This window comes from Carya illinoinensis, chromosome 14, assembly GCF_018687715.1.
Source record: "Carya illinoinensis cultivar Pawnee chromosome 14, C.illinoinensisPawnee_v1, whole genome shotgun sequence".
Lineage (NCBI taxonomy): Eukaryota > Viridiplantae > Streptophyta > Magnoliopsida > Fagales > Juglandaceae > Carya > Carya illinoinensis.
Window position 1 is genome coordinate 31,621,233 of NC_056765.1, and position 72,089 is coordinate 31,693,321.

Genomic DNA, 72,089 nt, shown 5'->3' on the forward strand with positions numbered 1-72,089 from the left:
TGCATCCTCCAGTATCCAAAATCCGTGCCATCAAACTTCTCGATCCCCGATACCTTCAATTCATCTCCAGCCATCGTTTCTCCTCAGACCCGAACCTTGGCTCTTGATACCAATTGTTGTGAAAAACGATGACAATGAATTGAAAAATAACACCGAATGAGAAAACGATCACACACGCAATCACACACGACACAAGATGTACGTGGTTCGGCAAATTGCCTACGTCCACGGGAGCTGCAGAGGATTTTTATTATTGAGGAATCACACTACAAGATGGGTCACAACACTGTTCATCCACAGTGTTTTCGTAGCTGCTCTGTTACAGACTTAAGAGGCAAAAATCATATTTATAGTTCAAACGGCGGAATCCCTAAATCGTATGTTCGCTCGAGCGGCGTGTCGAGCGCGCGTCGAGCGAACTTCCCTTCCGCATCCCGCTCGAGCCCACTGTCGAGCTGACGTCGAGCGTTCGACTCTGCCTGATTTCGCTCGAGCGGCCAATGCCTCCGCTCGAGCGAACTCCTCCTGCTCGAGCTCACTGTCGAGCCAACATCGAGCGTTCGACTCTGCCTGACTTCGCTCGAGCGGCCAATGCCTCCGCTCGAGCGGTGTGGACCAGACTCCACATTCCTCAACAGGGTTGCCACGAGGAGGGTACCTATTTGATGAAGAGAAGCCTTGTTTTTGCACAAATAATGCAGAGTTGGAGGGATCTGGTACTGCAGCCTATTGTTGCTGCAAAAAAATCTCAACGTTGAGTAGCCAATGAGAATGAGTTCACAAAGGAATGGAATGAGGGATTAAGGCCACTATGGATTAAAGAAATGAGATCTTTATCGTCAATGGGCTTCCCTATTGCTGCAAGCTGGTCTGCAAGAGACTTGGCTCCTTGTAGATATTCAGAGCAAGATTTACTGCCTTAAGAGTGACATTGAAGTTGTCTCTTTAAATGAGACACTCAGGATATAGATTGTGAGGCAAACCGACGGAAAAGTGTAGTCCACATTTGTTGAGATGTATTTAGTCTGAAAACAATGGACACAACAGACTCGGACAAAGTCATGTTGATCCAACCAAGAACATGTCGGTCCTTTTTCACCCAAGCAGAATGTGCTGGGTTGGGGATCTATTTGCCTTGATCATTAGCAAGAAAGGGATGAGGGCATGGTTCAGAACCATCCAAAATGCCCATCATGTCATGACTTCTTAGAATAGAAACCATCTGAGACAGCCACTGGAGGTAGTTGCCACCATCTAACTTCACACCAGAAAACTGTGTGAAGGAAGTAAAAACAGTTGAAGAATGAGATGCCATTTTATCATGGCAAAGGAGTGGACAGAGGCGTTGGCCTAGCAGCTCTTTGATACCATTATCAAGATTATAACAGAATGGTGATCAACTTGTTCAAAACCATGAATTGTATTTCATAATATAGAGCTTTACAGAGTACAGGAATTGGAAGATACAATCTCAGGATTTGCAATATAATACTATTCAAGGAAACAATACACGTAATAGATTATACATTGAAAAGGAAAAACATAACTTGCCATACTAGGATGATACTCAAGATCCTGGTAGTTGATCGTCGTGATCTCCAGACGATTTTGAGTTGATATGCTGCATGGTTTTTTCCATATAATTAGGCTACTCTTCACTGGGAGATACTCTAACAATATATTGCATGTACGTGGAGTATGATGATTCATCTTGGTTAGTTAATGATTTCTCTGTCCATATTCCAAACCAAAAATCGGAGCTCACCTTCTTCTAACTTGTAATGAATGAAGGGGAAAAAAAAAAACTAAGCCACATTTGAATTTTTACTTTAAAAAGACTAGTTAAGGTTACAATCTGAACTCTTTGGAGTCATATGAAAAGGCCATGAAGTACTCCCTCCGAGTCGATTAATATGAGATCTCATTCCCTACTTTTTTTATACTCAATCCAAAGGTATTATATAATGTGTGGAAACCAGTCTAGCCGCTACAAGGGTATTGTATTTATTTAATAAATTACACAATATGCAGAGATTACAAGGGAGGGAGTCATAGCTGTAACGAGGGAGAGAGTCATGATAGTAACACTGCAATGCATATCTGTCATATAAATGGTCTACATTTTTTGTCTTAGTTTAAGTAGAAAACAATAACCTCATTGGACTGATATTATTAGTCACTCAACTTTGGTTCTTTGATGGCTCTGCATAAAATTAAGGGCAATCTGGCACCCCCAGTTCCATATATATAAATGTCCATATATTAGTACCAGCACCATTGATATGAACATTTAAGATGAGAAAGGTGGACTTACATGCAATTCCATGGTTTGATGTGAGTGTGGTGCCTGGCTTGTTTACAGGAACTTGTGAAAACGTGGAGTTCTTTAATTCCATACCATAATTCAAAATTTGCATATTTTGAGTTATTGTTGATGTTATGTACTATGATTCCCACGGTTTCCATTCCCTTTAATGCTTTGCTTGTTTACATGAATTTGGACAAGTGTGTGCATGGTTCTTTGATTCTGAACTGTAATTAATTGGAGGTTTCCGGGTCATCCAAAAAAGTCAAATCTCAAACGATCGACTTTTTGGACAGGAGGTAATACAACTTGATAAGCAGCTGGATCGACTCGTTTCAAAATCTCAAACAATCCTACACAACGGAGACTCAACTTTCCTTGCTTACCAAATCTCATAAACGGTGGATATTTCAAGCAATGGGATCTTAATACTTTTGATGCTTCAAATGTCACTAAAACATTGGTTTTTTCTCAAAGTTTCTTTGTAAGTAGTTATCGCACAACTTTTCCTTATCGATCCAAATCTAATTTTGTACCACCTTCGGCTAGTTCGACCTGTCATTTTCAATAAATAATAAACTACATTAGCTGCCCTCTATACATGATTTATTTATGTAGTAGTTAGCATATTCTTGAGAGACGAAGGCCAGCTAGCCTACTTTTATATATTTGCGACGACCTTGAAAATAAGTAATGAAATGATCTCCAAAAACTGTTTTATATATATAATATCTATGTGGTCTAACCTCCCTCAGCTTTCACCCTGGTAGGATTAGCTCATTGTGCAATTTTTTTAAGAATAAATTGTGTTAAAGATTTCATTGGAATGATCCATACGTTATCTTTCCCGACCACAATCACTACCATAAAATATTTATTCAGATACGTATCTTAGGGGCTCGTTTGAAACAGACTCTGGAACTTGGAATTATTTCTGCGACTCTCTAATATTCAGTGAGTTTATTTAATTGAAATATGCGATTTTAATATTGTTTAATCTTCCTTTGGAAAACTTCCACGTTAAATATATATATATATATATTAAAAAAAAGGAAAAAAAAGAAAGAAAGAAAAGAAAGCAGAGTAGGTGAAATTGCAAGAAAAATATCAGGCTCTTGTGCAATGAATTAGCTCGCCTCAACCGCGTGGGCAAAGTTTCTGGTGAGCATTCAAAACAACATACGGGCGAGCAATATATCTTGCATACGGGCAGCAGACATGCATGGTGAGCAATTGGCTTGCCCGCACATTAACATCGGGCGACCAACGAATCGTGTCACTAACTCATTCCGTGCAATAAGCTCGCCCGATGCAACGAGAAATAAGACCAATCTAAGTGTCAATATTGAATGACCGTTATTTGCCTATACGATCCGACGATTTATATCATCAATACGTTTAGTAACGGACGTATACTGCCTGAAACTGTTCAACCAACCATGACCGTCGTCCAATGGCCATTAACAATTTTCAAGTCTCCTATCTTGATTGAAATGGTGCTTCGACTGTTTTTCAAAAGTCCCCTATCTTGCTTGAAATGGTGCTTCGATATCTGATAAGGACATGCCCAATCGGAAATAAATATACATTTTTCTTTCTTTGAAGTGTTGTGCTTCCATTGTTATCATGCATGTTCTGTATTAGTGGTCTTGAGATACTATAAGTGACAATATGTGACACGACCTGTGAATCTAACATGATGAACACGATATAAAATTAACAAGTTTAGATTTGATGTTAATGGATCTAGATCAAAATGAGTTGACTATTTCAAAATTACAATTTTCTTATTGTTGAGTTGTAATAGTATTGGTATTTTTTAGTATGGTTATGTTTTATTCTTGAGATTGTAATTTTAGACTTATACTCATATTTATTAGTGTAAAGTTTGTAATATTATTTTTATTATATGTTAAATTTGCAAAATAGATATATTTTTTGTTAGTAGGTGGCCGTATTTTTTTAAGATATTGTGGTTGTTAATAAATATTGATTTTAACTTTTATATGAAATTATGTTAATAAGGTCAAATAGTTTATGTTTGTTAGTTCAGCCAAATTACATTAAACGAGTTTAAATATTGAGTCATATTATGTTGACCTATTTCTAATTAATTATTAAACAGGTCAAAACAATAGTAACACAACACGACCTGTTATCTAAATGAGTTGGATTATGGTTTGAAAGTCTGACACATTTAGTTTAACGGATCGGGTTCAAGTTTATTTATATAGCCGAATGTTTATGACTTGACACAATTTGAAAACAAGATTTGCCACCCCTAAGATTTTCGAGAATGTGAAAATCTTGGTATTCCAATATATATGATTTTATTAAGGCATAACGCAATCTGCAAATTACGAAAAATCTTCTCTGGGCTTCATTGTATTCCGTAGACAATTTGTTCTGAGTTGGTGGGGTGAAATTGATTTAAGGAAACTTGTACAAGTAAGCATGTTTAAAGTAAAGGTTCAAGTTCGTACTAAACACAATAAAAAATCCGCTAAAAATTGAACAACGTTCACAAGACGTTCTGCACAGAAGTCTTGTTCATCAGCCACTTATTTATTAATGAAGTCATATGAAAGACGATGAAAGATAAGGACAAAGATCTATTTATATATGAGAGAGAGAGAGAGAGAGAGAGAGAGAGAGAGAGAGAGAGAGAGAGAGAGAGAGAGAGAGAGAGAGCAAAGCATGCACATGATCACGTAATTCATTTTTCTATCCTTTCTTCTATGACTGTTTATATTCGTAGTCAACTTCTACAGCTAGCAGAACTTTAGGGTAGAGATACTTCCAATTTCTGAGTAGTTACAAAGAGATGCACATGACCAAATTCATTTTTCTATGCTTCCTTCTTGGACTTTGTTCTTTATATAAATCCTTAATTTGGTCGACGAAAAGGCTAAAAAGAACCAGGCTTTCTTCTCGTTGTGACAAATCAAACAGGAACCAATTAATCCATGGCTGCTCGTGATCTCCTCTTCAACTTGTTTCTCATTGGCATTTTCTGTATTAATCATGCATGCAACCAGATAGACCGCGACTGTCTCTTGTCCTTACCCTTCGATACATCATCTCCACGTTTAAATTGGTCTAATTCCCTTGATTGCTGTCATTGGGAAGGTATTTCTTGTGATCATTCAGCTCGAGTCACCCATATTTGGTTACCTTTTAAAGGTCTCAGAGGGAGACTGTCTCCCCTTCTTGGAAACCTCACACGTCTCTCTCATTTCAACCTCTCTCACAATTCATTTTCAGGTCCCCTCCCAACTGGAATCTTTTCATCCTTAAATCAACTTGAGGTCCTTGATTTGAGCTACAACCAACTAAATGGAGATATATCACTCCAGTTTGCATCGAATGGTTCATCAAATGGGTTGCCTTCCTCGATTCAAATAGTTGACCTTTCTAGCAATGACTTCAATGGGTTGATCCAATATTGGCTCCTCCAACAAGCTTGGAATTTGACCAAGCTCAATGTCAGCCACAATAGTTTCACAGGTCCTATTCCTTCCTCTCTTTGCATCAACTCCCCCTTTGTCCGACTCCTTGATTTTTCTTCCAATAATCATAATGGAGAAATTCCCAAGGGACTAGAGGAATGTTCCAGACTAGAGGTTTTCAGAGCAGGTTTTAACTTTCTCTCAGGATTTCTTCCAGAAGATCTCTACGGTGCATCAGAATTAGAAGAAATCTCCTTACCTTCTAATAACATTTCAGGATCCATCAGCAATAGCATTGTGAACCTTACCAAACTCATCAACCTTGAGTTATATGACAATGAATTGAGTGGAAAGCTACCAATGGATATGGGAAAGCTCTCCAAATTGAAGCATCTACTCCTCTATACAAACTTCTTAACGGGTGCTCTGCCGCCATCTCTAATGAATTGCACAAATCTCGTGACCTTGAATTTACGCCACAATTTCTTTGGTGGAGATATCTCCACCCTAAACTTTTCTACTCTTCATCAACTTACTATACTCGACCTTTGGAAAAATGAGTTTACTGGCACTTTGCCAGTGAGCCTTTTTTCATGCAAGTTCCTAAGAGCAATCCGACTTGCTAGTAACAAACTCGGAGGACAAATTCGACCAGAGATTGTTCAATTGAAGTTCTTAGTTTTCCTTTCACTCAGTTACAACACATTAACCAACATCACAGGAGCAGTCAAGATTCTGGCACATTGCAAGACTCTCAACGTACTCCTCCTTACTGGAAATTTTCTGAACGAGGCCATTCCAACAGATGACAGCATAGTTGGTTTCGATGGATTCAAAAGTCTCGAATATTTGGGTCTTACTCATTGTAAGTTGACTGGTCAAATACCCACATGGCTATCTAAGCTTAAGAACTTACAAGTCTTGGGTCTAAGCTTCAATCGTATCACAGGCTCAATTCCTGGTTGGTTGTCGACTCTTCCGAGGCTCTTTCGTTTAAACTTATCTGATAATCTGATTTCAGGTGAATTCCCAAAAGAAATTTGTGCATTGCCAACGTTAGTATCAGACCAGGCTCCCATAGACGATAGTTCTTTGATTTTATCCATTTTTGCCACAGTGAATGGTACCTTTCTTGAGTTCAGTTCCCTCTCCAACTTGGGACCATGGATATCCGTTGCAAACAACAATCTTAGTGGCAACATTCCCATTGAGATCGGTCGATTGAAGCAGCTTCATGGATTGAATTTTAGCCATAACAACTTCATAGGCAACATTCCAGACCAAATATCAGAGCTTACAAACTTAGAAAGACTTGATCTATCTGGAAACCAATTGTTTGGCGAAATACCAGCATCGCTATCAAGGTTGCATTTCTTGCATCAGTTTAGTGTTGCAAACAATAATCTCCATGGAGCTATACCTTTAGGCACTCAACTCCAGAGCTTTGACGCCTCTGCATATGAAGGCAATCCTCAACTTTGTGGTGCCCCTCTTCCCCATGAGTGTGCCTCTATTATTGGTAACAACAACGACATTCAAAAGGACAAAGATGGACTTGGATTTCGATGGCTTCATATTAGCACGGTGCTTGGCTTCATTACAGGATTTTTGGGAGTATCTATTCCTTTATTTTTTAATAGTATTAATAGGAGAGTTGCATAGTTTACATATGTGTCATTAGCAATGTGTTTGTTGGGCCGAGCAGACGATGATCACCAATAAAAGATATATAATTGTCCAAAAATAATTGATTTATGGCGGAAATTAGCTTCATTTGGTTCCAAGCTTTACCTAAGGAATTAGTCTTATTAACAAGCAATTTAGTAAGCTATATTTATTTGATAATATATTAGATCTCTTTTAAAATCTATAATTAACTAAATGAAATAAATTTCAAGAAAAAAATCAATGGTTGGTGCATACACAGTATGTATGTACGTAATTCATGTACTACTTAAAATCTTTTAATATAATTTACTGTTATACATTATTTAGAAAACTCAAAACTTAGTTTATTCTTCACTTATATTTCTCTTATTAATTCATACATAACTCCTTTCCAAAGTATAGACTCATTTTTCTTTTAATTGCAACATATATATGACAAGTCTATACTAAATTTTGAAAATTATTGGAAGAATGAAATTTTGAATTTGTTTTTCTTATATTTTTACTCTATTTATGTTAGACCCTCCAAAATTATAATCCTGGCTTTGTCCCTGACCAACACCAGCAAGAACAACTATAGCAATATCCAAAGTAGTTCGGATCAGACTAGATGGAGATGGAGGAATTTATATATGGATAACTTCTCATTGATTTTAATTTTAATTTTTTGGTAGATACTCAGATCAGACCCAATGGAGACAGAGGAAGCTGTTCTCCGATTGCCTCCTTTCCCTATTACCACCATGCCAAATCCCACCCCTAAATGAGTTCAAATGCTACTATATTTTTTTGTTGTATATTTCTAATTCTTATTCTTCTTTTATATTGCGTTTAAGTATATGATGTTGAATATGTAATCAGAACCAATTGTGGCCCCCTGAAATGAATACGTTGGCATGTCTGTTTTATAATGCTGGCATTGCATGCCTATTTATGACTTGTATAATTTCGATGGATACATAACACAGACACACACACACAAAGACACTTGGAGAAGGGTTCTCAAACATATTTTGTTGTTTACCACGCGATTCTCACTATCTCGTGAAAACCAAATTCATGAAAAACATCATGCTTTATTGATGTAACAGTATCCAACTTAGTGAAATACTCCATGATTCTAAACGATACAACTCCATGAGTTTTTCTATATTATTACCAATTTAATCAAACTTTTACCGAATTTCTTGTTCAACGAAAGGGGGAAAAAAAAAAGTTTCAGCTTTGTCTCTCAGTTTATGGTTTTCATTGAGCTCTTTCTGATCATTTTTATGTGTGATTTGCTCGACCATGTGAGGCTGTTGCATGACGTCGATCAATTGAGAAGGAAACAAAATGGGACAGATGATCTTATAGCTGCTAGATTCTAAATATATTTTTAAGATAGACCTTTTATTGCATTCCTTCAAAAAAACTTCCGCATAGGGTAAACCCCAAGTTCCATTTTCAATGAATGAATGTCGATTCATTTTGATTTCTCAAGCCAACACAAGAACCAACCAATATGATAAGATGTCTTCAGGTTGCTATGTCTTCAAGTGCCATTCTGAAATCTGTTGTGTACTATGGTAGAAGCGGGTGATTGCTGGGCTACAATTTCTTCATAGATATTGGTACCTGCCCTTTGATTATGCATTGGTTGTAATCCAAATATTGGAAGCTCTTTGTGTTGCTGCGACGTGTATTTGCTGATTTGACCTGGGATAGGCAATATTGTGTTGACTATTTTGCTCCTTTAACTTAAGTCCCACATGGGTGGGAAGTGAAGGAGGAGCAAATCCTCAAGTCTATAAAAATGAGGTTTGGCCTCATGGTTAAGTGCACCAGTCAAATGCTTAGCTAGTAACTTTTGACTCTAGTTAAATTCTTCTGTTGTCCATTTTTGTAAAATGGGAAGAGGTGTGAGTTAGAGTTTTTCTAGTGGTGAAAGCTTTGTGGGTGTGTTTGGGGTGAGGAGAGAAATTATGTGATTGTAATAATTTTTCACATAGTGTATTTTCTTCTTTGGGTCTGGTGGTTTTTCTCCTGTTTTGGAGTTTCCACGTAAATTTCTTGTGTTGTTATTATTTCTCTATTTTTCTTGTTATGCCTGCAAAAGGTAGATCCTAGGGGGGTGAATTTGGAAGGTCCAAATTCCCAACATATTGCTGCTTTGACCTGGGATAGGTTCAAGGAGGATTTTGACAACCGATTCTTCCCCAAGTCAATGAAGACCCAGAAAGCTCAAGAGCTTGCCACTCTCATACAAGGTAATCTCTCAGTCGAGCAATAAGCGGTGAAATTCATAGAGTTGGGAAGGTTCACTCCACATATGATCATCACCACTAAAAAGATGCAGGCCCATAAGTTTTAAGGAGGCCTACAACCCTGAATTCAGAGTTACATGGCTGGGTTCCACATCAACAACTTCCAAGAGTTGGTTAGTGTGGCTGCAATAACAGAAGCGATAAAATGAAGTGTGGCAACCCAGATTAATCTTGAGCGAAAGAGGACTTCTTCCTTCTCTGTAGGAGGAAATAATATCAAGAGAAGGATTATACAAGGAGCCTACAAGGGCAAGGGCATTATGCCAGCTCCACCTGCTACTCTTAAAAAGGTGGAAAGAATCACGATGAAGAATGTTGGGTAGGCTTAGGAGTATGTTTCCGATACGGTTTGTCAGGAAACATGATTCAGGAGGGCCCTCAAAATGCACAAGGTGGAAGGAATGCTCCTAACAACCAATCCAATTAGAGGCTGCCTGTCCAAGCTCGTGTGTACACCATCACCCCTGGAGAGATAAGCGAGGAGAAAACCAAAGATGAGGAGACGGAAATCATCATTGGTATTTTTCCTTAAATATCCCTCTTTAGAAATTAGCTTTTTGAATAGCTGCTTAGTACTTAGTAGTTTATTACACCTTAGGTAAAATCACGTTATACGAATACACGGCTTGCACTTTGTTTGACTCCAGCGCTGTGGGTCTTTTCTGTCCACTAAGTTTGCACGCACGTGTAACTTGCCAACTCAGACATTACCTTAAGCTTTAGTAGTGTCAATTCCTAATAGAAGCATGATCACCTATACCTACGTATAGAAAAATTGACCATTAACCTTGGGAGAGAGATTGATGGAAGCCGACTTGATCATCTTCAACCAACTATCGACATTATACTAGGATATATTGGGATCTAAAGCAACATTTTTGGGTGGGAAAGCTTGAAGAAGGATGTGGCAGAATATGTTAATAAGTGCGCAAACCGCTGTCTGCGAAGTAGTAAAGGTAGAATACAAGAGTCCTACTGGTGAATTTCAACTACTTCCAATTCCAGAATGGAAATGGGAAGACATATCCATAGAATTTGTAGTCAGACTACCAAAAACTTCAAGATGAAACAACTCTATTTGAGTCCTGATCGATCGCCTAACAAAAGTGCTCACTTTTTGCTGGTGAAAAATACCGACCCTATGGAAAAGTTAACTCAGTTGTTTGTTTTAGAAATAGTATGACTACATGAAGTTCCAAAAACGACTTTATCAGATAGAGATACACGTTTTACCTCTCCTTTTGGGCAAGGCCTTCAAGATGTTTTGGGCACCAAGTTGAGACTCAGTGGTGCCTATCACCCTCAGACTGATGGACAAAATGAGAGAACAATTCAGGCTTTAGAAGACATGATAAGGGCATGTGTCTTGTAAGAAAATGATGGTTGGGAGAAACTTTTGCCATTAATTGAGTTTGCATACAATAATAGCTTCCAGGCCACCATTCAAATAGCGCCTTATGAAGCTCTATACGGAAGGAAATGCAGGTCTCCCCTATATTGGGATGAAGTAGGAGAAGGAAAAATTTACAGTACAGAGATTCTTCAAGAGATGAAGGATCAAATCCAAATAATAAGGACAAGGATGATTGTTGCCCAAGACAGACAAAAAAGATATGCCGAACATCGAAGGAGGAACTTTGAGTTTGAAGTCGGCAATTGGGTCTACCTCAAAGTGTCGCCTATGGAACGAGTTTTTCGGTTCAGGAAGAAGGTGAAGTTAAGTATGAGATATGTGGGACCCTATAAGATATTGGAAAGGGTAGGAGCAGTCGCCTATAGACTAGATCTTCCCACTAAATTCCAAGAAATTCACAACGTATTCCACATATCATCCCTATAAAAGAGCTTCGAGGGACAAACACTGACAGTTGTAGCCACAAAGGATATTTTACAACAACCCAACTTGACCTATGAGGAAATCCCAATTTAGATTATAGACTGGAAGGATAAGGAACTACGAGATCCAAAAATTCCATTGGTTAAGGTTTTATGGCGGAATCACGATATTGAAGAGGTTATGTGGGAAAAGGAAGCAGATATGAGAAACAAATACCCCTATTTGTTTGGCTTGTAAATTATTTGACATCACATCATGGCATTCACATCCATTCATGCACACATGGCATCCATTATTATTTTGCCATGTGACCTGCATTCTTTCTTATCGTTTTTAGCTGCACCATGGCCAGTAATGGTAGGATCGCCCGTCGGACTTATATGACCCCCAATCGACTTCAGAGACTGAGAGCCGAGCAGTGATGGAGACGACTAGACCTTGGACTCAACAAGAGAGGTTGAAGTACCATAAGACTCACATCCTCAACCATGATGGGAGAGGTAACATCCGTATGAGGAGAGCACTGCCATATGAGGAGCGTCAGCCTTATGAACCTATTCGATGGATGGGAGAGACTAGGACCAGATGGCTTAGATGCCATATTAGATTGACTCTCTTAATTATGCTAGATCAGCATGACTCGAGCCAGGCAGCCAAGCAGGGTCAGGTCAAGCAGGAGCCACTATATCCTAACCCTATTCCCCTCGACACATCAAATCTTTTTCACTCTTCTTCGTGAAGCATTTGTATCCGTGAGGAGGGAGATCCCTAGCTTGAGAGCGAGGAGTTTAGGCAGTGGAGGTTCCACGAGGAGAGAGTTAACACTTTCTACGATTCAGAGGAGAATGAGTTTTATTATCACACTCAAGACAAGATGTAAAAGGATGGCAATGAGAAACCCCCATCAAGCCTTGAGCTCTAGCATAGTGGTAAGTCACACTTACTTTTGTTTGATGTAGGTCTTACTTTTTACTATTACCCCGATTCAAGGACGAAATCTTGTTTTAAGGAAGAGAGGTGTAACACCTTGCCTAATTAAGCATTAGGATTAATCCTTAAACGTCCTTAGCTTAAGCTTATGATTGTGGCTTTAAATATTTTATTACTGTTACTATATTATTATTTTATTTTATTTTATTTATTTATTTCATTGAAGATGGTTAGATTTATTTAAACTATGGTACTTGGTGTCATTAATTATTAAGCATGAAGGCTAAGAGAAGCAAGCCCATTAGTAATTCTATTGAGTCCCTTAGAACTTTATAATGTTAATAGGACAAGACTTAGAAGCCTTAAATCAAGCCTCATAGCAGCACAAGTCTTGGTACGATAGCCTTGGCAAGGGTTGGCCCAAGTATGAGGAAGGCATAAGACCTTTTGGGCCTAACTTGGTTTAGGATTGACCCATGGCCCAATTATGTTGACGTAAGCCTTTCAAGCCCCATCTTTGTAGATCTTGAGGCCTCTCATAATCTCTTAAAAATCTGAAAACAAGGCCTCCCATCCACTCAAACCCAAAGTCCATAAACCCTCCACTTATACTCATGGCCCTCTTAAGCCCAACAAGGCCCAAGCCTGGTTTTGCTTCTATTCACTATTCAATTTGAAGGCCACTACACCATACCATGGGTTTTCTCAAACCCATATTATACCCTAAGTGATTATTAGGACTCAAATTAGGTTTTGAAATTGGGTTAAGACTACTAATCAATTTACCCATGATTAGTAATTTTTAAACCATATTTTAGAGCTTAATTTTCTTTATTAATCTTTTTAGCCTTTCTGATCTAAAATTTTCTTGTTTCATTATTCAATTACATCATTTTTAGATCATATTAGAACCCTAGATAAACCTCCACATATGTTATTAAGAGTAATGACATAGCAAAACCCAAAAACTACAAAAATAGGCACTCATGTGTGTCTTTGTGTGCAATGGACTGAATTACCCCTAGCCCAATCTTTTTGTGCCTTTTTCTCAAGGGAACTATGGTTTGTAATCACCTCATATGATCCCTTTAGAACCAGACCAAACTTTAGATTAAATTGGTTTCAAGAACCAAACCAAAACCCCAAACCGATTGCACCCTAAGAACTAGTTGGATGGAAACTAGGTTGGTTAAGTTTCAGCCCCACTTCTGCCCATAGCTGAGCCACCACCACACACCACCTCCATCACCACCCAATCCCCAAGACACGCTCATGGTCATCACGAGCATTTGACCAGTTTTTCCCACACAAAAAAGGCACCAAGCAGATGGCATCAAGCCACCCTCACTCGGCAACCCACTTCCCTTCACCCATTTCTTTTGAGCTCCCATTTCATGATCACTTGGCAGTCAATCAAGCACCATTTCCTCACCTGAAAACCCTTCCAAGAGTGACTCATGACCTGCACCAATCAGCCATGAAGAGAGGATAAGAGGATGAGTCAAGGCCATTATCAAAACTGTCCAAAGGTGCCACCCTTGAACCTATAAGCTACATGATTGGGTTTTTTTTTTTTTTTTTTTTCCTTTCCTTCCTTCCTTCTGCACCAAGACCTGAATAGCACCCTTAGTGTCATTGTAGCACGTTGCTTGATGAAAATCATGGTGGTTTTATGGTACTATTCACTCTGCACAAGTGACACAAGATGATGCATGCAAGCTAAAATCTCACCTCCTTGCGTCACTGCCCACTTCACTCAATCCCCTTAAACTTAGGTCAACGTCCCTTCCCCCATTGGTGCCTAAAAAATGCCCCTCCACTCCCTCATTTCCTCCTTTCCTAATCTCCAAGCTCCTCTTGAGAATTGAGAGCCTTCTTTCTCCTAAGTTTAGAGAGAAATGCAAAGGTGTGACTGTTTGAGTGTTCTTTGTTTTCTTATGTTGGAAGCTTGAGTGGGCCATAAAAATTGTAAGTTTTCTTAACGTAGATCTTATTTTACATTTCAAGCTTTGTTTTCAAGTGTTGGAATGAATTATAGTTGAATTTAGAAAAGGTTACCATGTTTGATTCAAAACTGGGTTCATTAAGAATGGATTAAGTGTTTGAATTATTTTAAGTGGAAATTTTGGCTATGGCATGCCTTAGCATATTTTTATATGATTTATTAATGTCTTAGAATGATCATTGAAGGTTTTACTTTGAGATTAGAATCATGCATGATAGGTTTTAATTATACCTTCTGTTGATCATCAAGCATGCATCATTTTTAATTAAGTTAAGATTGAGGCATGAAGTTTTTATTTACATCACCTAGGGTTGATTAATGAGCATTTAGAAAGCCTTGTGATTGGCATAAGAATGAAAATACATGTGACGCCCCCAAATCCCACGTACGAATACGTGGAAATCGAGACGTCGGGATGATGACAACACGGGTCACCACCCTATCGCCAAGTGCCAAGTGTGTGTGCATGCAACAAGTGTACAACAAAAACACGCAGCGAATAAATAAAGTGTTGTAACTAAGTACCAGAATTTTTCTATGTTTAATACAAACTCATTCAAAACATACATAAGAAAATATTACAAGCCACAAATATCGTTTCAAACCAAACTACAAGGCATAAACTCCAAATCAATACTCCGGCGGAGCCGCCTCCTCGTCCTCCTCGACCTCTGCATCAAAATCTACGGTACCAAAAATGGTGCCGCAGGTAAGTAAAGATCCAAACGCCACAAGATAAAAACATATTAAACTCAAACAATATGCATGAAAGAATGCAAATGCACATATCCCATAAAACTACATTTTTCCACGCACACCAAAATCCCATTTTGGCCTAAAACATAACCTTTAAAACCAATCCTTGCCATTATCCCAGATAATTGCCTAAATCAAGAAACCACCATTTTCCCAGAAAATGGATCACAAAGCCTCAAACATAACCTCGCCATTTTCCCAGAAAATGGCCCGTATCCAATATCCAAAAACCCGATCCAATTATTGCATGCATCATGATCTCTCCTAGGGGTCATCCACACACTCTGGCTCTTGTGTCACACCGCAGGTAACGACTACTCGTGTGACACCTAAACGAGCGATGCCCAGTTCTTGCGCCCAGCGCTTACTTGGACCAGGCCATCTTCTAGTCCCCGCCACCCTAGGAACCACGGAGTCGACACGACAGCGTTACCGTATCGTGCAATCCAGTCATCGCCCAGCGACAATCCAGGGGATGTCACTCAGTATTATCCACTCCCGAGTGACCAGAGGAGCTTCACCGAGATAATACCCCATCCCGGCTTGGAGTCGTGATACACACGCACTCGAAAATCCATTTACGCAAATATAGCCAATGTTTTCTCAATTTAAAACATGCACATGAATGCACCATGCAATGCATGCCTCAAGAAACAATTTAATCAACCAATCACAATATCAACAAAACCAAACAACTCCGGCCTCAATCCATCCGACCCCCGACTCCTCGGACTCAATCCGGAATTAACCAACCAGTCAAATAATTTATTGTAAGAGCAAAAATATATTTAAATCTAAAATAGAGTTTGGAAAAATACTTACAGCGCTATAAGATATCGGAGTTGACCTCGTGGGAGCTACTCCGGCAACGGATCGGGGCCGGAAATGGGTGGGTTAGGACGGCAAGAGGTAGGTGATGAAGTGGTGAAAAGATGGTGGCTGGAGGTGGAGCGACGGCGCCGAAAAAGGCCAAAAGCCTTGCGGCTTAGATGGGCTCTAGGTGGCTAACAGCGGCACGTGAGGGGCTGATTTTTGGTGGGGAGGTGCGCCGGCCAGAGGGAAGTCGACCGATGGGGGCGGTGTCGGCCATGTCACCGGCGAGCAACGATTCTGGGCAGCTGAAGCAACCGGCGACAGAGAGAGGGAGAGAGAGGACGCTGCGTGCGCGGGAAGGAGAGGAAAAAGAAGAAGAAAGAAAAGAAAGAAAGAAGAAAAGAAGAAAAAGAGAAAGACAAAAGGAAAATGGAAAAAGAAAAAGAGAAAAGAAAAGATGGAGAAAAGAAATGAGGTCTAATCCTCACCTCCGGAGTCCAAAAACTGATCCGACGAAAACAATTTTAAAAACCATAAAACGACTAAAATAAATTAAACACCACATCAAACTAAAATAAAACCAATTAAAATACAATAAATTAAAATAAAAGAACTAATATATTAATTAAATTAAAATACTCCTTCAGTGAAAATACACGTAAAAACGGGGTATCACAACACATGTTTTTGGTGAATTATGAAAGCATGCCTTTGTGATTTAGGTTAAGAGCATCATGCTTGATTAATTGATGATTAAAGAGGATTAAGGTTTTTAGCCATGATTAAGTGTTGGAATGAACTTGTTCACCCAAGAATTTGCTTTTATCATGTCATTAAGGACTATAGTGATTATTTGTAATTAATGAAAACTGCATAACCATACATTCGTATGGATCAATAGTTGAAAACACACTTAAGTGATACTAGGTGCATGCCACGGATTGGGTATATTTGAAATAGTTCCACTTTGAATTTAAAATTTTAAGGGTATAGATGGTTTTAGAATATGAAAAATATGAGATCCATAAAATTTGGTTAAATTTGAAATTTGTTTACAAATAGTGAAAAATTTAGGACCTTAGTGGCAATTTTTTAGAGTTTAGGGTTATTTTTGCAAATACCCATTTTTGAAGCCTTTTGATTATGAAAATCTTCCCATAGTAGCACAAATCCTAACTTAACATGAATTTGATTTCAGTTGCTACGATCTTTCAAACTCATAAAGTTTGTAAGTTGACTTATAACTGCGTTGATAAGTTATTTATGATTTATTGATAAATGTCATATTTATGTCATAATTGACATTTTGAGCATAAAATATCATGTTATATGATACATTGAGTACATAAATACATGACATGTAATATTTTCATCATTTTTAACATATTGCATATAAATGTCATTTTTGCACGAAAGTTTGCTACACATGGACATGTCATGAACTACATTTTTCAAATATAGCATAAAAAATAATTTTTGTCATGACTCCAAAGGCTAGGATGGGATATTATCATAGTGGAATTCCTTTATCCACTCTAGAGCATGTAAGAATGAGTGGTAACCTTGGGGTTGATGAAGAATAGCCAACGGGCTTCGAATGAGTTCTTTTTAAAGAACAACGGAATGAAGTGAAATGTTATGAAACTTAAGGCTGGTGGGTGTATATGTTATGATATTATGTTACCAATGCATTGAGAACGAGTCTGCAGACAAAATAGTTTCAACATGAGTTATACTATAGTCACCAGCAGGTACTCATAGTCACTACAACAAAAATAGGTTTTAGTGACAGATGAAACTGTCACAAGAAATGGAAAAAACGTCACGAAATATATTTGGTGACGGTTTCTGACCGTCACCACCACTGTCACGTAATGTGCGTCACGGATTACATTTGGTGACAGTTTACTATACAAGCGTCACTAAAAATATTTTTAGTGACGGTTGGGGAAGTGCCGTTTGAAATAATGTTCGAACGTATCATTTTCTGTGACGGTTAGAATCTGTCACAGAAAATTACGTTCGAACGTAAAATATTATGTTCGAACGTAAAAAAGACGAGCTGACATCCGAACGAGAAAAGGTAACGTTTGTTGATTATAGTTCGGACGTATAATGTAAACGTTCGAACGTTTGTACGTGCGAACGTTACGTTCGAATCTCGAATCCAACGAAAATGAAATAATGTCCGAACGTTTGTATCATAACGTTCGGACGTTAATTCGAATGTTAAGAGAGTAGGGTTCGAACGTAAAGTGTACGTTCGGATGTTTGGAACGTTATACTTGTTTGACATTTGAACGTATTTTTAACCTGGGTTTAAACGTTCGAACGTTTTGTTACTATTTCGTATGGTTATGTTCGAACGTATTTTCGAACGTGTAATACTGTTGAAACGTATTTTATTTACATTCAAACGTACATATCAGAAATGCTAAACTCATCCACTTAATAAACAAACCAATTGTTTCATATTACAGTACATATTTCACAACCAACATTGTTTGAAACTATTTTCAAATTATATGTTAAAAACGTAATACACAAATAAAATTCATTTCTTTTTCTTTCCTCGCCCAGCACGATTCTGTTGCAATGACATAACACGCTCCATTTGCAGCATCATCTCCCGCTGCACTTGCTCTTAGACCTCATTACGGATTCTTTCCTCCTGGTCTCTTTGTTGGTCCTGCAAACGCGTCTCTAAATAAGACTGTCTCTCTAAGAGGGACTCCAACTCTTGCTATCTAGACCTCATATACTCATTCTCGCGTCGTGCAGCTTCTAAATCTTTGGTAAGATTATTAATTTGTGATGTCGATGAGGTTGAGGAAGATGAACCGGAATGCTTGAAAGATCGTCCCAAACCTCTTGCATACTAGAGTTGGGCCCAAGCACTTGTGAAAAAATGTCCAAGTCACTAGGAGAGGATTCCCCAGAAGCTGACTGCATCTCCATCATTTTTCCCTGTAGTTTGAAAGATCAAAACACATTTTAAGTAACATATTAAAAGAAATACAAATAAAAAATAATTTAATCACATGTTACATAATTTATTTAACAAAAGGAACACCGCTTACATAATTAATTGCAGCTGCAAGATCCATCCACTCACTATGCTCATTAGTGTGAGCAGCAGCATAGACATGAATAAGGGAAAAGTTTTTAGGATCATCACGTTTCTAAGAAAACGACATTAGAAATTTGAAAAAGACAGTGTTAGTACTTCTATAAAAGAATAATAAGAAAAAATATGAATTATTACGTTTATTAATTACCATTTTTTCAGCAAGACGATGGAATGATCTTGAACCAGCACGATGGTGAATAGTCAGAGCAGATCTATTATTTGCATTTGTATAACTTAAGTGCTACAAAAATAATTCCCACCGTTAATTGTAATATATGTACATACATATAATATAAACAACAAATATAAATGTAAATAATTATAGAAAATAAATCTAGAATACCTGATATTCTGGAGAGGCAAAAAGATTACAACACTTTATCCAGTCGTCTAATTTCATCTGCTGGAAAGGGCACTATGCAGCCTCTTCAAACGTCTCAAATTTCTTGAAATGGTCGTGACATCGTCCCTTGTGACGTCGGAATAGTGTAGCCATTAACTCATTCACAGTTCTCAAATCCTCGCTACGACTAAAGTCGAGGTCAAATTCATCCTAATTATCAATTAATTACGTTAAAAATATGATAAACTAATGTAGGTGAAAAAAATGATATAATAAGTAAACTCACCAGCACACGACTCCGAATGTGTTGCTTAATCTCATTCGGCACATCTCTCCAGGAGCGCACATAAAATGGAGCGTAAACTCGAACTACTGTGCCAATATAGGAGGAAAGCGCTGTTGCACTATCATTCACTCCTCCAGTGGAATTATCAGGAATTGTGATTTTCAGTTTACCATGCCTTCGATTTTTCTCAAGTGAGATGCCGCGTGTATAGCCACGACCGCGACGAGCAGATGCATCAACTAATAGATGATAGTATAATTTTGAAGGTTATATATATTATTTATTGAAACAAACCTCTTGATTATATATAGTATTAACGTAAACATTCCTTACTGGTAGGTGTCGACTGTGCATCGTTCTCTGTAATGTTAACTTCATCTTCGAGAACGGACTCCTCAGGTGGGGAGTCCTCAATGGGTTCAGGACTTGGACTCGGTGGAGGAGGCACATTTCTCATTTGTCTTTTTGGCGGCATACTTGGAAATGATTATATATAACAAAAAAATATTATTAGAATAAATTTATATTTATTATAAAATTCTATAATGGCTGTATATGAATAAACTTTTTAGTACTTTTAGTCTTCATCTTCGGATGTATTTTCCATGTTTGTTTCAGAATCCTTCTGTATAACATCTTCTTCATCATCATCAAGTTATTCTTCGTCATCCTTATCCACTTCCCCCTCAGATTCTTGTTCGTCTTCTTCTTCTGACTCTTCTTCTGTACTTTTCTCACTTTCTTCAATTGAATGATAATTTAATGAAGACGGGTCGAGATGGATGAGTGGGACGTCATCTCTACATAAGGGGAGCAACTCGAGTGCACCGAGGTCAACAAATAAGTTAATACCCCCTCCTCCATCTTCCTGGTAGGCCTCTACATTTGGAGTGTCATCTTCATCTCCACTATTATCGTAATCTGCACTCGTTCCTACTTCATATATATTTCGAGGGACAAATTTTTGTACAACTCACCAAGTTTTCTCTCCACTATCTTCATCAGCACTTTTCATTGGATCAATCAAGAAATAGATTTGAGTAGCTTGACAAGCCAGTACGAATGGATCATCTTCGTACCATTTAGATGCAGTATTGACACTCGTAAAATGATTATCCCTATATATCGAATCCCGACCACCGCCTAGATCCCACCAATCACATTTAAAGACATATGTTATAGACCCACCCAGATATTTCAATCCGATAATATCACGAATGACACCATAATAATCAATATCATCTGTTCCATGACTCCCCTCGACCAAGACACCACAGTTTTGAGTTTTTCTATTACGTTCACGGTCCAGAGTATGGAATCTATAACCTCAAACTGTGCATGCAGTGTATCGAAGTGCTCTGTTTGATGGACCACGGGCCAATGCATACAATTCAAAAGATACTGATCTGGGATCACGAGCACGTTGTTCCAATATCTAACAATTTAATTAATGTCATTTATTAAATATTAGCTAGAGTTAAAACTTTCATCATGTAACATATATTATAGAGTTTAGTTCATACACATTGTTCAAACCATCCAGAAAATTCTGACTCGTGTCTTGCCACTATATTCTCGACGCCTTTCATCTTAAGTTTGTCCATGTGCTCACTGTATAGTATAATTTATCATATTATTTTACATAACAATAGTTAAAGAAATTCCTCATTATCTTTAGAATTATTTAAACCTTGTACAACGACATACCTGAGATAGTGATCAATCTCCTGACAATTATTTAGCACGTACCACCGAACTTTACCCAACTCTATACCAAGTAAATCGTAACCCGTTTGTGCACCCAAAGGTCGGACATTCTGAGAAAACACTGATAGCTCACGAGGAGGCGGAGCAGCAAGATCAGCATTTCGTTCTTGACGAATAAATCGTGTCTCAACACCACGAAGATATAAAGAGCAAAATGTTAACCATTCATCGTGTATATAGGCCTCTGCTATTGAACCCTCAGCTCTGGCTTTATTCCCAACAGTGCGCTTCAGTCGACCTAAATATCTTTGAACTGGATACATCCAACGGAACTGTACCGGTCCACCCAACATGATCTCCCGGGGTAAATGTATTGCTAAATGGACCATGACATCAAAAAATGACGGTGAAAAGATTTGCTCAAATTTACATAGTATAGTAGCAATGTCTTCTTCTAGTTTCTGCAGCATATCTCGATTCACTACCCGAGCACACAAATTCTTAAAAAACATACACAGTTCAGTTATGGCAACACGTACAGCAGATGTTAGCTTCCCACGAATTCCCACCGGTAATAACTTCTGCAAAAATACGTGACAGTCATGACTTTTCAATCCACCAATTTTCCAGTCATCATGGCTTACGCATCTACTGATATTTGAAGCATAACCATCTGGCAACTTCACACCTTGCAACCATTTGCAGAAGTCCATCCTCTCCTCCCTTGTCATTGTAAAACATGCATGCGGCATGACCACCCTCTCACCTTCCACTTGTAAATGCAAATTATGTTTAATTCCCATTCTCTCAAGATCTTTCCTTGTCTTAATCGTATCTTTCATCTTTTTATTGATGCTCATCAATGTACCGAGTATATTATCACAAATATTCTTCTCAATATGCATTACATCCAAACTATGTTGCAACATGCAAGACGACCAATACGGGAACTCAAAAAAATACTACGCTTTGTCCAATTCAATTTTGCTACGCCTCGTTTTCTCTTGTTCTTTCCCCGACCTTTGCCAAAATTGTTCACTGCCACATGTACCAATTGTTCCAGGATCTCTTCCCCAGACAATTCATGGTGCGCAATTCTATCTTCTACTCGTCCATCAAACTTAGTGGATTCTGTTCTCCATGCATGATTTGTTGGTAGATAACGTCGATGACCCATGAAACACAACTTTTGAGAATATTTTAACCACTCACTAGTAGTTTCTTTATTACACGTCGGACACGCTAACTTTCCTTTAGTACTCCAACCGGAAAGATTCCCATATGCCGGAAAGTCATTTATCGTCCACATTACCGCAGCATGCATCTGAAAAGTTGCTGATGTGGATGCATCATAAGTTCTGACGCTTGCTTCCCATAACTCTTTCAACTCTTCAATCAACGGCTGCAAATATACGTCAATGTCATTCCCAGGTGATCTCGGGCCGGGGATAAGCAAAGTTAACAAAAAGTTGGGCGCCTTCATGCACCTCCATGGTGGAAGGTTGTACGGAATCAACACTACAGGCCAAGTGCTATAACTTGTACTCATATTTCCAAAAGGGTTGAATCCATCAGTTGTGAGTCCGAGGCGCACGTTCCTTGCTTCTATCCCAAACTCTGGATACTGATTATCGAAAGATTGCCACGCAAGTGAGTCAGCAGTGTGCCTCATAAATCCATCATTTTGAACTCTTTTCTCTTTATGTCACTTCATATCGTGAGCTATTTTCTTACACATGTATAATCTTTGCAACTGGGGTTTCAATGGGAAATATCGCAATACTTTAACTGGCACGTTTTTCTTATCCTTCCACCTCGACTCTCCACATACAGGACATGCTTGTTTCTCCTCGTTCTCATTCCAAAATAAAACACAATCATTCTTGCATGCATGTATGGACTTATACTCAAACCCTAATCCCTTTCTCAACTGATTCGCTTCATAAAAGTTCTTTGGCAATGCAGATCCTTCGGGAAGCACTTCGTTAAATAAGTCTAATACCATGTTAATTGCTTTGGTTGACATTCCACACAATGACTTTATGTGAAGCAACCGCACAATAAATGACATTTTAGAATGTTTTGTACAACCTGGATAAAGCTCGCGCTTTGCATCTTCCCACATTTCTGGAAAATTATCTGAATCATTCCGTCGCCCACTTGAGCCATTGTCGTCATCCTCATCCATAAACATCCCAGCTCCAATGTCACTCAACATCTCCTCCATCTCATTTCGCTCATAATCATCATCCACGTGCCGCAAATTTTCCCGCTGACTGAATAAGTCATCCGCTGATTCTGCATACGGCTCACCATACAGTACCCATCGAGTATACCCCAAATCCATACCGTTCACAAATATATGACTTTCAGCTTCATCCAATCCTATCGCATAGAAATTTTTACAACCTCGACATGGACACTTAATGTAACCACGACTATCAGCAGAGGCCTTTGCAAAATCAATGAAGGCCCTTACTCCACACGCATAGGGTATGTAATCTTTTCCAAGTCTATCGCGTAGACACATCCAACTTTTATCCATTTCTAAAAACATCTAATTTTTAGTAACACGTATAAGAGTTAAATACACATGCATGTCATGATACATCATGTTCAAAGTACTCTTTCTCAAGGTAGTTGGTCCTATCCCATTCGAGATTATATTCTCCATATTGCATAAGTCCCGTCACTCTACTACTTTGAATGTTAGTAGAAATTTCGGCAGCACTTCCCCATAGTTCTCCAAGTATACATGTTCACATATAGGGATTATGACCCTAAAAACAGTATACCCGAAGAACAAATGAGGAAGATTCCGAAACTTCATACTAAACATTCAAAGTAGGAATAACGTTTATGTGCAATACAGATAATATAATCTCAAACTGTCCACACTGGACAATTCAGGAATTAATGTACACCTAAATGTACACTAATTCCCAAACGGGTCTAAGGTTATTTATGCAATGTTATACAATATCTAACAAAAAAGTCTATAAATAAATTAGTACACATTGTTTGAATTAACATTATGTATTAATAACATTTATATTATTAATGATTGATAACACTTAAAAATTATTATTAGACTTATATAATTCCTAATAACAGATTATACTTATTGTTAGCTATATAATATATAACACTACTATATTAAAGTTTATAATCACTATTATAAATTCTTGATAATACTTAGAAATTTTATATGTTATTATATATAATAAAATAACATATAAGAGACTTATTTATTTCCTATTTAATAAATAACTAGTAAATTAGATTATAATTATTAGTTATACTATATATTGATAACACTTAATTGTTATCAGTTATTATATAATTATTACTATTATTGCCAAAAATGTTATAATATATATTATATTAATAATAATAATTATTATAATTACTTATCTGTTTCTTATTATTCCTTCTTTAATACTATTTATAATTACTTAGAAATTATTATTAGGGATTGATACTAATAACTCTATACAATATATTATTAGATAAAATATTTGTTATTATTGAGCTATTAGATTTTTAGGAATTATTATTTTATAACGAACAATTTTTATAATTGTTATATATATAATATAGATACTTATATATTATTGATAATTTTACTAAATAGAATTTTAATTCTTACTATATAATTATGCCTTATAATTGACACTTAGTAATATAAAATATTTATTATATCTATATTTAACTAATTATATAGATAATAGTTGTAAATAATATTATAACTTATAACTATGGTAACTATTCAAATATACTATATATATTGCATATAGTCCTCCAATTAGTAAATAATATCTACTATGCACAACAAATAATCACACTATTTATTTATTTCGAAATTGTTATATATTCTTTAATTACAACATATTACTAAAACATACACTAAAACATACACAAAAATTCACAAATAATTATTATTCAACACCATACAATACACCTAAAACATTAATATCTACTATGCACAACAAATAATCACACTATTTATTTATTTCGAAATTGTTATATATATTCTTTAATTACAACATATTACTAAAACTACAACTAAAACATACACTATAGTCACAAATAATTATTATTCAACACCATACAATATACTAAAACATTATCACATTAAGAATAAACATATAAAAAGTCTACAATTTTTCTTTTTAATTCATCCAAACAACACAATCCATATCACAAATTAAATCCACAATAAAAATGTAACTAAATAGAGTTTAGTATATACCTTGTGCTCAAAATAAATTCCTCTTCAAAAATAAAAAATTCTCAACAATTCACAACAAATGATCCTTCAAAAAATACACAATATTAGTTAGTTAAATATATATAAAAAAACATTGACAAATATTATGTAAATTACAAACAAAATAAAGAAAAAAAATAAATTACCTTAATGCTTATAATTCCTTTGCAAACTCTCTCTCACACGTTTAATCTCTCTCACACTAACATTGACATACACTCTTTCGTTCTCTCCCTCTCTCTAAAGCTCTCTCTCTCTCTCCAAATTCACTCACGGCAAAAAGCAGAAATGACTCTGCTTTCCCGTGCATGAAACTTTTATATTCTGCTTCTTATACAATTAACGTTCGGACGTTCATTCCGAACGTTAATTTACCCACCGAACGTTCACTTTGTAACGTTCGAACTTATAATTCTCCCGCCTACCATTTATACAATACGTTCGAACTTAACTTGGTAACGTTCGAACTTACTGTTAATTTTTGGTTTAAGCGGGAAAATTCCCTCTGAATTTATTATTACGTCCGAACGTTATTAAATAAGGTTCGAACGTAAATTTGATTATTTTATTTTTACATAACTGAAGTTAGTATAATATATAAATAATTTAAATATTAAATTATAATATTAGTTAATATTATATTAACTAATAATATGTAATATATTATTATATTACAGCTATAAAATATAATATACTATATTTTATATTATAGTTATAATAAGTATATATGTAATATACTATATAGTACTAATTGTATATTATACTAGTATTATAGTAGATATTATACTATATCTAATAACTATATTAAAGTAACAAAGTTATTAGATAATATAGTATAAGTATTATATAGTATATAAATCTATATATAATAACTATATAATATAGTATCTATAATATATAGTATATATTATAGATATAATATGCTAGTAGTATATTATATAGTATATATACAACTTGTATAATAATATAGTAACGTTCCTACAAATATATACTATATTTGTGTATACAATTAGTGTATATATATATCCAACAATATATATATGGACTATAGGAGTATATTAAAGTCATATAGTACTATAGTCTATATGTAACTATGATATATATCTAATACTAACCTATAATATATATAATTATATTAAGACGTATATATTATTTAGAAAATTAATATTTATATATTATATATATTTTATAGTTAATACTATAGTATTATATAGGAAAATATATTATATATATAGTTAATAACTATATAACAATAGTATATAATATACGTTAGTTATTATACTATTGTTAATATTAGACTATATTATATACTATATTATATACTTTATATATAGTATAAAGTATATAATATATACTATATATTATAGTATATAGTATATATAATATAATATATAATAACATACGTAATTATATACTATATCTATATATAGTATATAGTACGTATATAATATACGTATATAATATAGTATCACACTATAATACTATATACTATATAATATACGTATATTATACGTATATAATATTATATATTATATAATATATCATAATATATAGTAATATATAGATAATATAATATATATTATATTAATATATTATATAGTGTAAAAACGTTCGAATGTTATAATTAAAATGTTCGGACGTTTTAATTAACGTCCGAACTTATAGGTTATACGTTCGCATGTTAACATAACGTCCGAACGTACAAGTTATACGTTCGCACGTATAACTCTAAGTCCGAACGTATAATGCAATACGTTTGCATGTAGAGGAAACGTTCGAACGTTAATTAATGAACGTTTGAACGTTAACTGTATATAAAGCCAGTCCCGACGGTTTCCAGGCCATAACATTCATCCAAAACTCAAAAACTCTCTTCCTCTCCGCCACGCACGCCGCCGCAACCGTCGCCATCCGCCACCGCAACCGTCACTAAAAGGTAATGTGCCCTCTCCCTCTTCTATTTCCTTGCTTTTAATCGGTGGGTTTCAAAAATTCGAAACCCACCGTAGGCCAGTTATACCAATCACATTTCCAGCCACCATTCGCAGTAAATTGATAAAATAGGACCGTAGAAACATTCCCCACTGTTAGTAGACTATTGTTTTGGTTGTTTGTGGCTTCGAAACATGCGTTTCAAAGCTTTCGGTAATGGCTGAGTCGACTCAGCGATTCCGTGTCGTAACGTTCGGACGTCACGACACAACGTCCAAACGTGTGACCTTTAGTATTCTTTACGTTCGCACGTTAAATGATAACGTGCGAACATATTATTTTTACGTGCGAGCGTTTTATCCAACGCTTTAACAGAACGTTGGATAAAACGTTCGAACGTAAACCGTTGGTCTTCTTCGGCTAGTAAGAACGTCCGAACGTATGACAGTTCAAATTCATTACGTCCGAACGTTTATATCATACGTTCGGACGTAATAAACTCATTCGTACGTTTTTATCGAACGTTTGATTGACACGTTCGATAAGAACGTCCAAAAGTATCATCTTTGTAAGTTCGCACGTGACAATATTAATTTTAACGTGCGAACGTACGTTCAATAACGTTCGAACGTTTCCTATTAACATATTTTTATATTGTTTCTTTTTATTATTATTATTTTAGATATTGAAAAAGTGAAATTATTTAAAAATTTTACTGGCAAAATTATGTAAATTTATAAGGATGATATTTTAATTTTCTGTATAATCCATATATGTCATAATACGTATGTATCTGCGATTCTAATCATTTTTTTTAAATATTATAACTTATATTTTTTTAAAAATTTTCAGGATATGGCTCAGTATATACAAGGAAGTGAGGGAGGGATGGAGGCAATCCGGACATTGCTCGACTGGGGGCACGAACTGTTATGGGGGAACGAGAAATCCTCATTAATGAGTTTGATGAGCTCAGCTGGGAGCAGAAGACGCTGAGAGACGTCTTCGTCACCAGAGGCTGGGGCCCCATATGCACATTGAGGGGAAAGATTTACCCCTCAATGGTTCGAGAGTTTTACATTGGGATGGCCACCATGCCTAACGATGCATCATCCCATACTCTCAGTGTACGCGGTGTACAGTTTCAGTTCTCGGCGGATGTTCTCGCCGACTTACTCCAGATTTCGCGTATACTACCTGAGTCGACAGCTGCTCAGGCTGGTGACATAGCAGCTGCATTTTCCCAGGGCATATTCGAGGCAGATCCAGCCGCTTCTGCTTCATCTTCGGGCCTTGTTGAGTTTATGCCCAGTCATGAAGAAGATTGACCCGAGGGCGATCCTATTGCTGCTGAGGTTGGTGATGATGAGCGGGACCAGGATTTCTACATCCTCACTGGCACGGACCGCACGAAGCTCGATAGGCCGAACTCCTTCAACCAGAATCAGCTGCTGCCTTTCTTTCGCATGTTGCACATTTTTGTTGCAACAAATGTAGACCCGGTGGCACATAAGAGCACATTTAGTCGGGCTCGTGCATAGTTCCTGATTTGCTTGGCACGTGGTGAGCCCATTGACTTGCCCCTTGTTATATTTGAGCGGATCCATTACGAGACCAACATCGTTACCACGGATAATCTCCCGTACGGAGTCATCATCAGCCGCTTATTACTAGCCCGGGGAGTGCCACTCCAGGCGGAGGAGATGGTGATAAACCAGATGAGCCCCATCGACATAACCACACACCGCCGGAGCATTGGACAGGGGAGAGGCTCAGCTCGGCGTCAGTCTGGTCCTACGCCAGATCTTGTTCCCCCGACTGAGTCTGAGGCCGATGTTGCTCGCCCGTCGGCGAGTACTAGTCAGCAGCCGGGAGTTACATCTGCTGGGGATGTGCGACCTGCTTGGGTTGATGCAATGATGATAGATATGAAAGCGCATATAGACAGACAGATCGATAGACAAATTGCGCATATAGATCAGGCTGTCGCACATCTTGCACATCATGTAGATGTGCTAAACAATAAGGTTGAGACATTGACTGAGGAGTTTCGATCTTTTGTAAACCAGCAGTTTTGAAAATGATTTGTAAAAATTTATCATATCTTATTTTTTATTTTCGACATATGTAATGGACACAAATATTTAATGTATGTATTGTGTAGTTTAATTTCTACTCTTAATTTTATTTTAATATACCGTTACTCAACCTTACTATTAAAAAAATATATATTATGGTTAATTTATGTAAATTAACATATAACGTTCGAACCTTATCACTTTAACGTTCGAACATTGGCGCTAATATATTAACGTTCGCACGTAATTTATAAAAACGTTCGAACGTTTGTGCTGATATTTTTACGTTCGCACGTCAATATACATAACATTCGAACGTTATTGTGACATGCGAACGTATTATGTGAAACGTCCGAACGTTTTAATATTCTTGCCCAACATTTAGTGACAGTTCTCACAAACCGTCACAATAAATATGTTTTAGTCACAGTTTGGAAACCGTCACTATTTATAATCTATCACTAAAAGCCATATTTGTTGTAGTGAGTGCATATGAGAAACTATGATAATACCACATGTTATAATGTTACGATTAAGTATGAATTGCTAATAATGATGAAATATTATGATTTTTTGCCAGTGGAAGTGAAAAATATTTTCTGTAAGAAAATGTGTTTCAGTTTTTCTGAAAATGTTGAAAAATCTAGATGGGAAACATACACTGATTCTTTTTCTGCATTACCTGCATTGCATATTTATCATTCTTCATTCATAATTTATCTTTATGCACGTTGGTTGTTTGACTTACTAATATTTCAAGTAAATCTCACCCCATGCGGACCCATTATCTTGGAATGATAAAAGTTGTGTTAGGACTCGACGAGGATGGACTGGTGGGTTCAACTAATTAAGTAGGAGTCAGACCTCGATAAAAGACTGGATCTCATCTTAATGTTTATAGCACCAACCCTTCATGCTCTAGAATGCATAAAGTAGTTGATCTAGCTTTAGAGACTTTTTATGATAATTAGCTGTACTAAGATTCTGCTACTATTTTCTTTGAGTTCATGATGGTTATTCATGAATTAGGATGTTTTTAATTATTCTGGCATAAGTTTTATTTTTTCAAACTTAAGTCGCTACGGATAGTGCATTCTACTAGTTGCACTTATAGGATGCATTGCATATTAACTATCAGATTTCCATCGTCTATATACTTGTAATATTGGAAAAAAAGAGAAAGTGAAAAGGAGAGATGTCGTTATTAACCAAGTGAACTCAGTGCACCGACTTTATTGACTATTTAGAGAGCTTAAACTTTGAGGATCTTAAACTTTAAAATCTTGAACCGACATGCCCCGACTTAATCAACCGGAATCGACATGTGCATATTATTTAAATTTTCAGATGCCTCCTTAGAGCACTCCCAATGGATTATGTAAAATCCATCTATATGTAAAATTTGAAGAATTTAGCTTAAAATGCACCTCCAATAGATTCTCTACTTCATCTCTATTTTTCAGTTTGCGATTATGTTACCGCGTTGCGTAACATTGTACATGAATGTAAACATTTTTTAATTAATTTTCGCCTTTTGGCCTCTGCATCCAAAGTTCATTTTATTTCACAAAAGCCCCTCCTTGTGTTTGGCGTCATCTTCCCTACCTCAGTTCTCGTTGATTCCAGCAATCACAGTTTGCATCCAATTCAAATTTGCAAGTCCCCATTGCTCTTCCTCTTCTGAGTGGGTTTTGGCCCTCTGGGTAATCTTTCCTCTACATCCAAAGTTCATCTTATGAGGTGCAAAATGAGAGTTTGTGAAGTTGAGGGATTGTTGGAAATGGCGATGAAACTGGTTTTGGTGGGGTTGTGTTGGTTGGTTTTGGAGTCAAAGATGAGGATGGGATTTGCTTTGGTTGAAAACAAAGTGGGTGATGGTGATTTTGGTGGATTGGCTATGGATTTCAAGGTGATTTTGGTTGAGTTTCAGATTTTTTCTACAATTTCAGCAAGAAAAATGCCCCTCATAGATGCAATTTGGGAAGATTCACACTGGATATTTGCATTTTGCAGCATCTTGTAGTTGTTTCCCTTTCACTAACCAAGATGGTGTCTACATTTCAAACTTGCTGGGGGGATTTCAACAAGAATTAAAAAGAAACTGCTTACCGAACAAAAAGAAGTTTTTTGCGATTTCTGGTTTTGGGAGAAAGAGAAATCAAGAGAAAGATAAATAAATATGAGGAGATATTATAAATATTAAATGATAGAAGGATATTATTAATAGTTAGAGAAAATATTGAAAATGAATAAACTATATTATAAAATATAATATTTAAATGATATAAAAAAATAGATAAGCTGATGTATAATATATTATAAAAAGAAATATGTAAAAAAAAAAAAAGGAATTTTGATGATATATTTTAAAGGATGAGATGAAAAAGTCATTGGGTGTCCTATAAGTACTTGCCATTTACCAAAAAGGCTTTTTGTTTGTTTTCTCGTACGTTGTGCTCCAACTTGTGTGGCCTCTGTTAATTTCTTGTGACGCTCCCAACTCCCACGTACGGACACGTGGAAATCGAGGTGTCGGGATGATGACAACAGGGATTACGCATCCCATCGCCGAGTGCCAAGTGTGTATACATGCAACACGTATACAATAAAAATAACGTAGCGGTAATAAAAGTCTTTCAACTAAGTACTAGAATTTTGTTTAAATACAAACTCACTTAAAACAAACGTAATAAAATACTACAAGTTTTAACATTGTAACAAATCCAAAATACATAAAATAAAGATAAGGGAAAATAATTTCCAACAATACAATTCCAAATCAGTACTCTGGCAGAGCCGCCTCCTCATGCTCAACCTCCTCCTCATCTGCATCAAAGTCTATGATACTAAAGACGGTGCTGCAAGTAAGTAATAATCAAACCAAACCTCAAGATAAAAAATATATCCATGCCATAACAATATGCATGAACATGATGCCATATGCATATGTCCCGAAAATCATCATTTCCTGAAAATAATCATTTTTTCAGCACACGCCAAAATTTCATTTTGGCCCAAAACATTTCCTTCAAAACATTTCCTCGCCATGATCACAGATAATGACCCAAAAATCCAACCTCATCATTTTCCTAGAAAATGACCCATTAACCAAACCATCAGAGCACTGTAGGCGAGAATCACAGGCGGGACTCTACCACCATCCCTATCCGTGCACCATAGGTGGGAATCGCAGGCGGGACTCTACCACCATCCCTGCCCATGCACCATAGATGGGAATCGCAGGCGGGACTCTACCACCATCCTTGCTTACCACCATCCCTACGCCGCGTGCACCATATGCGGGAATCACAGGCGAAACTCTACCACCGTCCATGCTTACAACCATCTCTACAGTACCTCTGACTCAAACCAGTCAATCCAATCATTCAAATATAACTAAAAATCATTTCTCGCTTGAAAATCCAGTTTTTAAGTTCCAACACATGAACATGCATGCAATTACATGAAAATCCAGTTTTCTTTTTTCAACAATGTACATGCATCACTATGCAATGCAAATGACAAGACATAAATATATCCAACAATTTTCAACATCAACCAACATGCAAATAACTCCGTCCTCCAATCCATCCGACCGCAGACTCCTCGGACTCAGTCTGGCATAACCAACCAATCACAATTTATTGTTAAAGTAAAAATATATTTAAATCTAAAAAGAAGTTTGAAAAATACTTACAGCGCTATATAATAATTTTTGAAGGATCAATGGGCTACAAAAGATGGAGGAAAAGCAACGTAACAGTGTAAAAACACTGTAGCCGTGGGTTGTAAAAATACCCACTTTTGAATAGGAACGAACCAAGGATTGGGATTGATAAAGAATGGCTTAGAGGTGTTTATGAAACTAGTGGAAGTGAGGGTTGGTCATGGGTGGCAGTGAAAATGGCAGTGGAAGTGAAAAAAGGCCAAAACGGAGTAGAGCTCGTGGGGGTTGCTCCGGCAACGGATTGGAGCTGGAAATGGGTGGTTTAGGTTGGCAAGAGGTTGGTGAAGAAGTGGTGGCTGCAGGTAGAACGACGGCGGCGCTGGAGCTCTTGAACACCGTGGCTTGGAGGGGTGCGTGCAGATTAACGATGGCTTGGATGGGGTTGAGTTTTGGTGGGGAGGTTCACCAACCGGAGGAGAAGAGAATGGGAGGGGTCTTGCACTGCACGACATGCGACCAGAGGCGGTTTTGGGCTGAACGAAAAACTGACGAAAGAGGGAGAGGGGGAGTGCGTTGAACTGGAGGGAGAAGAAACGGGGAGGAAATGAGAAAAAAAAGAAAGAAAAGGGAAAAGAAAGAGGAAGAAGAAAAAAAAAGAAAAAATGGTGAAAAGAAATGAGGTACAATCCTCACCTTTAGGGTCCAGAAACTGATCCAACGAAAACAATTTTAAAAGCTATAAATTGAATAAAATAATCTAAACACAATATGTAGCAAAAATATAATAAAACATAATAAATAACTAGTAAAAACTAACAACAAAATTTTAAATCAAAAAATAAACTAAATTAAATTAAACAGCAATTTAAACACAAAATAATAATTAATATTAAGAAAGTACCTCAAAATAAATTTTACAACTACTAAATCCAATTAAAGTTCGATAAATTTAAAATAAAAGAACCAATAATTTAATTAAATTAAAATACTCATTTAATAAAAATACACGTAAAAACGGGGTATCACATTTCTCCCATTTCCTAAAACCAAATCCTTGATCGATGTTTGTGGGTTGAGGAAATTAGGACTTGGTGGTGATAATTTCGCACCAAGCAGAGCGTCAACGTCCACAAGTTGGAATTACTCCCATGACCAACATCTACCACATTCAACCTCAGAAGACTTGGCTGGAGTTTTCAACGTCGACTTTGTGTAAATATCTCTACCAAATCTCTTGTCTCCCCTGTTTGATTATATGGGTAAAATAAATGTGGATCTTTCATAGTAAATCTGTGCAGAATGGTTTCAATAACCGTTTGGCATTTCACGATTTCTTCCATAATCATCTTCGTCACGTATAGCCACCTATTATCTCATTTGATTTTAGGGAGACTCCCATCAAAGCAGTAGCAGAAGATTTAAATGCTTATAGAGTTTATATAAGGAATGAGTTTGGCAATCTTGCTTCTACTAACATACGAATGACAGGTAAGAAATTTCCATCATGTAAGGTGTATGTATATAGATTAATTGGAGGATAGGTTTACATTCTCTCAATGCAATTTCCATAATATATGCATCCTCATTTAAGTAATCAGTTATCTTGGACTAGAAAAGGCAATACTGTTGGAAATTTGGATCTCCCAAATTCACCCCCCCTAGGATCTATCCTTTGCAGGAGTAACAAGGAAAAATAGAGAAATAATAACAACACAAGAAATTTACGTGGAAACTTCAAAACAGGAGAAAAACCACCAGACCCAGAGAAGAAAATACACTATGTGAAAAATTATTACAATCACATAATTTCTCTCCTCACCCCAAACACACCCACAAAGCTTTCCCCACTAGAAAAACTCTAACTCACACCTCTTCCCATTTTACAAAAATGGACAACAGAGGAATTTAACTAGAGTCAAAAGTTACTAGCTAAGCATTTGACTGGTGCACTTAAACTAAGAGGCTAAGCCTCTTATTTATAGGCCTTGAGAGCTTGCTCCTTCCCATTTCCCACCCATGTGGGACTAACCAAAGGAGCAAAAAGTCCAACAATCTCCACCTTGCGACTTTGACTGGTCTCACAGCCAAGCTCCACCTCAATGAAGATCTTCATAGCTTCCGCTATCATGCTTCACCATAAAAGCATACTCACTCAGAATAAACCAATTCCAAGCATTTCACTTCGGCACATGTCGAAAACAACCTTGCTGAAAATTATGGTGTAACTTCCACGTTTGGCTTTCCTGGAAGTTCATCAGCCATCGACATGAATTTCCACCACACACCCTGCGTCAATGCCAAACCAATGCCTGTGTGCAAACTTGTGGACCTGCTAATATTAATACATCCTCTATCATGGCAACTTTGGGAATTAGCAACATGTCATAAGGATGTACATGTCTCCTTTTTCATGGAGAGAGACACAACATTAGCATCAATACCAGTATCTCCATTTACTGACTTGGAGCCACTTGCCGAACCAGCTCCTTGTACTAGCCGTTTCACCAGTCACTAGAATCACTGCTGACTTCAGGGGTTGATCTGCCCTTCCACACCTTGTGTAAACCAATTTCTCCACCTCATTCCTAACCTCGTTTTGATGAATTTTTTACCGTAGAAATGAATAGTACCTCACTAAGTCAGTTCCCAGGAAAGATTGGAGGGTCACAATGGACACACTTAAAATTTCCAATCTCCTAGACAGAACCTCCTTAGACTGTACGTATCCACACTACCACACCAAAACTCCACCCCACAAAAAGAACCTAGTGGCTCTGATACCAATTGTTGGGAATTTGGATCTCCCAAATTCACCCCCCCTAGGATCTATCCTTTGCAGGAGTAACAAGGAAAAATAGAGAAATAATAACAACACAAGAAATTTACGTGGAAACTCCAAAACAGGAGAAAAACCACCAGACCCAGAGAAGAAAATACACTATGTGAAAAATTATTACAATCATATAATTTCTCTCCTCACCCCAAACACACCCACAAAGCTTTCCCCACTAGAAAAACTCTAACTCACACTTCTTCCCATTTTACAAAAATGGACAACAGAGGAATTTAACTAGAGTCAAAAGTTACTAGCTAAGCATTTGACTGGTGCACTTAAACTAAGAGGCTAAGCCTCTTATTTATAGGCCTTGAGAGCTTGCTCCTTCCCATTTCCCACCCATGTGGGACTAACCAAAGGAGCAAAAAGTCCAACAATCTCCACCTTACGACTTTGACTGGTCTCACAGACCCACTTGAAGACATGAACAACAATCTCGATTTTGGATAGCCCAGTGAGAGAACGCCTCCCACTTTAACCTCCCAGCGGCTCTCATGTCAAAGGTCACGGCCTTGTAACCTTTCTCTCCCAGCCCAGCTGATACTTTTTTCAAGAGGCCCTGACAACCACCCAAGATTGAGCATGGGTGAACGAGAACCACCAATATTTTCTCTCGGAAAAATATAGTTGCAAGTATAGTTGTGCACTAATCTGTGCACTAATTTGATGTGATTGGTCAAAAAGTAGATTTTATTGAAAACAGTGTTAATTTAAATTTTAAGTATGAATAAATCAGTGTTGGTACACAGATTAGTGCACAACTGTGCTTGTATGTAGCAAAACTCTTTTCTCTCCTGGTGTGCACACTGCAGAGCCTCAAGGCTCGTGTGGAGCTCGATTCATCGCGGGTTTAACTTTGGTGGACTCTAGAGCCAAGATTACGTTTTGACTTCCCGTGTGAAATTGGATGGAATCAGCAATTTTGGTTATGGATTCAGAATACACGTCGAGGGGGATCCGGGAATATCTAAAGCTTTCAATAAGTAAGGGACATTTAAAATCTAGTTGTAAGTATAGTTATGTGTTAATTTATATACTAATTTAATATGATTGGTTAAAAAGTAATTTTTATTAAAAATAATATTAATTTAAATTTTACATATGAAAGAATCAGTATGAGTACGCAGATTAGTATACGATTTTACTTGTATGTAGCAAAACTCCATCAAGATATGTCGTGAGAGAGGAAGAGCTAATGGAATGGCACCGTTTGGAAGATATTTTCTTTTATTGTTGTTTGATGAGGAAGTTCTTTTATTATCAATTAGAATGTGCAGATAAAATGACATGATTATCCTTATATGATCTTCTTGGAAGAAGGACACACTCTGTATATATATTAAGAATAATATTATATGCATTCTCAATTTGTCCCTTCATTTTAACTATTCATATATTTATTTATTTTTAAGTGAGTACTATGAATATATTGGTATTTTTTTATTTTTAAAAAATATTTGAAATAAAAAGAAAAAAAAAAGAAAAAGAAAAAGAGAAAAGTACAATTTACACTAGAGTGAACAAATTAAGAAAGTATAACAACACTCATATATTAATATTCTGTAAGATTGATAAACGTGTATGATAATAATTATTTAAGAATATTAAAAAATACTTAGAAAAAAAAAACTCAAATGACTTCGTGTTAACTTTAAGGCTCGGTTGGATAATTTGTCTAAACTCCCATATAAAATATCATAAACAATGTAATATTTTTAAATTGATATTAAATTAATAATAATTTTAAAAAATAATATTTTATTTAACTCATATAAATTTATCTCATCACATTTTATCTCATCTCACTATCCAAACGAGTTAAGTCAGAATTTAGTCATTTGATTGTCCAACACGCTCGTCGAGTCTAACAGTGTACATGATTATTTGTGTTTTAGTTAAAAGGGAAATGATAGGGGATCATGCGGGGGGACCCCATTCATTTGTCTCACTTCAATTTTTTTTTTTTTAGTTTTTTTTTATGTAATGATTAAGGAAATATTGTTTAATAATATTATAATTTTTTTTTTCATTTTTTAAAAATATTTAATAGTATTAAAAAATGATTTGAAAAAAATATTTAAAAGTGTTTTTTTTTTCATATCATTTTTTAACACTTTTAAATATTTTAAAAAAATGAATAAAATTCACAATATAATTAAACAATATTTTCTTAATCTTTATGTAAAAAAATTAAAAATAAAAAATGAGCGAGATGCTTGAACGGATCCCTAGCTGAATCCCTAGCATTACCCTATTTAAAATGTTCTAAAGTGGGTGGAAGCCACCCTGAAAATTACGTACATATGGGCTTGTAAGCAATGCATTCCATACCCGATAGTTGATGCTGCATCTCCTTTGAACTTTACACTCAGGTTAACTAGTACTAGTATTACTTTTATTATTTTTATTTTTTTAATTTAATGGTTAAATAAGTGCTTATTAGTGAAAATGTATATTTTTTAAAATTTCTTTAATGATTAATGATGTTAAAAAAGTACTTAAAGGAAAATAATAAAAAAATAAAAATTTTAAATACATTATAAAATAGTAAAAAAATGATTTTATAATAAGACTTTCATTATCCTCGAAGGAGAAGCGAAGCTACGTAGAAACTTGGCGTTGGCGTGCAAATTCATTGGCCCTACGTGCACGTTTTAAATCTCTTTCTTTTTGCATTCATTATTAATGTTGATGACTACGAAAGGAGAAAGCTGACCAACGTCGACTTTTGAGTAGACCGCGTGCTATGTCGTTGCATGATGTCTCAATTCCTATCGCCAATTTTAAGCAAGCAATGATAGAAGGGCATAATCTATTGCTTTACTGAGGCAAAGTTTTTGTATTCTTAATTAAATTTGTGTATATCTAAAAGTGATCACTGCTATAGTCATAAATACATTATATAAAAATAATTTTATAAATTAATATAGTTTCATCTGATCTGTTATATCTATTTTATAATAAAAATAATTTTACAATTTGATGAACTATATAAAATCATATCAGTTTGTGAGATTATTTTTATGTAATTCATTTATGCTAAAGTATTTCTCTATCTAAAATTTGAGTACTTCATCTTCTTTATTCTTTGCAACACTAAATATTTATTGGTTAGAAAAATTAGAAATAAAAGAAAAATAAACAAATTGAGTAGCTACTAATTTGCAATCACTATATAATCAAATGAATTTCTTCGATCATCCTTCAGAAAATGTAGCCAAGTCAAGTAAACAGTTTTATTAAATTAATTTACATTTTTACCAAAGTAGAGGACGAGAGAAATTGCGCAGAACCTTCGTAGGCCCGCCCTATGTACGTACGCGTTTTAATGAATTATAAGCACGACTAAGAAGAGTTGACAAAGTCTTTTGGCCGTGTCATTCAAAAAGTATGGATTCGGACTTTGAGGTTTTTTATTAAGTCAAGTATGATTAAGGAGAAGCGAAGCTACGTAGAACCTTGGTGTGCACTGCAAATTTATTGGCCCCACGCGTTTTAAATTTCTTTGTTTTTGCATGCATTATTAATGTTGATGACTGAAAAAGCTGACCAACGTCGACTTTTGAGTAGACCGAGTGCTATGTCGATGCATGATGTTTCAATTCCTATCGCTAATATTTATAAGCAATCAATGATAGAAGGTCATAATAATCTCTTGCTTTGCGGGCAAAGTTTTTGTATTCTTAATTAAATATGTGTATATTTAAAAAAAAAAACTACTATAATTAGAAATAAATTATATAAAAATAATTTGACAAAGAGTAGTTTTACCTAATTTTAAAGATATATAGTTATTTGTCTTATCTTGCTTTATCATTTATATTTATATGTCTATTCGTTATGTGCGATATATAATATAGAAATAATAAATAAAATTTTTCTTAATTATATAGTTGCAACAAACAATTGGCATAATTATATTTTATCGAAGCATACGCCAAGGATGCATGCTTGCCTAGGTAATTGACTCCCATATCCAATATAATGGCATGCTTTTGGAAAAGAGAGATAATATATATAAGAGTAATGTTAGGTATATTCTCTAAATGGGAATTGTAATGCAGGTTTAAAAAATTTTATCTTTAAAATTTTTAAAAAATTACGAAAATATCTCTCTTATAATAATATTTTTTTATCATTTAATAAAGACATCTATATGCAATCTCTAAATAAGCATTGCAAATATAATTTTTCTACATATAATTCTGCGAGTAGACTTGGAAGTCTTCCAATAGCTAATCACGCCATATTAAAAAAAAAGAATATCGTAGATCATGAATGATTACATAATGAAAAATCTAGTTGCAAGCATAATTGCGCACTAATATATGTACCAATCTAATGTGATTGGTCAAAAAACATATTTTATTGAAAATAATATTAATTTAAATTTTGAATATAAATAAATCAATATTAATATGTAGATTAGTATGCGACTTATTTTTTTGGCACTGTTATCACGAAGAAAGTTCTGGGAATCTCTGCTTCCTTCCACTTTGGTTACTTTCGGACTAAAACACAAATTATCATTTTCATAGACGTTTATAAAAATTAAATAATATATATGAGAAAGGACAGGGCTATTGTGCTGCCCAGGTCTTACTGTTGGTCGTGCCACCTAGTCTAATTTTTTTTTTCAATTTTTTTCCACATTTTTAAATATATTTAAATATTTAAAAAAAATAAAAAAAAATACACTAATACAAACCCCATCCGTCATTGTTCCTATATCATTGTCCCTAGCCTCTATATAATGAAATCGATGACCAGTCGGGCTCTGTATAGGGACAAAGGGGTAATAAGATAAGATGATTTTAAATAAAAGTTGAAAGTTAAATAAAATAATATTATAATATTATTTTTAATATTATTACGATAGAATTTGAAAAAATTGAATTGTTTATTATATTTTGTGTACAAATTTTTTAAAAATTATAATAATAAGATAAGATAAATTGAGATGAAACGTTTTTCGAATTTAAACAAGACGGCTTGGTAACTCAAAATTTTCATATCAAACAAAAAATTCTCATCTTATTATTATAACTTTTTTAAATTTTTATATAAAATATAATAAATAATTCAACTTTTTTAAATCTCCATTTAATATTTTTAAATTTTAAAATAATAATAATGTTATAATATAATATTTTAAACTTTTATTTAAAATAAAAAATTCTTATAATTATCATGGACGTCGTTTCTCGTATATATTATTTAATATTAATAAACGACAATGATAATGATAATTTGTGCTTTAGTCAGAAAAGTAACCAAAGTGGGAGGAAGAGGAGCTTCGCCGAACCTTCCACCTAATAAAATATGTAATCATTCGTGATCTACGATAAGGGAGTCAATTAATAGGCACGCATGCGTACGCTTTTCATTGTTTCTTAATTACAAATATCTTTTTCCAGCTCGCATCCTTGGCGTATCCTTCAATAAAATATAACTTTGCCAATTGTTTGTTGCAACTATATAATTAAAAAAATATATACTCATCATCTCTACTTTACATATAGTATATAATTTTTTTATTTTTTATTTTATTTTATTAAAAAAACAAAAAATATACACAACAGCTTTACACTTTTTTACACTATTAAAAAATGTAAATTTATTATTTTATTCTCTTTTATTTTATATTTTAAAAATAATAATGTGTTAGGTGTGAATGCTGTGTAGCAGTTCTCTTAAAAAAGTATATACTCATCATCTCCTACTCCTTTTGCATCTTTACTCCAACCGCGAATCACGCCAGATTAAAAAGCAAAAAAAAAGGTTCTGCATGTGCACCTCCACTTCTTCCCATTTCAATAACCTTTTGACTACACAAACCGAAGGTTGATGCTGTCTACCTTGAACTTTCCATCTCAGGTTGACCACTACTACTAGTACTCCATACATGACCATCCTCATTGTTCTTCTCATTGTCTAAGCCAGCAAATTACCAATATTTCCTTCCACAATTAAGCTTCTAAATCTCTCGCATTTGCATTCATGGCCACTCAAACACCCTCTTCATCTACTTCCGAACATACTAAGATAAGAAAAAGAGGCAATTCATCTTGTTCGGAAGAAGATGAAAAAATCATAACCTCTTCCCCAACTTCTTCCTCGACTCCTCGATGGAAATATGAAGTTTTCCTTAGTTTCTATGGCAAAGACACTCGCATGAGCTTTACGGATCATCTATATGTTGATTTAAAACGGAAAGGTATTCTCGTCTTTAGGGATGATGAAGCACTCAAGCGAGGAAAATGCATTTCTCAAGAGCTTTCGCAAGCAATTCAAGAATCTCAATCTGCCATAGTCATTTTTTCAGCAAAGTATGCTTCTTCCGAATGGTGCCTTAGGGAACTTGCCGAGATCGTTGAATGGGAGGAAAAGAATGATCTCATAATTATTCCTATTTTCTACCATGTGGATCCTTCAGACGTAAGAAATCAAAGAGGGACTTTTAAAGAAGCTTTCGCTGCACATGAAAAAGATCCCAAGGTAGACATCAAAGAGATTGATACGTGGAGAAATGCTTGCATAAAAGTCGGTAATCTTGCCGGAGAGCACATAAAGGGGGACAGGTAACATTTAGCCCTCTTTTGATCTTTTTCCATTGACAGCTAGCAAGCAATTAACATCTATATATGTACTTAAATTATAACATTTATAATTTTCAAACAATGTTATAATTTTTAAAATGTTTACATTATGATCTGGTCTGATAGCTCAAGTGTTGCAAGAGGCAAAATATTGAAGTATGCATTAAAGCGTTTCACTTTCTCTAATAAACAATGCTAATAATCAGCTAAAGCTTGCCCTTTTTTTTTTTTGGTTCGTGTCGATTCAAGTCTCGTCAATATTAATTGTTCTATCAATTTATAGGTACGAATCAACAATTATAAAAGAAATCGGTAGACGTATAGCTCATGAGTTGAATTCTAGATTCTCACGTCATGATTACAATAAACTTGTTGCAATAGACTCCCATGTAGACAGAATGATAGAGTTACTGGATATGGAATCAGATGATGTTCGCTTTGTAGGAATTCATGGGATGGGTGGCGTTGGTAAGACAATGCTGGCTGAAATAATTTATGATAGAGTTTCTAATTGTCGATTTGAAGGAAGCAGCTTTATTTCTTGCATTAGAGAAGAATCTAAAGCTCGTGGTCTAGCTTCTTTACAAAAACAACTTCTTTCTATGATCATGGAAGAAAAAATACAAATATGGGATCAAAACCATGGAGATCGGATGAGAAAGAAGATCCTGCATAATAAAAAGGTTTTTATCGTCCTTGATGATGTGGATAGTGACGAGCAACTAACGGCATTAGCAGGGGATCGGAAATGGTTTGGTCCAGGGAGTAGGGTGATCATAACATGCAGAGATAGTCATCTATTGAGAAGATATGAAATGAATCCTATCTATAAGGTTGAGCAGCTTGAAATAGCAGAAGCTTTGCAACTCTTTAGTTTGTCAGCCTTCAAGGAAACCCATCCAATAGAGGATTACATGGATCTATCTATGGATTTTGTAAATTATGCTCAAGGCCTTCCTTTGGCTCTTAAAGTTTTGGGTTCCTTCCTATATGAGAGAGAAATAGATGCGTGGAAAAGTGAGAAAGATAAACTAAAAGCATTTCCGAATCCAAAAATTATGGATGTACTTCAAATAAGTTTTAATGGGCTGCAGAAATCACAAAAAGACTTATTTTTGGATATGGCGTGTTATTTCCGAGGACAGCATGGGGTGGATTACATATTTGATGATGACATGGCAGAAAGTTTTGGTCATTATCGCATTGATGTTGACGTTCTCATTGAGAAGTCCCTCTTAAGCAAATCAGAATATGGATTGTTGTCCATGCATGATTTGCTAAAAGAAATGGGCCAGGAAATAGTTCAGCGTGAATGCCCTCAAGAACCAGGAAAACGTAGTAGAATCTTTTGCTTGGAGGATCTATATCAAGTATTGAAGAATGATGCTGTAAGTTGATTAGTGTAGATATTAATATAAAAAGGTATATTTTCATCCTAATTCATGCTAACTTATTGTTCTTGGTTACCAGGGAACTGATGCAATTAAAGGCATAGCCGTGTATTCTTGTCCTGAAATGAAACAGAGACTCAATGCCAAAGCATTGTCAAAAATGACAAAATTGAGATTTTTTAAATTCCATCATTCTCAATCTATAAAATGGCATGGAAAACCTTTAAACTACATGCAAACCAATGAGTTGCGATTCATAGAGTGGTTTGGATATCATTTGAAATCTTGGCCGAACAGTTTCAAACCAAAAAATCTTACTGTACTAAGGATGTATTTCAGCCAGATCAAACAATTATGGAAGGGGTCGATGGTAAGTTATTCACTTGTATACATACGTATTCTTCTTAATAATCCCCCTTCATATATTTTCCAAATAACCTAATATATTCATATTTTGATCTAATTTATAACTACTTGTTTGTTCATAACAGGATTTAGACAATTTGAAGGAATTAGATAGGGTGATTATGAGAATTTGATTGAAACTCCAGATTTGAGTGGAGCCCCAAATCTTGAGATAATAGACTTTCAAAATTGTAGAAGTTTATGCGAGGTCCACCCATCCATTAAAGAGCTCAAACAACTAAAACAATTATCCATGGCTGGCACAGGAATCAAACACCTATGGAAGGGGACGTTGGTGGTAAGTTTTTCACTCGTATAAATACGTATTGATCATCTTAACAATCCCCCTTCATATCTTTTCCAAATAAGTTATTATATTCATATTTTGATCTAATTTATAACTACTTGTTTGTTTATAACAGGTTTTACACAATTTGAAGATCTTAAATTTGAGTAATTGTAAAAACTTGATTGAAACACCAGATTTGACAGGAACTCCAAATCTTGAGGAAATAAACTTTACAGATTGTACAAACTTGCGTGAGGTCCACCCATCCATCAAAGTGCTCAAGCAAATACAAATAATAATGATAATTGGCACTGGAATCAAACACCTATGGAAGGGGACGTTGGTGGTAAGTTTTTCACTCGTATAAATACGTATTGATCATCTTAACAATCCCCCTTCATATCTTTTCCAAATAAGTTATTTTATTCATATTTTGATCTAATTTATAACTACTTGTTTGTTTATAACAGGTTTTACACAATTTGAAGTTCTTAGCTTTGAGTTATTGTAAAAACTTGATTGAAACACCAGATTTGACAGGAACTCCAAATCTTGAGGAAATATACTTTACAGGTTGTACAAACTTGTGTGAGGTCCACCCATCCATCAAAGTGCTCAAACAAATTAAAAAAATAATGATAATTGGCACTGGAATCAAACAACTATGGAAGGGGTCGTTAACGGTAAGTTTTTCACTCGTACAAATACGTAATGATGTTCTTAACAATCCCCCTTCATATCTTTTCCAAATAAGTTATTATATTCATATTTTGATCTAATTTATAACTACTTGTTTGTTCATAACAGGATTTAGACAATTTGAAGGAATTAGATAGGGTGATTATGAGAATTTGATTGAAACTCCAGATTTGAGTGGAGCCCCAAATCTTGAGATAATAGACTTTCAAAATTGTAGAAGTTTATGCGAGGTCCACCCATCCATTAAAGAGCTCAAACAACTAAAACAATTATCCATGGCTGGCACAGGAATCAAACACCTATGGAAGGGGACGTTGGTGGTAAGTTTTTCACTCGTATAAATACGTATTGATCATCTTAACAATCCCCCTTCATATCTTTTCCAAATAAGTTATTATATTCATATTTTGATCTAATTTATAACTACTTGTTTGTTCATAACAGGATTTTGACAATTTGAAGGAATTAGATATGGGTGATTCTGAGAATTTGATTGAAACTTCAGATTTGAGTGGAGCCCCAAATCCTGAGATAATAGACTTTCAAAATTGTAGAAGTTTATGTGAGGTCCACCCATCCATTAAAGAGCTCAAACAACTAAAAGAATTATCCATGATTGGCACCGGAATCAAACACCTATGGAAGGGGACGTTGGTGGTAAGTTTTTCACTCGTATAAATACGTATTGATCATCTTAACAATCCCCCTTCATATCTTTTCCAAATAAGTTATTATATTCATATTTTGATCTAATTTATAACTACTTGTTTGTTCATAACAGGTTTTACACAATTTGAAGATCTTAAATTTGAGTGATTGTAAAAACTTGATTGAAACACCAGATTTGACAGGAACTCCAAATCTTGAGGAAATATACTTTATAGGTTGTACAAACTTGCGTGAGGTCCACCCATCCATCAAAGTGCTCAAGCAAATACAAAAAATAGTAATGGGTGGCACAGGAATCAAACACCTATGGAAGGGGACGTTGGTGGTAAGTTTTTCACTCGTATAAATACGTATTGATCTTCATAATAATCCCCCTTCATATCTTTTCCAAATAAGTTAATATATTCATACTTTGATCTAATTTATAACTACTTGTTTGTTTATAACAGGTTTTACACAATTTGAAGATCTTAGATCTGACTAATTGTAAGAACTTGATTGAACTACCAGATTTGACAGGAGCCCAAAATCTTGAGGAAATATACATTACAGGTTGTACAAGCTTGTGTGAGGTCCACCCATCCATCAAAGTGCTCAAACAAATTCAAAAAATAATAATAATTGGCACTGGAATCAAACAACTATGGAAGGGGTCGTTAATGGTAAGTTTTTCACTCGTACAAATACGTAATGATGTTGTTAACAATCCCCCTTCATATCTTTTCCAAATAAGTTATTATATTCATATTTTGATCTAATTTATAACTACTTGTTTGTTCATAACAGGTTTTATACAATTTGAAGATCTTAAATTTGAGTAATTGTAAAAACTTGATTGAAACACCAGATTTGACAGGAACTCCAAATCTTGAGGAAATATACTTTATAGGTTGTACAAACTTGCGTGAGGTCCACCCATCCATCAAAGTGCTCAAGCAAATACAAAAAATAGTAATGGCTGGCACAGGAATCAAACACCTATGGAAGGGGACGTTGGTGGTAAGTTTTTCACTCGTATAAATACGTATTGATCTTCATAATAATCCCCCTTCATATCTTTTCCAAATAAGTTAATATATTCATACTTTGATCTAATTTATAACTACTTGTTTGTTTATAACAGGTTTTACACAATTTGAAGATCTTAGATCTGACTAATTGTAAGAACTTGATTGAACTACCAGATTTGACAGGAGCCCAAAATCTTGAGGAAATATACATTACAGGTTGTACAAGCTTGTGTGAGGTCCACCCATCCATCAAAGTGCTCAAACAAATTCAAAAAATAATAATAATTGGCATTGGAATCAAACAACTATGGAAGGGGTCGTTAATGGTAAGTTTTTCACTCGTACAAATACGTAATGATGTTCTTAACAATCCCCCTTCATATCTTTTCCAAATAAGTTATTATATTCATATTTTGATCTAATTTATAACTACTTGTTTGTTCATAACAGGTTTTACACAATTTGAAGATCTTAAATTTGAGTAATTGTAAAAACTTGATTGAAACACCAGATTTGACAGGAACTCCAAATCTTGAGGAAACATACTTTATAGGTTGTACAAACTTGCGTGAGGTCCACCCATCCATCAAAGTGCTCAAGCAAATACAAAAAATAGTAATGGGTGGCACAGGAATCAAACACCTATGGAAGGGGACGTTGGTGGTAAGTTTTTCACTCGTATAAATAGGTATTGATCTTCATAATAATCCCCCTTCATATCTTTTCCAAATAAGTTAATATATTCATACTTTGATCTAATTTATAACTACTTGTTTGCTTATAACAGGTTTTACACAATTTGAAGATCTTAGATCTGATTAATTGTAAGAACTTGATTGAACTACCAGATTTGACAGGAGCCCAAAATCTTGAGGAAATATACATTACAGGTTGTACAAGCTTGTGTGAGGTCCACCCATCCATCAAAGTGCTCAAACAAATTCAAAAAATAATAATAATTGGCACTGAAATCAAACAACTATGGAAGGGGCCGTTAATGGTAAGTTTTTCACTCGTACAAATACGTAATGATGTTCTTAACAATCCCCTTTCATATCTTTTCCAAATAAGTTATTATATTCATATTTTGATCTAATTTATAACTACTTGTTTGTTCATAACAGGTTTTACACAATTTGAAGATCTTAAATTTGAGTAATTGTAAAAACTTGATTGAAACACCAGATTTGACAAGAACTCCAAATCTTGAGGAAATATACTTTATAGGTTGTACAAACTTGCGTGAGGTCCACCCATCCATCAAAGTGCTCAAGCAAATCCAAAAAATAGTAATGGCTGGCACAGGAATCAAACACCTATGGAAGGGGACGTTGGTGGTAAGTTTTTCACTCGTATAAATACGTATTGATCTTCATAATAATCCCCTTTCATATCTTTTCCAAATAAGTTAATATATTCATACTTTGATCTAATTTATAACTACTTGTTTGTTTATAACAGGTTTTACACAATTTGAAGATCTTAGATCTGACTAATTGTAAGAACTTGATTGAACTACCAGATTTGACAGGAGCCCAAAATCTTGAGGAAATATACATTACAGGTTGTACAAGCTTGTGTGAGGTCCACCCATCCATCAAAGTGCTCAAACAAATTCAAAAAATAATAATAATTGGCACTGGAATCAAACAACTATGGAATGGGTCGTTAATGGTAAGTTTTTCACTCGTACAAATACGTAATGATGTTCTTAACAATCCCCCTTCATATCTTTTCCAAATAAGTTATTATATTCATATTTTGATCTAATTTATAACTACTTGTTTGTTCATAACAGGATTTTGACAATTTGAAGGAATTAGATATGGGTGATTCTGAGAATTTGATTGAAACTTCAGATTTGAGTGGAGCCCCAAATCCTGAGATAATAGACTTTCAAAATTGTAGAAGTTTATGTGAGGTCCACCCATCCATTAAAGAGCTCAAACAACTAAAAGAATTATCCATGATTGGCACCGGAATCAAACACCTATGGAAGGGGACGTTGGTGGTAAGTTTTTCACTCGTATAAATACGTATTGATCTTCATAATAATCCCCTTTCATATCTTTTCCAAATAAGTTAATATATTCATACTTTGATCTAATTTATAACTACTTGTTTGTTTATAACAGGTTTTACACAATTTGAAGATCTTAGATCTGACTAATTGTAAGAACTTGATTGAACTACCAGATTTGACAGGAGCCCAAAATCTTGAGGAAATATACATTACAGGTTGTACAAGCTTGTGTGAGGTCCACCCATCCATCAAAGTGCTCAAACAAATTCAAAAAATAATAATAATTGGCACTGGAATCAAACAACTATGGAATGGGTCGTTAATGGTAAGTTTTTCACTCGTACAAATACGTAATGATGTTCTTAACAATCCCCCTTCATATCTTTTCCAAATAAGTTATTATATTCATATTTTGATCTAATTTATAACTACTTGTTTGTTCATAACAGGATTTTGACAATTTGAAGGAATTAGATATGGGTGATTCTGAGAATTTGATTGAAACTTCAGATTTGAGTGGAGCCCCAAATCCTGAGATAATAGACTTTCAAAATTGTAGAAGTTTATGTGAGGTCCACCCATCCATTAAAGAGCTCAAACAACTAAAAGAATTATCCATGATTGGCACCGGAATCAAACACCTATGGAAGGGGACGTTGGTGGTAAGTTTTTCACTCGTATAAATACGTATTGATCATCTTAACAATCCCCCTTCATATCTTTTCCAAATAAGTTATTATATTCATATTTTGATCTAATTTATAACTACTTGTTTGTTCATAACAGGTTTTACACAATTTGAAGATCTTAAATTTGAGTGATTGTAAAAACTTGATTGAAACACCAGATTTGACAGGAACTCCAAATCTTGAGGAAATATACTTTATAGGTTGTACAAACTTGCGTGAGGTCCACCCATCCATCAAAGTGCTCAAGCAAATACAAAAAATAGTAATGGGTGGCACAGGAATCAAACACCTATGGAAGGGGACGTTGGTGGTAAGTTTTTCACTCGTATAAATACGTATTGATCTTCATAATAATCCCCCTTCATATCTTTTCCAAATAAGTTAATATATTCATACTTTGATCTAATTTATAACTACTTGTTTGTTTATAACAGGTTTTACACAATTTGAAGATCTTAGATCTGACTAATTGTAAGAACTTGATTGAACTACCAGATTTGACAGGAGCCCAAAATCTTGAGGAAATATACATTACAGGTTGTACAAGCTTGTGTGAGGTCCACCCATCCATCAAAGTGCTCAAACAAATTCAAAAAATAATAATAATTGGCACTGGAATCAAACAACTATGGAAGGGGTCGTTAATGGTAAGTTTTTCACTCGTACAAATACGTAATGATGTTCTTAACAATCCCCCTTCATATCTTTTCCAAATAAGTTATTATATTCATATTTTGATCTAATTTATAACTACTTGTTTGTTCATAACAGGTTTTATACAATTTGAAGATCTTAAATTTGAGTAATTGTAAAAACTTGATTGAAACACCAGATTTGACAGGAACTCCAAATCTTGAGGAAATATACTTTATAGGTTGTACAAACTTGCGTGAGGTTCACCCATCCATCAAAGTGCTCAAGCAAATACAAAAAATAGTAATGGCTGGCACTGGAATCAAACACCTATGGAAGGGGACGTTGGTGGTAAGTTTTTCACTCGTATAAATACGTATTGATCTTCATAATAATCCCCCTTCATATCTTTTCCAAATAAGTTAATATATTCATACTTTGATCTAATTTATAACTACTTGTTTGTTTATAACAGGTTTTACACAATTTGAAGATCTTAGATCTGACTAATTGTAAGAACTTGATTGAACTACCAGATTTGACAAGAGCCCAAAATCTTGAGGAAATATACATTACAGGTTGTACAAGCTTGTGTGAGGTCCACCCATCCATCAAAGTGCTCAAACAAATTCAAAAAATAATAATAATTGGCACTGGAATCAAACAACTATGGAAGGGGTCGTTAATGGTAAGTTTTTCACTCGTACAAATACGTAATGATGTTCTTAACAATCCCCCTTCATATCTTTTCCAAATAAGTTATTATATTCATATTTTGATCTAATTTATAACTACTTGTTTGTTCATAACAGGATTTAGACAATTTGAAGGAATTAGATATGGGTGATTCTGAGAATTTGATTGAAACTCCAGATTTGAGTGGAGCCCCAAATCTTGAGATAATAGACTTTCAAAATTGTAGAAGTTTATGTGAGGTCCACCCATCCATTAAAGAGCTCAAGCAACTAAAAGAATTATCCATGATTGGCACCGGAATCAAACAACTATGGAAGGGGACGTTGGTGGTAAGTTTTTCACTCGTATAAATACGTATTGATCTTCTTAACAATCCCCCTTCATATCTTTTCAAAATAAGTTAATATATTCATACTTTGATCTAACTTGTAACTACTTGTTTGTTTATAACAGGGTTTAGACAATTTGAAGATCTTAGATCTGAGTGATTGTAAGAACTTGATTGAAACACCAGATTTGTCAGGAACCCCAAATCTTGAGGAAATATACTTTACAGGTTGTACAAACTTGTGTGAGGTCCACCCATCCGTCAAAGTGCTCAAGCAAATACAGAAAATAATAATGGCTGGCACAGGAATCAAACACCTATGGAAGGGGACGTCAGTGGTATATTTTTCACTCGTATAAATACGTATTGATCTTCGTAATAATCTCCCTTGAAATCTTTTCCAAGCAAGTTAATATATTCATACTTTGATCTAACTTGTAACTACTTGTTTGTTTATAACAGGGTTTAGACAATTTAAAGATCTTAGATCTGGGTGATTGTAAGAACTTGATTGAAATACCAGATTTGACAGGTGCCCAAAATCTTGAGGAAATATACGTTACAGGTTGTCTAAGCTTGTGTAAGGTCCACCCATCCATCAAAGTGCTCAAACAAATTCAAAAAATAATAATGGCTGGCACTGGAATCAAACAACTATGGAAGGGGTCGTTAATGGTAAGTTTTTCACTCGTACAAATACGTAATGATGTTCTTAACAATCCCCCTTCATATATTTTCCAAATAAGTTATTATATTCATATTTTGATCTAATTTATAACTACTTGTTTGTTCATAACAGGATTTAGACAATTTGAAGGAATTAGATATGGGTGATTCTGAGAATTTGATTGAAACTCCAGATTTGAGTGGAGCCCCAAATCTTGAGATAATAGACTTTCAAAATTGTAGAAGTTTATGTGAGGTCCACCCATCCATTAAAGAGCTCAAACAACTAAAAGAATTATCCATGATTGGCACCGGAATCAAACAACTATGGAATGGGACGTTGGTGGTAAGTTTTTCACTCGTATAAATACGTATTGATCTTCTTAACAATCCCCCTTCATATCTTTTCAAAATAAGTTAATATATTCATACTTTGATCTAACTTGTAACTACTTGTTTGTTTATAACAGGGTTTAGACATTTTGAAGATCTTAGATCTGGGTGATTGTAAGAACTTGATTGAAACACCAGATTTGTCAGGAATCCCAAATCTTGAGGAAATATACTTTACAGGTTGTACAAACTTGTGTGAGGTCCACCCATCCATCAAAGTGCTCAAGCAAATACAGAAAATAATAATGGCTGGCACAGGAATCAAACACCTATGGAAGGGGACATCAGTGGTATATTTTTCACTCGTATAAATACGTATTGATCTTCGTAATAATCTCCCTTGAAATCTTTTCCAAGCAAGTTAATATATTCATACTTTGATCTAACTTGTAACTACTTGTTTGTTTATAACAGGGTTTAGACAATTTAAAGATCTTAGATCTGGGTGATTGTAAGAACTTGATTGAAATACCAGATTTGACAGGTGCCCAAAATCTTGAGGAAATATACGTTACAGGTTGTCTAAGCTTGTGTAAGGTCCACCCATCCATCAAAGTGCTCAAACAAATTCAAAAAATAATAATGGCTGGCACTGGAATCAAACAACTATGGGAGGGGACGTTGGTGGTATGTTTTCCACTCGTATAAATACGTATTGATCTTCTCATTAATCTCCCTTCATATGTTTTCCAAATAAGTTAATATATTTATATTTTGATCTAATTTATAACTACTTGTGTGTTTATAGCAGGTTTTACAGAATTTGAAGATCTTAGATTTGAGTAATTGTAAGAACTTGATTGAAATACCAGATTTGACAGGAGCCCAAAATCTTGAGGAAATATACTTAACAGGTTGTACAAACCTGTGTGAGGACCACCGATCCATGAAAGTTCTCAAGCAAAGACAAAAAATAAAAATGGTTGGCTAAGGGAATCAAACAACTATGGAAGGGGATGTAGGTTGTAGGTTTTTCACTCGTATAAATACGTATTGATCTTCCTAATAAACCCTCTTCATATCTTTTTCAAATAAGTTAATATATTCATATTTTGATCTAATTTATAACTACTTGTTTGTTTATAACAAGTTTTAGAGAATTTGAAGATCTTAAATCTGAATCAATCTAAGAACTTGTTTGAAACACCAAATTTGAGTGGAGCCCCAAATCCTTAGGAAATCTAGTTTGGAGGTTGTACAAGCTTGTGTGAGGTCCACCCGTCTGTCAAAAATCTCAAGCAACTACGAAAAATAATAATCGCTGGCACTGGAATCAAACAACTATCGAAGGGGAACTTGGGGGTAACGTTTTCACTCGTATAAATACGTATTGATCTTCTTAATAATCCCCCTTCATATCTTTTTCAAATAAGTTGATATATTTATACTTTGATCTAACTTATAACTACTTGTTTGTTTATAACAGGTTTTAGACAATTTGAAGATCTTAAAACTGAGTAATTGTCAGAACTTGATTGAAATACTAGATTTGAGTGGAGCCCCAAATCTTGAGATAATAGACCTTATAGATTGTACAAGCTTGTGTGTGGTCCACCCATCCATCAAAGATCTTAAACGACTAGAAGATTTAAGAATGTCAGGTACCGGAATCAGTCAACTATGGAAATGGACGTTGGTGGTAAATATTTCCCTCGTATAAATACGTATTGATCTTCTTAATAATCCACCTTCATATATATTTTTTCAAATAAGTTAATATATTCATACTTAGATCTAATTTAAAACTACTTGTTTGTTTATAACATGTTTTAGACAATTTGAATTTCTTAAACCTAAGTAATTGTAAGAACTTGATTGAAATACCAGATCTGAGTGGAGTCCCAAATCTTGAGATAATAGACCTTGCAGATTGTACAAGATTGTGTGAGGTCCACCCATCCATCAAAGAGCTCAAATGACTAGAAGATTTAATATTGTCAGGTACCGGAATCAAACAACTATGGAAGGGGACGTTGTGTGACGCCCCCAAATTCCGTTTGGGACGGACATTTGAAGCGTCGAGACATGTAACACAAGGTTACCTGCCCCCGTTCATGACATATAAGATGCAATGTTCCTAACATGCATCTAACATTATGCAATATTCGCAGCGGATAAATTATTTCTTTAGCAATACTATGCACCAAATTGAAAATATCCCAAATGCTTAAAACATACTTGATATATAAAGACTCATTGAACAACTAAGACCATAACACTAGTCCAAAATGATTATGATCCAAAAAGTACTGGAGATGCAACTCCATCGTACAAGTAGTAATTTATGTTAACTACTATATTAACATTGACGTCGCATCGTCGCTCAGTCAACTGTGTCTAGTTGGTCAGCTCCTGATTCTCCTTCAGGTCCTGTAACAAGATCTACCATTCGGGAGGAATGGTAGTTGGGACTACCACAGTGAGATTTGATTACAAATCTCAGCAAGTTAACAAAAAACTTCCACACAGGCTAATGATGCATGGATGACAGTAAAAGCATAAATGCATAATCAAATTCATAAGTAATTAAAGCATAACTTGGCATACAACATAGCATAATTGACATAACTTAAATTGAAACATGAACCGAACTTGACTTGACATGAACTTGATCTGAAACTTGACTTATCATGAACTTGTTCTGAAACTTGACTTAACATGAAAAATACATACTCCAGAGTTGTTGTGGCCCCACGTATTTTACACAAACTTGACTTAACATGAAAAATACATACTCCACAGTTGTTGTGGCCCCATGTATTCTACGTGTAAATACATACTCCACAGTTGTTGTGGCCCCATGTATTATACACAAACTTGACTTAACATGAAAAATACATACTCCACAGTTGTTGTGGCCCCATGTATTCTACGTGTAAATACATACTCCATAGTTATTGTGGCCCCATGTATTATACAGAAACTTATTCTTTAACTGCTTAAATACATACTCCACAGTTGTTGTGGCCCCATGTATTCTATGTGTCACAATTGCTGTGTCTCACGTAGTATATGCGTCACAATTGCTGTGACCCCATACATAAGTAATCAAGATGAAACGTGACTGGAATACGAAAGTACTGAAGCCCTGACGTAACATAACGTGACTTGAACATAACTTGAAATACATGACCAACGTGAGATAGAAACATTTCGTAACATGGCATAACATATAATAGACAACATATTTAACATGACATACTTGCAACAGTGAATATTACATGACTTGATATACATGTAATAGATGGCATACTTAGCATGACGTACTTGTAATGTACAGTAATACATAACAGAATATATTATGTAACAGATAAAAATTGATGACAGAATAAATTCTGTATAATAGACAATTACTAACTTGGCATGGCATGACATATATGATAACACACATACATACACTGTAATTCCTTTACTTAGCACACATACACAGTAGATTGCTAGTAAGTTAAAAGCTAACTTACCTCGATCTCCGCGTTTCTTATAAAACCTCAAGCGCGATCACGAGGAACTGTAATTAGTGATTCTAAAAGTTAGCACTAAATCATTAATAACTTGAAATACGAAAAATACTAACTTGAAGAGTAAAATTTCCATTTTACTCTCTACATGTAGAAAAATGACCGTTTTACCCATAACTTAAGGATTTTGCATACTAACTCCAAAAGTTACCAAAATTTACATGCCTCATGTAAATTTTATCCTCAACTCAAATATCACTTTAGAGAAATTTAAAACTAATCACAACTATTAAAACTCCATAGGGCCGAAATTCCCATATGCTATTTCCATTGATTTTTGTTTCTAACTTGTTTTGATTAACCTTTTGATCTATGACTTATAAATATGTGATCTTCAAACCAAACCATCACATGGTTTAAAAAGATGTTCTAAAACATATATAAGCTTCTAATTCAAGATCACATGGTTAAAAATTAACCAAAACATAAATTTAGCCAAGAACATCCACACTTTGGCTTATTTGAATATCTCTTTACATAAAATTTCATATCTTTGAAACTAACATCAAATATCTTCAAAATAATAATATAACATGTATATAAGATGCTTAGGATCCTCCAATAAAATTATCAAAGTCATTAGAATAGGTTTAGACCACCAAAGAGTTAAACTTTCTCAAAACAGAAACTGTTTTTCCTCTTCCAGTTTCTAAGTTTCTAAATCTAAGAAAATCTTTCATCAAAACCTTTAATCATGCAAACATCCTCAACCAATAGTCATATATACATGTTAACAATACTCCATAAAAATTTCGGACCAATATCTATCCATTAGCTTGGTCAAAAACTCCAAACTATAACATATTCTCCAGTTTATCTCCCAGAATGACCTTTTTATAGTTTACACAATATTTGACTGACCAAATGATCTTCAAATGGGGAAAATAAGATATCTATGTAAACTAGACTAAAAAAGGAACAACTTATATGAAGGAGACTTTATGATAAAACACTTACAAAAGCTTCGAAATGGGCGTGCAAAAGAACTCTTAAAAGCTGTCCGAGAGAAAGTGTTTGATATTCTTTTAAAGGAACGTGTAAATGAAGATAAGTTCGTGGGTGATGGCTGGAGATACTTATGGACGAGATAAGGAAGATGATAAGGCTGGAGTTGAGAGTTGAGTGTAGTTTTCTCCTACCCGAAGTGAGAGTTAAGTGTAGGACTCTCTTACCCGAAGTGAGAGTTAAGTGTAGGACTCTCTTACCCGGAGTGAGAGTTAAGTGTAGGACTCTCTTACCCAATAATATCCACGAAATTGGCTTAAAATATTTTTATCCAATAATATCCACAAAATTAGCTTAAAATATTTTTATCCAATAATATCTACAGTTTTGAACAGACGTTTTGTCCGAAAATATGAAATTGTGCCATAAGACCTTAAATAACCCTCCGAGTCTAATGGCACAAACCATAATACATTTTGACACTTCTAACTATCTCCAATAATCAAAAACACTTCTGATAGCATAATGAGTAATAACACTAACTATATTGTTAGCCTAAAACCTATATGATTAATGGATTCGTGAAAACTTATAGACTCTTCATGAGGTTCCTAAAGTCAATAGAAATTCCACAATTGAATTTCTAGCGGGCTATTACAATGTCCCCTCCTAAAAAAAATATTTCGTCCTCGAAATCAAATTAAATAAGAAATAGGACTTTAATGAGGAGGTGTTGCTTACCAACCTACTGTCTATCCCGTATATATTTGCCTTTGAGATTATGTCATTCCTTAACTCTCTTACTTTAATCAACAATTAGATTATACTTTTTTGCACAAGGTTGGCCAAGTTGTAACGACATACTCTCCAAACCTAAAACTTCAAGTAAATAATCTTCCGAAACTCTTTGTTTAGAAAAACATAGGCGATATACTTTAAGTGTTCTTGTAAATACCATAGTTAGTAGAGAATTCATCAAAATTAAGCCGTTAACCTCTCTCTTTCTCTCTTTTTTTAAAAAAAAAAAAAAATCGGTGGCCATCTGTTTTAGACCAGACAACTCTGATCCGCATGATTTTTATAGGTCTTCTGTAGTTGTTAGGCGCCGCATAGCTATGACACTACTTTGCTCTTCTGTAGTTTTCAGGCGCCGCAGCTATGATACTACATTGCTCTTCTGTAGTTGTCAGGCACCGCATAGCTATGACACTATTTTGTTCTTCTGTAGATGTCAGGCACCGCAGCTGTGATACTACATTGCTCTTGTCTCTTGTAGAGAAATGCTTCACGAGAGATGATTCGTCATAATTTTCTCTATAAAAGAATTATTCAGTTCATCTTCTTTCGCATCTCATTTTCTTCACTTTTCTGAAATTAGTCTGCATTCTTACTCTGCAATCTCTTTCTGCTTTCTCATTTTGCAAGGGCTCAGCAATCTTCTCATTACCAATACATGAGGTATTTTGCACCTCGTTCACCAGTTGTTTCTGCTTCTTCCGTAGGTGCTATTATGCAATCTAATAATGATCTGACTAATAAGTCAGAAAATGAACTTATCTATGAGCTTATGAGTCTTGGTACCCGATACTCATCAGCCATTGTCGCATATTCTCAGCGACTACAATCCAAGACTGGTGGGGTTGACAAACTCCACGAGAATATTGCTATCCTTCAACGGCTTCTTATGGAGTCCAACATGAAGATAGAAGCACTAAAGCGAGATAACAGAGATTTAAAATCCTTGCTTAAATCTTCTTTTCGAGTGGCTACTCCTTTAGATAGGAAATGCATGCAGATTTTTGTAGAGCAAGAGCATTTAAGGATTGAGGCAAAGATCCTCAAATTTCTGTAATTTTGCTTTGAGATAATAAAATAAAACTTCACAAATATTCATATTTGTGTTTCTATTTTCTGGTAGATGTTTTATGTGCTCCATTTTATTTCTTTCAGGGATTTTTATATATATGACATGATCCAATGACTCATATAAATATGCATTTAATCATGCATATCCAAACTCTCGGTAATCTTCAAGTTAATAAAAACCTCAAGGAGTTCTACTGGTCTAGGACTAACTTATTTCTTTATAATCACAACGATCAGCCCTCTTCTTAGGTGGTACTTCAATAACTGACCAGTTAATAACTTACACTTGAGACTTTCTCTCTTATGATTGTCATAACTCTTCTATCCATCATGAGTTATCACTTATTCTAACTCTAAATGATTTATTCCTAATGTTCACATAAATCCTCAAGACTAAGATTTTACTCCCCATATAATAGTCTCCAAAAAGAAGATCAATCTATGTATCCATAAAGATAGTGCTTTGCCAGAGATCATTTACTGGCGGCGTGGTAAAACTATTATCATAAATGAATCCTACTATGACTAAAGCTTCTCCTAATCAAATTACTCTTCCAAACACAATTTCCATCGTATTCTCAAAATCAAAACAATTCTCCAAATATATAGAATACCATTCATCAACCCTAAATATCCTTTCTCATATTACTAAAAGGTATTCTATATCTACATTGGCATGAACAATAATACTTCTAATGAGAATTGTTACTCTTACCACTAGGGTAACAATTCAGCTTCCAAACTGAATTCTCAAGCACTACTTCAATTAATAGAAACAAGGACTCGTTTGAATCAAACAATGTACAATTTACCAACCCCAATGACTTGACATACTCCAAAATAACTATAATGCAATACTACCATCAATTGTAATCAAATCAACTTTAACTATGTTTAACCACACATAGGTCCTAGTAAAATACCAGTGACGATACTAGCTCCTGCAGTTTCTAGGGCGCCAGCATCTACGTCTTTCTGAGTGACAGCATATACTCTAATGGGTATGTGCACTTGCCGTAGTTGTGGATGTCTAAACACGTTGGTCAGCAAACTTACCACCTCAGCTAATCATTCATCCATCGGGAAATTTTGATCCTCTTGATTGTTATCTCCCTTAGGATTCCGAGGTATTCTACCATGAGTCATGTGTCCCTTCTTGAAACACACGAGTATATGTATTAAAACCACATACTACTTTTCATACCTTAAGAAATTCAAGCCTACTGATGACTAAAAATTTCAAGCCTAATATTTGGTGCATAGTATTGCTAAAGAAAAAAAATTATCCGCTGCGAATATTGCATAATGTTAGATGCATGTTAGGAACATTGCATCTTATATGTCATGAACGGGGGCATGTAACCTTGTGTTGCATGTCTCGATGCTTCAAATGTCCGTCCGATCCCAAACGGAATTTGGGGGCGTCACACGTTGGTGGAAAGTTTTTCACTTGTATAAATACGTATTGATCTTCTTAATAATCCACCTTCATATATATATTTTTCAAATAAGTTAATATATTCATATTTTTATCTAATTTATAACTACTTGTTTGTTTATAACATGTTTTAGACAATTTGAAGATCTTAAAACTGAGTAATTGTAAGAACTTGATTGAAATACTAGATTTGTGTGGAGCCCAAAATCTTAAGATAATAGACCTTGCAGATAGTACAAGCTTGTGTGAGGTCCACCCATAAATCAAAGAGTTCAAACGACTAGAAGATTTAAGAATATCTGGTACCGAAATCAAACTACTATGGAAGGAGACGTTGGTGGTAAGTTTTTCGCTCGTATAAATACGTATTGATCTTCTTAATAATGCCCCTTCATATCTTTTCCAAATTAGTTAATTTATTCATATCTTGATCTAATTTATAAGTACTTGTTTGTTTATAACAAATTTTACACAATTAGAAGATTTAGATCTACGTTAATCTAAGAACTTGATTGAAACTCCAGGTTTGACAGGAGCCCCAAATCTTGAGGAATTATACTTTACAGGTTGTACAAGTTTGTTTGAGGTGCATCCGTCCATTTAAGTGCTCAAACAAATACAAAAAATAATAATGGTTGGAGCTAGAATCAAATAATAATGGAAGGGGATGTTGGTGGTAAGTTTCTCACTCGTATAAATGCGTATTGATCTTCGTAATAATCCCCCCTCATATCTTTTCCAAATAAGTTGATATATTCATACTTTGATCTAATTTATAACCACTTGTTTGTTTATAATGGGTTTTGCACAATCTGAAGATCTTAGATCTATGTTATTCTAAGAACTTGATTAAAACACCAGATTTGACAGCAGCCCCAAATCTAGAGGAAATATACTTCATAGGTTGTACAAGCTTGTGTGAGGTCCACCCATTCATCAAACCGCTCAAACAAATACAAAAAATAATAATGGTCGGCACGGGAATCAAACAACTATGGAAGGGGACGATGGTGGTAAGTTTTTCTCTAGTCTAAATACATATTGATCTTCTTAATAATCCCCCTTCATATCTTTTCAAAATAAGTTGATATATTCATACTTTGATCTAACTTATAACTACATGCTTGTTTATAAGATGTTGTAGACAATTTGCAGATCTTAATTCTACGTAATTCTAAGAATTTGATTAAAACACCAGATTTGTGTGGAGCCCCAAATCTTGAGAAAATAGACCTTACAGATTGTACAAACTTGTGTGAGGTCCATGCATCCATCAAAGAGCTCAAACGACTAGAACATTTAGGAATGTCTGGTACTGGAAACAAACAACTATGGAAGGGACGTTGGGGGTAAGTTTTTCACTCATATAAATACGTATTAATCATCTTAATAATCCCCCTTCATATTTGTTTTCCAAATAAGTTAATATATTCATACTTTGATCTAATTTATAACTACTTGTTTGTTTATAACAGGTTTTAGACAATTTGAATTTTTTAAAACTGAGTAATTGTAAGAACTTGATTGAAATACCAGATTTGAGTGGAGCCCCAAATCTTACGGTAATAGATCTTACAGATTGTACAAGCTTGTGTGAGGTCCACCCATCCATCAAAGAGCTCAAACGACTAGAAGATTTAAGAATGTCTGGTACTCGAATCAAACAACTATGGAAGGGGACGTTAGTGGTAAGTTTTTCACTCGAATAAATACGTATTGATCTTCTTAATAATCCCCCTTCATATCTTTTCCAAATAAGTTAATATATTCATATTTTGATCTAACTTATGACTACTTATTTGTTTATAACAGATTTTAGACAATTTGCAGATCTTAGATCTACGTAATTCTAAGAACTTGAGTGAAACACCAGATTGGACAGGAGTCCAAAATCTTGAGGAAATATACTTTATAGGTTGTAAAAGCTTTTGTGAGGTCCACCCATCCATCAAAAGGCTTAAGCAACTACAAAAAATAACAATGGCTTGCACTGTAATCAAACAACTGTGGAAGGGGAACTTGGTGGTAGGGTTTTCACTCGTATAAATACGTATTGATCTTCTTAATAATCCCCCATCAAATCTTTTCTAAATAAGTTGATATATTCATCCTTTGATCTAACTTATAACTACCTGTTTGTTTATAACAGGTTTTAGACAATTTGAAAATCTTAATTCTATGTAATTCTAAGAACTTGATTGAAACACCAGATTTGAGTGGAGCCCCATATCTTGAGCTAATAAACCTTACAAATTGTGCGAGCTTGTGTGAGGTCCACCCATCCATCAAAGAGCTCAAACAATTAGAAGATTTAAGAATGTCTGGTACCGGAATCAAACAACTATGGAATGGGATGTTGGTGGTAAGTTTTTCACTCGTATAAATACATATTGATCTTCATAATAATCCCCCATCATATTTTTTTTCAAATAAGTTAATATATTCATACTTTTATCTAATTTATAACTACTTGTTTGTTTATAACAGGTTTTGGACAATTTGAAGATCTTAAAACTGAGTAATTGTAAGAACTTGATTGAAATACCAGATTTGAGGGGAGCCCCAAATCTTGAGATAATAGACCTTACAGATTGTACAAGTTTGTGTGAGGTCCACCCATCCATCAAAGAGCTCAAACGACTAGAAGATTTAAGAATGTCAGGTACCAGAATCAAACAACTATGGAAGGGGACGTTGGTGGTAATTTTTTCACTCGTATAAATATGTATTGATCTTCTTAATAGTCCCCTTTCATATATTTTTTTTCAAATAAGTTAATATATTCATACTTTGATCTAAGTTATAACTACTTGTTTGTTTATAACAAATTTCACACTATTAGAAGATCTTAGATCAACGTTAGTCTAAGAGCTTGATTGAAACACCCGGTTTGACAGGAGCCCCAAATCTTGAGGAAATATACTTTATAGGTTGTACAAGTTTGTTTGAGGTGCATCCATCCATCTAAGTGCTCAAAGAAATACAAAAAATAATAATGGTTGGCACTAGAATCAAACAACAATGGAAGGGGACGTTGGTGGTAAGTTTTTCACTCGTATAGTACTGATCTTCTTAATAATCCCCCTTTATATCTTTTCCAAATAAGTTGATATATTCATACTTTGATGAAATTTATAACTACTTGTTTGTTTATAACATGATTTAGACAATTTGAAGATCTTATGTTGCCCAGATGACTAACACCAGAAGGGGGTGAATTGAGTTGTATTTAAAAAAAATAACAATTATAAATCAAATATACATTATAAAATATAAACAAAATATGAAACAACAATAAATATAAAGAGTAAGGATAAGAGAGAAACAAACTCAGTATGTTAACGAGGTTCGGCCCCACTGCCTACGTCCTCGCCTCAAGCTACCTGTTGAGGATCCCCAAATTCACTATTCAACCTCCTTCAGGTGGAGATAGAAACCTATTACACATTTGAACAACACCGCTACAAAGGATCTGTGTAGAACGCCCTCTACACTTGCAATCACCTTACACGTGGTGATTCATCTATTCACTATGTAGAACACTTTCTACACGCACAAGGGTTCTACACACCCTTTTTCTTATACAAGAGCTGATAGTGGATAGGTCATCAGAAAACACTCCTCAATGAGTGAAATAAGAACAATACAGTGCAAACTATATCTCTCTCAAAATGAACAAGGATTAAGGCTCCATGCTTAGAGAAGAGAGAATAAAAGCTTTGAATGAATATTGTATGCTTTGGATGTTGTAAATGTGAAGCTCTCAAATGATCTATTTATAGGCATATAAGACTTCATATTCAAATTTAAAAAGATTCACATGTCAAAGATAACATCATTCACTTTTTCAAAAAATTCAAATAAAAGGTTCTTCTTTTTCAATTGTCAAAGACAACATCATTCATTTTTCAAAAACTTCAAACCTAATCTTTTAGTTTTAGCATATGACAAAAGGAGCACACTTTACTTTTCAAAAAATTCAAACCTAATCTTTTTACTTTTTGCATATGACAAAAGGAGCACACTTTATTTTTCAAAATTTTCAAACAAAAACATCTACCTTTTGCATAAGTCAAAAAAAATATCAATCACTTTTGAAAATATTCAAATAAAACATGTACATGTGAAAGATGACAATCAATCATCTTTAATATTTTCAAAGTTCAAATCTTTAATCATGTAATGCACATGTGAAATATGACAATCAATCATGTTTCAAAATTTTCAAATTTAATTTTCAAAATATTCATGCACATGTGGAAAATGTATTTTAATGCTTTATGATAAAATATTAATTTTGAGCCTTAATCCTTATTTCGAATTTTTAAGTGATTTACAACATTACTCTATGACTTTAATGTGAACTTGTTCCCTTTTTGCTCATTCTTGTTTCCTTGATGTGCTTGATTCTATTGTGTAGACAACTTGAACTTGAGACTCCTTTATTCTTTGAATTTATTTGTTATCATCAAAATTCATGTGTAGATATATAATTACACAAAACTTGAAACTTTGGGTTCAACAATCTCCCCCTTTTTGATGATGACAAATACTTGATAGAACCTGAAACTTGTATTAATACTTAAGCTCCTCCTGAAAATGTGCGTTAGTTTTTCAAACAAAAGTATAAATATAATTCCAAGCATATATAACTAATTTAGCAATTCAAACAATGTTAATATTCTAGTCTAACACTTCTTCCCCTTTTGGCATCATTTAAAAGGATCCGCAGCAAGTAAATTGATTAAAGAAAACGGTGCGTTAGTAGAAACAATAGATAATTGAAAAGATAGATTCGTCCGTGACCCGACAAGTGTGGCTGGAGATTTGAAAAAATCACCCGATGTTGTTGACAAACAAGATTGAGGGCTCCGAGTTTCTAAAAAAATGTCATTTTCACCGATCAGTAAAAAAAAATCACATTTCTCCTTAACTTGGATGATAGCTTGTCTTGTTCTTTATGCTATATCTATAAAATCAGTCTTAAAGTTCATCCAATCCGCGTCAAATTTTCTTCTCATCTCTATAACTCATCTGCATTCATTCAACATTCTTGCTTTAAGCTTTCAATTCTTTTCTCAATGGCTCATTCTTCTAACATTCCTCTGGATTCATCCATGAGGTATTCTACACCTCAATCTCATGTCCTTTCTGCTACCATTGGTGCCATGCAGCAAGAAAATAACAATTTGGTTAATAAGTCAGACTCCGATGCTATCTACGACTTAGTGAGTCTCGGAACTCGCTACTCTTCCTCTATTGTTGCTTTTTCCCAACGGCTACAAGTCAGAAATCATGAAGTTGAAAAGCTTAAAGAACAAATTGTTGTACTTCAATGAATTGTTCAAGAGTCTCATACAAGGGAATGAATCATTTGGCAGAAGAATAAACAGTTGAAATCTTTATTAGATTCTTCATTCTGCTTGCCAGTTCCCATGGATAAGAATGACATGATATTGTATGAAGAGAATGAGCGTCTCAAACATGAGGCTAAGAATCTCAAGTTTATGTAAAAGTATTTAAAAAATCTCTCTCTATTTTTATTGATTTTGGTCTATCTTTTAAGAGATATTCATAGCATGCATCATACATATTTCTCTTCTAATCATACATAGTCTATCTTCTAGTAAAGGTTTTGTGAAAATATCTGCTAACTGATCGTGTGTGTTTGTGAACTCTAGTACTATATCGCCTTTCTATACATGATCTCGAAGAAAATGATATCTTATTTCAATATGCTTAGTTCTAGAATGTTGTATTGGGTTTTTTGAAAGATTTATAGCACTTATATTATCACATTTGATTGGAATGTGATTATACATGAGTTTAAAATCTTCAAGTTGTTGTTTCATGTAAAGAACTTGAGCACAACAACTATCCGCAGTAACATATTCTGCCTCAACAGTAGATAGTGCGACAGAATTTTATTTTTTACTAAACCAGGAAACTAGTGCATGACCTAAGAAATGGCATGCTCCACTAGTTTTTTTTCGATCTATTTTATAACTAGTATATTCAGCATCTGTGTAGCTGATTAGATCGAAACATGTGTGTTTAGGATACCATAACCCTAGGTTAATTGTACCACTAAGATATCTAAGAATGCGCTTAACGGCAATTAAATGAGATTCTTTTGGAGATGATTGAAAGCGTGCACATATGCACATACTAAACATAATATCTGGTCTACTGGCTGTCAAATATAATAAGCTACCAATCATACCTCGATATACCTTCGAGTCAATTGGCTTACCGGTTTCATCTTTATCAAGTTTAGTTGATGGGCTTATTGGTGTTCCAATTTCCTTAGCACCTTCCATCCCAAACTTCTTCAGTAATTCCTTAATATATTTTGATTGATTGATGAATGTCCCACTTTTTGCTTGCTTAATTTGCAATCCGAGAAAGAATGTAAATTCTCTCATCAGGCTCATTTCAAATTCTTCCTGCATAGTCTTAGCAAAAACTTGACACATATTTTCATTAGTAGCACCGAATATTATATCATCAACATAAATCTGAATCAAAAGAATATCATCATTTTCATATTTAATGAAAAGAGTTGTGTTGATTTTTCCTCTTAAAAAACCTTTTTCAATGAAGAAACCACTGAGTCTCTCGTACCAAGCCCTAAGAGCTTGTTTGAGTCCATATAGTGCTTTTGTGAGTTTGAAAACATGATTTGGGGAAATATGATTTTCAAAACCTGGAGGTTGCTCAACATATACCTCTTCATTTAAAAAACCATTTAAGAAAGCACTTTTAACATCCATTTGAAAAAGTTTGAAATCTTTATAACAAGCATATGCAAGTAGCATTCGAATAGCTTCTAATCTTGCGACTGGTGCATATGTCTCGTCATAATCGATTCCTTCTTCTTGATTAAAACCTTGAATTACAAGTTGAGCCTTATTTCTAGTAATGATTCCGGACTCATCTTCCTTGTTTCTAAAAACCCATTTTGTTCCAATAATAGTATGATTTTTGGGTCTAGGAACAAGTGTCCAAACATCATTTCTTTCAAATTGATTCAACTCTTCTTGCATAGTTAGAATCCAAGATTCATCAAGAAGTGCGTCATCAATATTTTTGGGTTCAATCTGAGATAGAAAAGCAGTATGATTGCAAATATTTCTAAGAGATGATCGAGTACTTACACCTTTTGACGCCCCCAAATCCCATGTACGGACATGTGGAAATCGAGACGTCGGAATGATGACAACACGGGTCACCACCCTATCGCCAAGTGCCAAGTGTGTGTACATGCAACAAGTGTGCAATATAACACACAGCGGATAATAAAAGTCTTATAACTAAGTACCAGAATTTTTTGTTTAATACAAACCCGGTTAAAACATACAAAATAAAATATTACAAGCCTCAAATATTGTTTCAAAACCAAACTACAAGGCATAAAACTCCAAATCAAAACTCTGGCGGAGCCGCCTCCTCGGGCTCAGCCTCCTCCTCCTCCTCGACATCTGCATCAAAGTCTACGGTACTAAAATGGTGCCGCAGGTAAGTAAAGATCCAAACGCCATAAGATAAAAACATATTAAACTTAAACAATATGCATGAATGAATGCCAAATGCACATATCCCATAAATCCACATTTTTCCACGCACGCCAAAAATCCCATTTGGCCCCGAAAACATATTACCTTCCAACTCACGCCAAAAGTCTCATTTGGCCCAAATCCAACTCAATTCAATATCCAATTAATCCGAATGCACCATGACCTCCCCTAGGGGTCATCCGCAAACCCTGGCTCCCATCGTCACACCACGGGTAATGACCATGCGTGTGACTTTGTAACGAGCGATGCCCAGTTTCGCGCCCCGCGCGTACGTAACCAAGTATCCTCTAGCCCTCGCCAGTAAAGGGCCACGGAGTCGATACGAGAGTGTTACCATCCCGCCCGCTCCTATTGTCGCCCAACGACAACCCAGGGGATATCACTCAGTATATTACGCTCCCGAGTGACCAGAGGAGCTCCACCGAGATAATATCCCATCTCGGCTTGGGGTCGTGATACACACGCACCCGAAAATCTATTTACACAAATAAACCAGTTTTTCTCAATCTAATGCATGCAAATGAATGCACTATGCAATGCACACCTCAAGACACAATTCATCCAACAAATAACAATATCAACAATAACAAACAACTCCGTCCTCAAATCCATCCGACCCCCGACTCCTCGAACTCAGTCCGGAATTAACCAACCAGTCAATGAATTTATTGTAAAAGTAATAATATATTTAAATCTAAAATAGAGTTTGGAAAATACTTACAGCGCTATATGATAATTTTTGAAGGATCAAGGAGCTGCAAACGGCGGAGAAAAAGCAACGTAACAGTGTAAAATACACTGTGGCCGTGGGTTGTAAAATACCCACTTTCGAATGGGGACAAACCAAGACTTGAAATTGATGGGGAATGACCTAGAGATGTTTATGAAGCTAATGGAAGTGAGAGTTGGCCGTGGGTGGCGGTGGAAGCGAAAAAATGGCAAAACGGAGTTGAGCTTGTGGGAGCTGCTCCGGCAACGGATCGGAGCTGGAAATGGGTGGTTTAGGACGGCAAGAGGTAGGTGATAAAGTGGTGAAGAGATGGTGGCCGGAGGTGGAACGACGGCGGCGAAAATGCACAAAAACCATGCGGCTTGGAGGGGCTCTCGGCAGCAAACGGCGACTCGGATGGAGGTGAAACTTGGTGGGGAGGTTCACCGGTCGGAGGGGAAGAGAACTGGGTGGGTGGTGTAGGCCACTGTGGCCGGACGGCGGTGGTCTGGGTTGAGAAGGCAAACGGCGATAGAGGAGAGAGAGAGAACGTGCAGCACGCGGATGAAAGAACGGGGAAGAAAGAAAAAGGAAAGAAAAAGAGAAAGAAAAAGAAAAGAGAAAAAGAAAAAGAGAAAAAGAAAAGATGGGGAAAAGAAATGAGGTCCAATCCTCGCCTCCGGAGTCCAAAAACTGATCTGACGAAAACAATTTTAAAAACTATAAAACGACTAAATAAAACCAATTAAAATACAATAATTTAAAATAAAAGAACTAATATTTTAATTAAATTAAAATACTCCTTCAGTGAAAATACACGTAAAAACGGGGTATCACACACCTCGTGAAGGTTCTCCCAAAATTTGTTCCACTGGATGATCTTTTACAAATTTTCACTGTTTGGTTGCATCTTGTATTAAATTTTGATGATCTTTCCTGATGTTTCCATGTTGAACTTCCTCTATTGTATTCTCTTTGTTGAGATTGAGACTTTTATGTTATTTATACCTCCTGTTTTTTCATCAATAGATTTCTTGGAGAGTAGAGAATTAGATTCATCAAATACTACATGCATAGATTCTTGTACAGTCAAAGTCTTTTATTGAATACTCTATAAGCTTTACTATTAGTAGAATACCCGAGAAAGATACATTCATCAGATTTTGCATCAAACTTGCCTAAATGATCCATGTCATTCAAAATAAAACATTTGTATCAAAATACATGAAAGTAATCACTGTTAGGGTTTTTCTTATTCCAAAGCTCATAGGGGGTTTTATCTAATTTAGACCTTAGCATAACTCTATTTATAACATAACATGCAGTACTTATCGCTTCGGTCAAAAAATAACTAGGCAAGTTGTTCTCATTGAGCATTGTTCTTGCCATTTCTTGAAGAGATCTATTTTTCCTCTCTACTACCCCATTTTGTTGAGGAGTTCGAGGAGCAGAAAAATTATGCACAAAACTATTTTCATCACAAAATGTTTTAATATTTTTATTAACAAACTCTTTTCCCTTATTACTTCGGATACTTGAAATAGTATAGCCATTTTCATTTTGAATTCTCTTGCATAACTTAGTAAAAGCATTATGTGCCTCATCTTTATAAGTAAGAAAGATGACCCAAGTATATCTAGAGAAATCATCAATAATAACAAATGCATAATATTTTCCTCCTAGACTTGCAACTCTATTTGGTCCAAAAAGATCCATGTGTATAAGTTGCAATGGTCTAGTAGGGAAAACATGTTTTTAAAAAAAGTTTTTGTTTGTTTACCAAATTGGCATGCATCACAAATTTTGTCTTTAAGAAAATTTGTTTTTGGTAAATCTCTCACAAGATCATTTTTTGAAAGTTTGGAAATAAGTTCCATGTTAGCATGACCTAGTCTTCTATGCCATAGCCAACGAGTTTCATTTTGAGCTGAAAAACAAATAGCATCTTGTGAGGTAATTTCTTCAAAATCGATTGTATAAACATTGTTGCTTCTAAAAGCAATAAAAAAAATATTACAATCATGATCATTCAAAATAATGCACTTATCCATTTTGAAAGTAACTGTAAATCTTTTATCACATAATTGACTTATTCTCAAAAGATTATGTTTTAGACCCTCAACAAGTAGAACATCTTCAATTATGAGAGAAGATTCATTATCAATTTTACCTATTCCCATGATCTTCCCTTTCGAGTTGTCTCCAAATGTCACGTGTCCTTCTTCTTTAGATCTAAGATCAAAGAACTTAGTCTTGGCTCCCGTCATGTATCTTGAATATCCACTATCTAAAAACCATTTGTTTTTGCTTGTGGATGACTCCATGCATACCTATAAAACAATTAAAATGATTTTTCTTGGTACCCAAGTTCTTTGGGTCCTTTATTTATTAGTATGAGAAGAAACAAGATTTTTAGGTACCCATATGGTCCTAATAGTTATTGTATGCTTTCTTCTACTAGGACAAGCATGATAATTATGACCATTTCTATTACAAAAATTGCAAATAGCATGTGGCATATATGAAGAACTTGAGTGATTATAATAGTATCTTTTTTTGACAAAATTATTTTTATGAAAAAAATTTTGAATATTAGACTTTGATGTAGAAGGATTATCAAAGAAGTTTTTATAAGGTTTGTATTTTTGTTTTGGCATATATCCCCAGCCTGCCTTGTCAAAAACACATCTTTGACTACCAAGAAGTTTTTCAAAATTTCTTTTTCCATTCGTAAAGTTTTCAACAATATTTTCTAAATCAGTTTTCTTTTTCTTCAACTCAAGATTTTCATCTTTCAAAACGATGCTTTCTTTTCTTAAAATATCAATTTCTTTTGTTAAAGAAGAATTTTTCTTTTTCAAAATAGTATACTTGATACCTAATTTTTCAAGTTCCTTATGTACCTCTTCTAAAACATTTTGCAATTCTTCATATGAAGGATCTTCAATATTATCAAGATTTGTTACCTCAATGTCATCTTTAGCCATAAGACAAAGATTTACTGATTCTCCATTGCTTACTTCACTATCTGAACTACTTGAATCATCATCCCATGTAACTTTCATTGCTTTCTTGCTCTTGTTTCAATTTTTGTTTAGCAGAGGACAATCTGGCTTGATATGACCAGACTTATTGGATTTATAACAAATTTAAGTGTCATTTTTACCTGAATTTTTGGGAAAACTTTTTGAGGGATTTCCTTGGAGGAGTTTTATTTTTCTTTAAGAA

At 35.0% G+C, this 72,089-nt stretch overlaps 3 protein-coding genes across 21 annotated transcripts; all 3 read left to right on the forward strand.

The window, feature by feature from the left end:
• Window positions 1-5,271: 5,271 nt before the first annotated feature.
• LOC122293840 (receptor-like protein 2) lies at window positions 5,272-8,189 on the forward strand. The gene is made up of 2 exons (XM_043102289.1): window positions 5,272-7,368; window positions 8,097-8,189. The coding sequence occupies exons 1-2, from the start codon at window positions 5,272-5,274 to the stop codon at window positions 8,187-8,189; spliced, it is 2,190 nt and encodes a 729-aa protein (XP_042958223.1).
• A 34,129-nt stretch (window positions 8,190-42,318) lies between these two features.
• Window positions 42,319-44,847, forward strand: LOC122293841 (disease resistance protein RPV1-like). Its single transcript, XM_043102290.1, has 4 exons — window positions 42,319-42,899; window positions 43,201-44,305; window positions 44,388-44,678; window positions 44,800-44,847. Exons 1-4 carry the CDS (start codon window positions 42,319-42,321, stop codon window positions 44,845-44,847), a joined length of 2,025 nt encoding a protein of 674 aa, XP_042958224.1.
• Window positions 42,760-53,871, forward strand: LOC122295178. Of its 19 annotated transcripts, none has more exons than XM_043104266.1 (26): window positions 44,942-45,011; window positions 45,473-45,685; window positions 45,810-46,021; window positions 46,146-46,358; window positions 46,483-46,695; window positions 46,820-47,032; window positions 47,157-47,369; window positions 47,494-47,706; window positions 47,831-48,043; window positions 48,168-48,380; window positions 48,505-48,717; window positions 48,842-49,054; window positions 49,179-49,391; window positions 49,516-49,728; window positions 49,853-50,065; window positions 50,190-50,402; window positions 50,527-50,739; window positions 50,864-51,076; window positions 51,201-51,413; window positions 51,538-51,750; window positions 51,875-52,087; window positions 52,212-52,424; window positions 52,549-52,761; window positions 52,886-53,098; window positions 53,223-53,435; window positions 53,557-53,871. In XM_043104266.1, exons 3-26 carry the CDS (start codon window positions 45,977-45,979, stop codon window positions 53,737-53,739), a joined length of 4,914 nt encoding a protein of 1,637 aa, XP_042960200.1. In that variant the 5' UTR covers window positions 44,942-45,011; window positions 45,473-45,685; window positions 45,810-45,976; the 3' UTR covers window positions 53,740-53,871. The 19 variants fall into 19 exon arrangements, with proteins under 19 accessions (XP_042960201.1, XP_042960216.1, XP_042960200.1 ...); XM_043104265.1 differs by lacking the exon at window positions 44,942-45,011 and adding an exon at window positions 45,205-45,348; XM_043104268.1 differs by lacking the exon at window positions 44,942-45,011 and adding an exon at window positions 45,205-45,348 and having other exon boundaries at window positions 53,560-53,871.
• The last annotated feature ends 18,218 nt before the right edge of the window (window positions 53,872-72,089 follow it).

Excerpts from the sequence above, each read along its gene's own strand:
- LOC122293840 (XM_043102289.1), top strand. The coding sequence starts at position 5,272 with ATGGCTGCTCGTGATCTCCTCTTCAACTTGTTTCTCATTGGCATTTTC. Across the intron at positions 7,369-8,096 it reads TCATTACAGGATTTTTGGGA|ATACTCAGATCAGACCCAAT; the intron begins GTATCTATTCCT and ends ATTTTTTGGTAG.
- LOC122295178 (XM_043104267.1), top strand. The coding sequence starts at position 44,967 with ATGGCTGGCACAGGAATCAAACACCTATGGAAGGGGACGTTGGTG. Across the intron at positions 48,044-48,167 it reads TATGGAAGGGGACGTTGGTG|GTTTTACACAATTTGAAGAT; the intron begins GTAAGTTTTTCA and ends TGCTTATAACAG. Across the intron at positions 49,729-49,852 it reads TATGGAATGGGTCGTTAATG|GATTTTGACAATTTGAAGGA; the intron begins GTAAGTTTTTCA and ends TGTTCATAACAG.
- LOC122293841 (XM_043102290.1), top strand. The coding sequence starts at position 42,319 with ATGGCCACTCAAACACCCTCTTCATCTACTTCCGAACATACTAAGATA. Across the intron at positions 42,900-43,200 it reads GAGCACATAAAGGGGGACAG|GTACGAATCAACAATTATAA; the intron begins GTAACATTTAGC and ends ATCAATTTATAG. Across the intron at positions 44,679-44,799 it reads AATTATGGAAGGGGTCGATG|GATTTAGACAATTTGAAGGA; the intron begins GTAAGTTATTCA and ends TGTTCATAACAG.